General features: G+C 42.3%; 4 protein-coding genes across 4 annotated transcripts; 1 reads left to right on the top strand and 3 right to left on the bottom strand.

Annotated features, from left to right (window-relative positions):
• The first annotated feature begins 6,258 nt into the window (after positions 1-6,258).
• On the top strand, positions 6,259-11,236 carry LOC311494370 (uncharacterized protein). The gene is made up of 3 exons (XM_084553385.1): positions 6,259-6,673; positions 7,011-7,354; positions 8,302-11,236. The coding sequence occupies exons 2-3, from the start codon at positions 7,174-7,176 to the stop codon at positions 8,379-8,381; spliced, it is 261 nt and encodes an 86-aa protein (XP_084409511.1). The 5' UTR covers positions 6,259-6,673; positions 7,011-7,173; the 3' UTR covers positions 8,382-11,236.
• Positions 11,237-11,681: 445 nt separating this feature from the next.
• Positions 11,682-17,685, bottom strand: cldn7a (claudin 7a). The gene is made up of 4 exons (XM_084552391.1): positions 17,313-17,685; positions 15,294-15,458; positions 13,279-13,363; positions 11,682-12,843 (listed from the first exon to the last, which is right to left on the bottom strand). Exons 1-4 carry the CDS (start codon positions 17,533-17,535, stop codon positions 12,675-12,677), a joined length of 642 nt encoding a protein of 213 aa, XP_084408517.1. The 5' UTR covers positions 17,536-17,685; the 3' UTR covers positions 11,682-12,674.
• Positions 17,686-24,436: 6,751 nt separating this feature from the next.
• On the bottom strand, positions 24,437-37,877 carry chrnb1l (cholinergic receptor, nicotinic, beta 1 (muscle) like; the record flags this gene model as incomplete). The annotated part of the gene is made up of 11 exons (XM_084548782.1): positions 37,499-37,877; positions 34,978-35,111; positions 34,659-34,703; positions 34,222-34,331; positions 33,593-33,701; positions 33,328-33,475; positions 32,817-33,002; positions 32,035-32,258; positions 31,752-31,930; positions 24,744-24,882; positions 24,437-24,577 (listed from the first exon to the last, which is right to left on the bottom strand). Exons 1-11 carry the CDS (start codon positions 37,590-37,592, stop codon positions 24,437-24,439), a joined length of 1,509 nt encoding a protein of 502 aa, XP_084404908.1. The 5' UTR covers positions 37,593-37,877.
• A 3,032-nt stretch (positions 37,878-40,909) lies between these two features.
• On the bottom strand, positions 40,910-62,347 carry chrnb1 (cholinergic receptor, nicotinic, beta 1 (muscle); the record flags this gene model as incomplete). Its single annotated transcript, XM_084548800.1, has 11 exons — positions 62,214-62,347; positions 58,545-58,675; positions 55,882-55,926; positions 55,317-55,426; positions 52,023-52,131; positions 51,776-51,920; positions 51,358-51,543; positions 50,377-50,600; positions 45,766-45,941; positions 41,272-41,419; positions 40,910-41,056 (listed from the first exon to the last, which is right to left on the bottom strand). Exons 1-11 carry the CDS (start codon positions 62,272-62,274, stop codon positions 40,910-40,912), a joined length of 1,482 nt encoding a protein of 493 aa, XP_084404926.1. The 5' UTR covers positions 62,275-62,347.
• Positions 62,348-62,844: the final 497 nt, after the last annotated feature.

Here is a 62,844-nt window from a genome sequence, read left to right as displayed (position 1 = left end):
GGTTAGCCGAGCTCTGACGTGTGCATCAGTGTAATCGGTGTACCAGGAAATCGTGCACCAACAAAAGTTCCGCGATGTGTGGAACGCAAACTGCGATGAGAGATAAGAGCCAATTAATAAGGTCACTTGCCATCAAGTGGTCAGGGGTGTGAATTGCAATCTGTCAAAATGACGGATGGCCTTCAAATTTTTCCGTCAATATCCGGTTAATGCGACCCCTGGTTCGTCCTCATCTGAGGAGAATTAAAATGTCCTGTCTTTATCGGTTGCTATCTGGTGTGTTTGTTACATCCCTTATATGCTTAAAAATAAACGTAGCTTATAAGTAAAATAAACAATGCAATGATAAACTGTGGCTGGTGGCATTATTACATCATATTCGTTGAACCGCACTGTCACACAGTGATTGACGTATGTGACGTACCAAACAGCCATGATGGGAATGATTGACAGCTACCCATCATTCCCATTAGCGTGAATATTAAACAAAACAAACATAGCAATGGCATCAAAAAGAAGTTATCTCAGTGGCGCGGAAAAACGGAAGAAAAGAAAACGGAGGAAAAAAAACGGTAAAAAGATAACGATAAGGCATTTGTTGGTGATGTGGGCTGGATAGGTGGAGTTGAAAAACCTTTTTTAGAAGGTTGGTTTATTTGTCCTGCTAGCCAGCTAGCTAACCCTGGATAAATATTAGCTAGCCAGCTAGTTAGCCCTGGATAAATGTTAGCTAGCTGGCTATGATTTGTTTGTCATAAATTCAGCTTTAGTGTTTGCTTTATGGAAGTTGGCTAATATAAAATAAATATGTTGCAGGTGAATGGACAGTCTGTCCTGACATAGGAATGACTGACTGACTCCGGACCCATTTATTATTAGTATTATTATTATTACTACAGGGAGGGAAGGCATGTTGTTGTAGTTTGCTCTGTCAGTGTTCAGTGGAAGTTGTCTCTCAGATATTTGACACTAAACATTATTTTAGCATTACCTAGGATTCATTTACAAAGTTTAGTGTGTGTTTTTATGCCTCTAATTAGAAGTGTGCTACTGTTTTATAATTTAAATCAGTATTTTAAAGGTCTGTTTTTTAAGTGATTTATAAATATAAGGCATTGTGTTTATTATTTTAGACTATTATAACTAGTCCAATGTGTAAATGAACGCAGAATTTTTTTTAAAGTGACAACTTTGTAATTAGGTACAAGCTTTAAAGGGACAGTATACATCACAATGTTTAATATAAAAACAGATTAATTTAAATTAAAATTTTCTGTGTTACTACAACATCACTGCAATTATACAATAGGAATATGCGCTGATGATCTATTTTGCTTGATAAGGAGCTTTGTCTTTGCAGGAGCAATTCTAAAATATTTTGGAGCTCCAGATGTTGAGCCAGAGGGATCTTCTGGACTTCCTGACCAGGAAGCTCCAGGAACATCACATTCCTCATCAACCATGCACGAGATGGGCAAGCATCTGTCATATGAGGATATCATTGTTGTCTTGTTTTCATTCTTGCACTTAAATTAGATGTTGGTTTGTTGTATTTTTTTTATTTAGAGTAAACACTCAAAATCTTTTTTTTTTTTTTATTGACACAAAGAGGATTGTTGTGTTCCTTGTATTATAGTTTTTCATCAGTTTAACTTGCATGAGTGGCTCAACTTAAGACATTTAATTTTAACTGTAGCCTGTTTTACTCATTAAGTGTGATTGTGGCGTCTTAGTGGACCATCTAAGGGTTAGGAATCTCTTAATCGAAGTTTGAAAAAACTAGGGGCCCCCAAACAGCATCTTGCTTAGCGCCCCCACAAAGCTAGAAATGGCCCTGTTTAAAATACACTTTACACATTAATCAAAAACTTGGATGGATGGATATTATTTTAGCAAAGCTTGCTACTCTTCTGTGTTCCCAGTCTTTGGCTAAGCTAAGTTAAGCTAACTGGTCTGGGCTTTTAGAATCCGCTCATTGAATTTTCATCAAGTCAGTGAAGGGTAGAACATGTTTGAAAGTATATATTTATGTTACTCCCCTGTGAATGCTACGAACATCTTCTAAAAAATAAATTGTAAAGGTAAATGGTCCTTTTATGTTTTAAGATAGAACTAACTATACTACGTACTATACCCATATTGTTTTCTTTTAAACAGAATGATTTAGTCGCTCTAAAAATATTTAATTTCTAAGGAAATCTTAAATAACACTGACAAAAACTTTTTTAAATAAAAAATATGACTTTATTTATAATGTCAAACAAAAACAATATTTACAGCATATTACAATAATGTGATAGAACATTTGATTTTATGTGGCATCTCGTTTAAACACTGGTGACCAAGTGATTTGGTGTGCTCTTTGGTGATTTCACATCAGGAACTACTGTACATTCATCACAAAGCCCTTCACTCCTGGCCACTCCGTATTACTTCTTCGTTTTATGTCACATCACTGGGCGTGGCACCCGTCTGCAAAATTTCGCATACTCTACAAAAAAGAATGACAACGTTAAATGTCTGTATGGACTATTAACACAAAACAAGAGCTCACACCAGCGCACAATTTCCTTTCACTTACTGGCTAGTTTTGTGTCGCAGAGGCATTTGATCAGATCCTTTTTGGGCTTGTCATCTGTGGGCATCAGTGGAGAGGGACACTTTTTTTTGCCATTTGCCAAATCTGCAATGAAAACAGAGGTGGTGATTGATATTTTCTCAGTAAAACTCTGGTTAAAAAAAATTAAAAATTATTGCACAGTATGGAAAATCTGTCACTCACGTCTGCATCTGCATTTGATGAGATCCATTTTACTCACGAAAACTTCATCAGAATAAGCTGTACACAATCAAAGAAGACAACAAGCAACAAATCAGTCATGTGAACCAGTAACATTTCCTGTCAAATACAAACAGTGCGCCACAGTGTATATCTTACAAAGTCAGTTATTAACTTGGATATTTGCTAGTGAGTAAGACAGAACAGGATCCATACAAAAAAATAAAGGTTAGAAACGATTTGTCTTTGTTTGTACCTGTGCAGTCGCAGAAGATGTTGAACAGAACGATGAGCAGGAGAGTCGCACCTATGATCCTGGACATGGTTGCAGATTTTTTTTGTCCGTTCAAATGATTCTACTGGAGAAGAGAAACTCTGACATTTATATACCAGCCGCATCCCCGTTGGTCTGCAGGGGCTGATCTTCCAGATCAGTCTCTACATGTCTAAGGGGGGAAGTTTTTTTTTTTTTTTGGGGGGGGGGGGGGGGGTTAATCTCTCTCAGCTGTGCTTGGATTCATCCGGAAAATGTGGAGATAATACTCACTCACACACAAATATGCAAACAAAGGTGAACTTTCACCAAAGTTACAACCAGAATGGCATTTACTGGAAGGAGATGACTAAACAGCCTCATCCGATGGGCTCCAGCGTGTGTCGCTACCAGAGCCGTTTCTTGCTTTTTATTGACGCATAGAGGATTGTTGTTTTCCTTGTATTATAGTTTTTCATCAATTTAACTTGCATGAGTGGCTCAACTTAAGATGTTTAAATTTAACTGTAGCCAGTTTTGCTCATGAAGTGTGATTGTGGCATCGTAGTGGACCATCTAAGGGTTAGGAATCTCTTCATCGAAGTTTGACAAACTAGGGGCCCCCAAACAGCACCACAAAGCTAGAAACAGCCCTGTTTAAAATACACTTTACACATGAATCAAAAACTTGGATGGATGGATATTATTTTTAGCAAAGCTTGCTACTCTTCTGTGTTCCCAGTCTTTGGCTAAGCTAAGCTAAGCTAACTTCTGGTCTGGGCTTTTAGAATCCACTCACTGAATTTTCATCACGTTAGTGAAGAGTAGAACGTGTTTGAAAGTATATATTTATGTTACTACCGTGTGAATGCTATGAACATCTTCTAAAAAATAAATTGTAAAGGTAAATGGTCCCTTTATGTTTTAAGATAGAACTAACTATACTACATACTATACACATATTGTTTTCTTTTAAACAGAATGATTTAGTCGCTCTAAAAAATATTTAATCTCTAAGGAAATCTTAAATAACACTGACAAAAACTTTTTTAAATGAAAAATGTGACTTTATTTATAATGTCAAACAAAAATAATACAGCATACTACAATAATGTGATAGAACATTTGATCTTATGTGGCATCTTGTTTAAACACTGGTGACCAAGTGATTTGGTGTGCTCTTTGGTGATTTGGCATCAGGAACTACTGTACATTCATCACAAAGCCCTTCACTCCTGGCCTCTCCGTATTATTTCACATCAAGGAGAGTGGTGGCGGCAATGGGGGTGGTTGGCTGCACAATTTCCCAAGCTTTTGATACTCTACAAAAAAGAAAGACAATGTTAAACGTCTTTATGGACTATTAACACAAAACAAGAGCTCACACCAGCGCACGATTTCCTTTCACTTACTGCGTTGTTTTCTTTTGCAGAGGCATTTGATCAGATCCTTTCTGAGCTTGTCGTCCGTGGGCATCAGTGGAGAGGGACACTTTTTTTTACCATTTGCCAAACCTGCAATGAAAACAGAGGTGGTGATTTTTCTCAGTAAAACTCTGGTTAAAAAAAAAAAAAAAAATTATTGCACAGTATGGAAAATCTTTCACTCACGTCTGCATCTGCATTTGATGAGATCCATTTTACTCACGAAAACTTCATCAGAATAAGCTGCACACAATCAAAGAAGACAACAAGCAACAAATCAGTCACGTGAACCAGTAACATTTCCTGTCAAATGCAAACGGTGTGCAGTTATTTACTCGGATATTTACTAGTGAGTAAGACAGAATAGGATCCGTACAAAAAAATAAAGGTTAGAAACGATTTGTCTTTGTTTGTACCTGTGCAGTCGCAGAAGATGTTGAACAGAACGATGAGCAGGAGAGTCGCACCTATGATCCTGGACATGGTTGCAGATTTGTTTCGTCCGGTCACTCCAAGGAGTTCAAATGATTCTACCGGAGAAGAGAAACTCTGACATTTATATAGCAGCCGCGTCCCCGTTGGTCTGCAGGGGCTGATCTTCAAGATCCATCTCGACATGTCTAAGTGGGGAAGTTTTTTTTTTTTTTTTTGGGGGGGGGGGGGGGGGGGGGGGGGGGGGGGGGGGGGGACATGGATTCATCCGGAAAATATGGAGATAGCGCTCATTCACACACAAATATGCAAACAAAGATGAACTCCCACCGAAGTTACAACCAGAGTGGCACTTACTGGAAGGAGATGTTGAAACAGCCTCATCCGATGGGCTCCAGCAGTGCGTCACTGCTTCCTGGGACCTCAGATCCAGTCTAATGCCAAGTCGGAACAGAATTTGGTTCTGTATTTCACCCTAGGGCACCAAAACTTGACTTTATGGGTAATAGTTCACTTTAAATCTTCAAATTTAGCATTAAGAAGAGTATTAGACAAACATTCTTCAACTATAGCTTCTCTTGTGCCATCTTTATGGATATACAGTGTTATGTAAGTCATTGTTCAGGTTTTTAAAGTAGCTTCTCTAGTCTGTGTGTATTCATGTGAGTAACTGAAAAAGTCCTTTGGGTTCCTGGTTCCCAGAAAACAACTGTTTTGTTCTTCTTCTTTTTTTTTTTTTTTTTACTTTTATCAACAAATGACTACTGTCATTAAAGAATAACACGTTGCAAACACCTCTTGCTTATTTCAGCATTCAATACAGTGGGTTTGTGGATATAAAATATTAATGAAGTGGTATCAGACATGACTAATCTATAATAGTGATTTCTTTACTGAACTGAAAAGACCATTTCTCCTTGTGTGACTGTAAAACATGTTTCCCCAGACTTTGGCACAGATACTTTAGGGGGGTTTTCTGTTTTGCTGGACATCTGTGACCTTTTAATCACTTACAGATGTGTTAAACAGTTCAAGAATTCCCCACACCTTTGCCTAAAAATAGTCCCGAGTGAACTAATATTATGACGACACTGGTAAATATGTTACAGAGGCCACAAAGGTCTCAAGGGTCAGACTAAAGGGGAAACGAGATCAATGAAGAATCAGTCACACGCTGCGTCTGATTCAGGATCAGAGTCCACTTCATAAGCTGCTGAAACGGATCAAACTGGGAAAGTAATTAGTAACAACTCAGGTTGGACATTAGTTTTGGTAAATGACGTTTCTTGTTCTTTGTCATGTAACTGATTTACTGACTCCGTGGACCTGTCTCCAGTAAAGCGATCCGACTGGAACCGCCTCTGACATAAACCATTACACGTCTTGTTCACTTGGGGGGGGACTTTTGAACGGGGCTTTTCATTGGCTGGCACCGGAGTCACTCTCTCATTACACGAGGTGCGTAATTACGCTCTGCGCCCTCGAAACTTTGGCACACCTCCACTGTATAATCCGAAGTGTCAGCACTGTTGCTTATATCAACCGCACGGTGACGTTCACATGCCGGAATGAGTCAAGACACAATACGAGGAAATCCCCAAGGCCGAGAAAACGACGAGAGGCCCCTTTAAATCGACGCTTCCTCGGTGCCGTGCCAAGAGAGAGAGAGAGAGACAGAGAGACAGAGAGAGAGAGAGGGGGAGAGCTCTGATAAACAACAACACGGTTCTCAGAAGCCGCTTTTACCGGATTCAGCTCTATACTGCGGCCTCGAAGAAGAAGAAGGTGAGGTCATATTTATTATATGTAAGAGTGTTTTTTAAAGGATCGTGGAGGAAGCGATCTGTTAATGTTGTTTTCGAGCCCGGTGGGAAGGCACTTTATTGTAGCGTGTAGAACAAGCGGAAGACACCGTATTGTACCGCCGGGCTATTGTACTGAACAGGAAGACATTCACGGCACCTGTTCTAACACAGTAACACAGCAGAAAACGCGTACGAATACATCGCTTGTTTCAGTGTAAACAGCGGGGAAGTGACGGCGCGCACTTGCCAAAAACCGTTCGCTCGCTCCCTGACGCGTGAGAGCTATTTTTGACAAACGTGTCTACTTTCATTGACAGGCGACGAGGACTTTCCTTCTGTCACTACATACATTTTGTCGCCTTCTCTCCATACATTCATTGTTGAATGCCATTGCGGAAGTGAGAAGCCTCTCGACGCGACCGAAAGCTTGGGTTCTGCGGACACCTAGCGGCCGATCAGGGATACAGCACCTTCCTCGCGATGTACGGAGCTTCAGGGATCCCCGAGCTCATCCCGCCCAGCGGGCCGCCGCGGCAGCCCGGCCCCGCGGGCCAGTTCAACCCGGGACACCCCCAGGTCAACGGCCACGGCGGAGGGCCCAACCCTCAGAGGCTCGGACAGAGGGCTCCCAAGCTGGGCCAGATCGGTCGGTCCAAGAAAGGTGAGTCATGGTGTCTTATCAGTTTGATGGATATGTGCAATCTCCACATGAGAATACAGCCCCAGTATAAAATGATTACATAATTTAACGTACAGTGACAATACAACAAGCAGCAGCTATATGTGTGAGAGGCTCCAGGGTACTGTAGCTGTAGAAACACAAATATAATGCAAAACAGTTCAACAACACCAAAAGTGTCTTAAAAAGAGGAACACAGCCACACGTTCCCCAAACTACGGTGGCCCTGAAGGTCAAAACACATCCACAATTCAGAAAACACAACTACATTTCAGTAAACACAACAACATTTCAGAAAAAACAACTACATTTCAGAAAACACAATACCACTTTCTAGCCCTAAATAACAATTGTGTAGTAGCTACAAATACCACATCCTCTAAATCAGTGTGAACCATTCAGAATAAGTTGTTTGACAATTTTGGAAGTACGCTTGTTTGCTTTTTTCTTAGTTAAATGAGAAAATAAACACAACACGTTTATGTCCTTCCTGCCAGTTAGCTTAGCATAACATCGGCGGCAAGCGGCTCGCTCTCTGTCCAAAAGGCAACAAAATATGCGCAGCAGCACCTCTAAAGCTCACAGGTTAACTGTTAATGTGTCTTTTTATTAACTTAGTTCCAAAAAAACAAGTTTAAAGTGGGACATTTTGGTTTAATGTGTGACTTTTCTTTCGGCCTGGAGCAAATTCCTAGCACACAACGTGCTGTCAAAAGATCTAGAGGTCCTGGTTGTGTCTTTCTTTTATATCTTTGGACAGAGATGGGCTTGTTTTCCAGCCTTTTTTGCTAAATTAAGCTAACTGGAGGCTGGCAGTTGCCAAAAAGTTAAACCATTTAAACTTCATTTTCACCCACGATCTCCTATTTAGTATCACTGCACTCTTGACATAGAAGCACAACTCCTGACCTCTACCCTTTCCTCCTCAGTGGACCTGGAAGACGAAGACTTGGATGACATCATGAACAACAACGGCCAGTGCCCAGTATCGCTGTCGCCCATCTCCTAAACTTCACCAAGAAGTGCCAAACAAAAAAAAAAAATGAAGAAATCCCCCGGGATGCCTACACCCCTTCCCCATCAGTGATCTTGGCCTTGGTCCTGTCAAGTGTCCTACTGAAGCTTCTGATGGCTCATCAAGGCTCAGAAACGGCTCATTTAGCGCCTGCTGACGCCTAAGCCCTGATTGTACATAGTGTTTATTTAACTTACCTTTGGTCAGACTGTGAATGAGTTGTACTGCATCGTTCTCTGCTCTATACCTCGGTATGACGTAGGCTATCAGGACTTGAGAAAGATTTGGAAAAGAGTGTCTATATTTTTCAGAGCTTCTTAACAAGGGCTACATTTTTAAAGTTGCACTGAGCAAATGGCAAGATGGCAAGCAGCCCCCTCCCCTGCCCGTTTACTGGCGAGGGCCACTGATTGTCCGCGGGTTGTTTGTGGGAGGGGACACAAGCCTGTTAATGTTCATCACACGGGTGAAAAGTTAAGCTTTTGTTGTGCAATGACTATCATTCTGTGCTCTTACACTGATCCAAGCCGTGTACTATTATCCAGTGGATGAAAGCTCGCTACGTACACGGACAAAAAAAACAAAAATAACTACTGCTAATTATTTATTGTTTTAAAGAATGAGACACTTTGTCGTGTTGTTACGGCTTCTACATGTTTTTTACTTGTTTTTGAATGGATATTGCTTCAAATTGAGATTTATTATGTTTCCAAATGGTGCACTTTGTGGGGAATGCCTGTTATGTGCAGTGACCTGTTGCAGAATTCTATGCATGAAGTCTGTTCAAGCATCAAAACACGTAACTGGTATCCTGTTATTTAAGGGCTAATGTAGTAGTTGTTCGAACCACAACTCGGTTTTCGCTCTTTTAGATTATGCACAGTCAACGTTTCCCTGATCTCACTGTCGTGCTCGGGCTGCACACTCAGCAGTGATGTTACAAAAGCAACAACAGATTCATGGAGGTGTTTGTTTGTTTTCAGAGACAGGGTTTCCCAGATGGCCACGCGACTGTGAGAAAAAAAATAAAACATAGAATGTGTACAGTTAAAATTATTTTAAATGAATTGCCAAAAATGCTATCGGACTGATACCTAAAACTGATAATAATGAACAAAGTATATTCTTATTTATTTCTGAAGCACTAATCTGCTGGAGGTTGGGTCAGATGAAGGAGGTTTATTTAAAGACCTTTGCAAACTTTATAATTACAGTATGAGATCATGAAAACAAGCAGCCTCTGATTAGTGGTCACTGCTGAAGTGTGGATTTTTACAAAAAAAAAAAACAGATTGCAGTGGATCTCGGGTGGAGACGTTCTTTTCTATAGAAGCTCATGCTGATGTCATGTTACTTTGTTGGCTGTGAAATTGTTCTACTTATTGGAAGCACTTCATTTTCGTCACAGCTAATTCTCTGACTCAGACTTTACCGTTTGAGCTGTGGTTACCTTTTGCATGGAAATGGTCAGTTTTTCAAAATGCATCTGGAGAAATAAAATATGACTCTTTGTGGAATGTCTGTGTTCCGGTTTGTGTATTTTAACGCTCAACATTTCAAGGGTCAGTGTGTAGGATTTTATGGCATCTAGCAGATGGCAACCAACTGAATGATCTACACCCCCTCTAGAGCCAGCGTAGGTTTGTCCATTCTGGGAAACATGGTCCTGCAACATGGCAGACTATGTGAAAAAGGACCAGCTTCTCAACACTTGTGCTGCCAAAATAGCTCTGTCCCACTGAGGCATGGTCTACCCAAGACCTTTGAGGGTGTCCTGTGGTATCAATCAGGGACTAAGACTTTAGCAATGGATCCTTGTTGTCCTCTAAGTTGTCTGGTGGGGCCTTCATGGATTCGTCTTCTTTTTTGAGCACGTCCTCCAGACCTTTGATTGCAATGAGATTTGGGGAATTGTGAGGCCAAGAGAACACCTTGAAATGAAGCTTAGGCAAAAGTTCAATGAGGATGACCTGTTCACCTCAGGTCAACGTGGGCTGTCACTCTTATTTCCTTATCTCTTTCATTTTCCCACGCTTTTTCAAAATAAGTCGGTCCTCAGTTGGCACATCACTACTTCCAACGAGGTATTTGTCCGAATTTTCTCACCCAATCATTCCCTCATCTCTGTGCTTTAAAGTCATTCTTTCACATTGTCCGTTGTGTAACCCTCCTCCTCTCCCATCTCCACCTCTCCATGGTCATTCTAGAAGTCTTCATCAGAGGTTTCCTTCAGCCAACTTCTCCTTCTCCATAAACCCCAGCATCTAGACTCTGAGGGGTTCTTGTGTCCACCGTCAGTTATATAATACCATCACTTTAAGAGTCAAACTGGCAAACAGTGTTGAAGAATGTTTGCATTGTGGCAGGGCGCAGTATCCTGCTGAAAGAGACTCCCATCAGGAAACACTGTTGCCGTGCACGTGTGTGAATGGTCTGCAGCAGTGTTTAGGTTGGTGGTATGTGTCTTGAAGAAGATGTCCTTCATCAGACCAGGACAGTTTTTTTTGCGCCGTGGTCAAGTTCTGATGCTCATGGCAGGGGTTCACATGGGCAGGCTGACCAGTCTGTGGCTGTTCAGTCCCATATGTCCCGTCTGACATCTTTCTATCATAGCCAGCACTAAGGTTTTTAACTATTTGTGCTGTAGTTGCTCTTCGGTGCTCCTCAAGCACACCAACAATCCCTGGGTGCCCATGATCGATTGTCTTTTTTTGGAGTACTTTTAGTAGGCACGAATCATTGCAACAGGGAACACACAAACCATTTTGAAGATGCTCTGACCCAGTTATCAAGCCACAAAACAATGTGGGCAACATCAAAGTTGCTCATTTGTTCTGGTTCCGTTTCATGAACTTCGAGAACTGGCTAACTACTTAAAATATCCCACTACCTGACTTGAGATAATCAAAGTGATTAGTTTCACATGTCACTGCTTTTATTATTGAGGCCTGCTGGCGCATGCAGCAATGGAAAATTATGCTCTATTTCTTTCAATCCTACATAATTTGAACTTTTTCTGTCTACTGCTTTCTATCACACAGTGAAGAGGGTTTGTGGAGACTGCAAACACTGTGCAGTGTCAGATTTCACTTGAAGCAGCAATCTTGCTTTTTTCCTGTTGACCCTTTCGTTGTGTGAACATGTACGCAGAGATACTTATCTTTTAACTCCATGTAAATGAGCACACAAGAACCCTACAACACATGAAACTGCATTTGGGAACACATTATTTCCAACAACGAAGGAAAACTGCATTGTCACCAGCCACAATGACCGTTGCACAGTTAACATTGTTGCAGTATCTTTATTATTTAAGTACTGTTGGACATGTTAAAAATATTCTTTCATACATTTTCCATGACACCATTTATCTGCTAGAAGAGCCAAGTGTAGAAAACTATGACATTTAAAAAAAACAAAAAACAAAACAGGATATACTTTGCAGAGCACAACATATCTCAATAAAAATATGACTATAGTCTTCAAATAGGCTGCGGTGAAATACTAGTCATGAAAATCTACACAGGAGCACATACCTACACAATAAATAGAGGCAGTTTAATGACCTAGTGGCCGATACAGAAGGCAATAAAGGGATAATGGCACCGTGACTACATGATCAAATATTTCATATCTGAGCAGGGTTTGTAACAGACTGGTATGAAAAGCTGCAGGGCCTGTAGTGTAGTGTTGTAGTAAAAGGCCCCTGTGATGCTGTCACCCTACACAGTGAGCCCTGTGTGTGAAGTCACACCCTGCCCATCGCAACGTCTATTTTAGTACCGACAGTTAATATAAAGCACTCTATTGTCACCCCGTGCCTGTGCTCGACGCCCGAGTTGCAGCCTGTGCACCAAACTGGAATTGATTACTTTCAATTACATGGCAAATGCTAATAAATGCTGGTTGTAACGGTGGGGTGCAAGTGTTGGCTGTAATCCACCGTTTAGACTACAATTCAAGAGGTTGCACCCTGAGGACTTGTCTATTAAGTCAGGGGATCCAATTATAATGTATTTGCGAAGACTGCTTGTAAACAACTGTGGAATGTGTGGACGGGGTGAGAGACATCCTTCATGAAACAATTGAGAGTGCTGCATGATAATGAAGGGGTCATCAACGGCCTGCCTGGACAAAAAGTAAAGAAAGATCCGTTTCGGTACTCCTTGCCTCTGTCTAAGATTCACAACTGCTCGTACATCTTCGGTTTTACTCCTCGCTGGTGCTGCAACAGAGGCGGAACTTCTTCCTCAGCCTCTTTTGAAGTCCCAGCTGCGTGAGGCGATCTCAAACGTACTCCTTGGTGCTGCTGGCGGGGCCAGAGCGGGAACTGGCCATGGACGGGTACTTGGATACCTGCTTCTTCCTTGGACAAGAAGCGGCCAGCATGGCTCCACCCAGGACGTCGAGGAGGGAGCCGCCCCACGCGATGAAGATGGCGGCACCAAACTCAAATCTGGAGAGTAAAGACATACAGATTTTTCTAATAAGGTTATCCAGTTTTATTTCAGACACATTTTACAGCTTAAGTTTATAAATCCTCATCAGATCTACACAGCGCCTGATCTATAGAATGGGGGCAGGACCTAAGTAGATCATCGAGCTAATAAATGTTGAACAGTTACTTCTACTAATGGGAGAAGACCAAGAAAAGTGAAGGTGAATTTACTGTGGTTGTCCTGTGAGACGTGGGCGAGAAAATGCATTCTCTCTTGTTGCGGTCGCCAATCAATGCTTTATTTTGTTAACTTTTTATTTTTTTTTATACCGCAGAAGCAGAAAAGAGTGGTTCGCTGAGATGCGTGTACGTTATGTTCGGATCCTGTTCATAAAAAAATCACTTAAAAAGTAAAATAGTCAATATGGAACAAGGTGCTTCTGGATGACTTACTTGGTGTTGACAGGAGTGTAGGGATTGTAGAAAGCCCGGATGACATTGTGAGCAAACCAGGAGCACGCTACGATCGCACACAGCCCTGAAGAGAGAGAAAAGTCAGCAATGACGATCAATCAGTCCATCAGCACATCATCAAAACAACAAGAGAGGGCAGACATGCTTTTATCCTCTCCATAGTCACCAGGCGGCTACCTATTGACTCCAGAACAATTAGCTTTTAGTGCTTCTCCTCTTCAGGGCTTGTCAGACATCTGGCGTTAGAATCAGTGCCAAGAGTGCTGGATTTCTTCTGTCTAATGACCCCTGGAGGGATGGAGCATATGAGTGGGAGGACAGCATTTTGGACTGGGATCAAACTTCTTTGTATCTACTGTATGATGTTCAGAAGATCTAAGGTACAGTGGTTTGATGAAATTACATAACACCAATGGACAGTTTATCAGATCTCCATAGGTCCAATAGTAAGTGTACTGTTTATGTCTGGTGATCACCTGAAATATCTTGTCTATTTTCTTTTTTATGTGAAATGTCTCATTATGGATTGGATGGATCGCCATGGTTTTTTCTAGATGTTTATGGCTCCCAACTGATGTATCTTAATAAACTTTATTGTCACCATCAGGTCCACAATTTTGTTCTGAGTGATTTTTCCAGACATAAACTGTGTGGGCAGTCATTAAATTTGGTACGCCCATTCTCTACTCTAGTGCTTCTTAGCTAATGTTATCATGCTAAAACACAAACCCCTGCTTAGCATTAGCTTAAATTACAGTGTTAATTTTCCAAAATTGTTGCCGAAGTAAATTTAATCTGTGTTTCTGCCGACATTTTTTAGAAGTTTAGGTCCACAATTTTGTTCTGAGTGATTTTTCCAGACATAAACTGTGTGGGCAGTCATTAAATTTGGTACACCCATTCACATTGCCCCAAGACTGAAGTGTAATAATGTTGGTGGTCCCTTTACTTTTCATATGCTAGCATCATCAAAGTAACTTTGGTGTATGGCTAAATACCAGCGATCAGCCTGAATCTGTCTTTTAGTGCTTCTTAGCTACTGTTAGCATGCTAACACATTTAGGTAAAATAGCAAACGGCTGCTTAGCATTAGCTTAAATTACAGTGTTAATTTTCCAGAAGTGTTTTTGAAGTAATTTTTATCTGTATTTCTGATGACATTTTTTAAAAGTTTCATAAATTGTGTTACACCATGAGTTGGAGCTACTTCAGGCATTTTAATGAAGCAAAAACCTATGGTCAGATATAAGGGTATTACATAAGCCTTATGTGGCTCAGTTAATAGTCTGAATTCAAAATAATTTTGGACTGTTTTCAAAGAGCTTTTTTAAAATGATAATTTAATTTGTTCATTTGAAATGAATTGACATTAAATGCATTAATCCATGAATATTTTTACTCAGGTTATAATTTCATGTACTTGAAATAAAGTATTTTAGATCTTATTAAATAGTCTGAAACTTTGTGTTGAATATTTTCAGCACTGTAGCCTGAAAATATTGTCATTGTCGCTGTCACTGTAGCAGCTCTAACATATAAAATTTGGCAAAAGTAACTAAATGTAATGAAAGTACCAAAAAGTAAGGAAAAGAAAGCAAACTAAAACTAGCTAATACCAGCAATCAGTTTGAATCTCTACTCTAGTGCTTCTTAGCTAATGTTAGCATGCTAAAACACAAACCCCTGCTTAGCATTAGCTTAAATTACAGTGTTAATTTTCCAAAATTGTTGCCGAAGTAGTTTTAATCTGTGTTTCTGCCGACATTTTTTAAAAGTTTAATAAATTGTCTTGTACCATGAGTTGGAGCTAGCCCATGGTTCAGGGCTCAGTTAACAGTTTGAATTCAAAATCTTCACAGTTACCATATCTGAACCCAACTCAACACCTTTGAGAAATTTTAGCACTTAAAATACCTCCATTTTTGGAACACACATTTACATCTGACACTTGAAATTGTGTTATCCAGTGCAACAAACCGCTGGGGCATCCTCACCTCCCACCAGCAGGATGATGCCCCCTGTCATGGCGATGCGGGACTTGCGCAGTTTGTCATTCCCCCCGCAGGTGGTACACTTCATTCCCATGCAGGCCACACCCAGACCGGCGATGGACACGATGATGCCAACTATCATCAGGGCGCGAGTGGCCTGGAGCGAACCTGGGGAAGACACATGGGAGGAAAGAAAAGATGATTGAGTAGGTGAGAAGTGTACATTAAGAATGTGTTTCCACGGGAAGCTGTAAATAAATCAGCCTTTTGTGTGGTGGTGGAATGTGGGAGTCCAGCTCGAAGAGGTCGCAAAATACAGCAATTTCTAAAAACCACTAAGAGCAAACGCAGTCAAATAAATCTACCTATAAAGTGCAAATCTGGAGGTTCAAACCAGGAAATGATAAAGAGGGACTAATAAACAGGCTCCAGACTACCAGAGAGGCTTTATGTGAGTGTCCAGAGGTTGTGAGTTACATTCACATTAGTCTGTCAGGACATTTTAATGTGAGCTCTTCCTGGAAGAGAAACCATGGGATACACACAAACAGAAAGAAAAAAACACACACGCACATCTCACACCCTTCCACTTTCACCGAATCCCTGCAGTCTACAGGGAAACGCAACTGTCAGGATCCTCATCTGTCAGCACCCCCCCTCACCCTATAAACCTATCACAGGGTTACCCCTTCTCTTTGTCTCCCCCCTCCTCCCCCTCCTCCTCCTCCTCCTCATTCCCCATGTCCACCTAGAACCAGTCTGTGCCAGTCTAGGCCATCCCTGCCCTGCCCAAACAAACAAAACCCTCCATCAGAGAGGACGGGAGGGACGGGTGGAGGGAGTCGGAGGATGCAGAGGATGTAAAACAGAATATTAAACAGAGATGGGAGATGGGAAACAATAGGGTGGATTATGCAGTAAACGGAGAGCAGGATGCACAGTATCCTGGCTTGAGGTCACAGCACATCACACTGTTCTCATTAATGCTGCTGGTCGCTCCGCAGTTTGACAAAGATGTGGTTCTATCATGGAAATCCAAGAAGATTATAGAAGAGCATACATCACTTTTTACAGTGTTTATTTGTAGGACAGCTTAACTTTTATTGTTCTACAAAAAACAAAAAACAAACAAAAAAAACGAAACAGCTCCATCATTGCATGACAAATGCAAAAGTTTCATATTGGATAGTCACAGTATGGAGAGTTCATTTGGTAAAACATTCATTTATGTTGCATCTACAATGCTATATATATATATATATATATATTTGCACTGGGCATAGGACAAGATGAAGCTGGGGTCCCTTACTAAAATCACATTGTCACAAACCAGTGATCATGGGGCCTCTGGGGTCTTAAACTCACAATAAACCACAAGGTATTAAATGATGAAATGCAAGAATATGGACTCAAGTAAATTAGTCAGAAGAGTTTGAAGTCGTCTAATATTCCTCTTTTGCAAAATATCCTAATAATCAACCTAATCTCTATGGTGGTAGATCTTTAGTAGATGTTCTGAGTATTACAGCTACAACGACCACCTCTGCCTACACGTTAACATATTCTTGCTAGTCCTTCATCGACCATGCATTATATTTAACAGGATGTCTGTGGTGAAACAGGAGAACGGTTTGTCAGTGGGAATGTTTTATTTTGACCGCAGACCAGACAAAAGGTGCGGGTCAACGCCTTGTGTCAAATGAATCACAACTGAACCATCCATCAATGATGGTTGGACAGTGTAGCTCATCTGCTGCATGACACCAGGGTGAGAAGGCTTTCCTGGGACGTGGCAATGTGTGGGAGAAGTTTGGTTTCTTTTCAAAATGCAATGCAAAGTGGTATCAGTGTGCGCCATTGAGAAGCATGGGTGAAGGACCAGGTGTGTGTCCAGGTGGGGTCATGAATATGAAAAGCACAAACCCCATCACTTAAATTAGTGCAAAAGCTGGATTTCGTTTGTAGTGTTGACTGACTTTAAACTTAATCGTTTATTTTATAACCCAATTAGTTAACACTTACTGTCGAGCTGCAGAATGGAGTCGTAGATTTTACACTGGAGCTGTCCGGTACTTTGGAAAGCGCACGACATCCACAGCCCCTGGTACATGGCCACCGCCGTGATGATGTTGTCCCCGATGTACGCAGACATCTTCCACTGCGGCAGGACTGTCCCGATGATCAGCCCCACGATGCCAATTAATGAGAGGAAAAAACCCAGCAGCTGGATCCCGGAGTTGGCCATCCTCGTTCAAAGAAATTAAAAATAAATTAATAATTTGAATCAAACTTTAAAAATGATCCGTCAAGCTGGAGCGCTCCTGAAAAATGTCTGCCTTGATTAAAGTCAATAAATGTCGCAAAAGCTGCAGGTAGTGGCCGCGTCGCTGCAGAGTTGTGTACCGGGGGTCTTCAGTCGGGGATGGGCATCCAAGATGTGGGTGATGGTGTGAAGTGGGTGTGTAGTTGTCATGCCCGCTGATGCGTGGACTCAGAGCTCTGTGCTGGGGAAAGCCCCCTCTGCTTCCAGCAAAGCAACAGGTTGTCGCTCCACTGGACGCTTCAGCTCTCATCACTACAAAGTCACGTTGAACTAAACTGATTCAGATTCTCATCAATCTCTCCCTGATTCCCGGGATTACACCTTAATGACAGTTTAATTTTAAGAAAACTGACCAGTAAACTTTACCTTGATGATTAAGACATTAAAAGCCTTTACCTTCTGACTGAAAGAAGTACTGAATGTAGACAGTGTTTGAATATGAATAGTTTTTATTATCTAAGTAAAAAAAAAGATGTTTATTGAGAAATATTTACATGTGTCCAGTAACCACTGGACACATGTAAATATTTCTCAATAAACATCTTTTTTTTTTTTTTTTACCTGATTACTTCAATTCATTTAAAATTAAATAACATTAAATCCATTAATCCATGAATGTTTTTACTCAAGTTATAATTTCATGTACTTGGAATAAAGTATTTTTGATTTTATTAAATAGTCTGAAACTTTGTGTTGAATATTTTCAGCACTATAGCCTAAAAATATTGGCACTGTCAATGTAGCAACTCACCGTAGCAACATATAAAATGTGGTAAAAGTAACAAAATTTTACGAAAAGCAACGAAAGTAACGAAAAGTAATAAAAGTAACAAAAATAACTAAAAGTAACAAAAAGTAAATAATGAAATAACGAAAAGTAAATAATGAAATAACGAAAAGTAAATAAAAGTAACGAAAAGTAACAAAAAGCAACGAAAGTAACGTAAAGTAACAAAAAGTAACAAAAAGTAACAAAAAGTAAAAAGAAACAAAAGTAACAAAGTAACAAAAAGTAACAAAAAGTAAAGAAAAGAAACAAAAGTAACAAAATAAAGTAACGAAAAGTAACTAAGGTAACGAAAAACAACTAAAAGTAACTAAATTAACAAAAGTAACTAAAAGTAACTAAGAGTAACTGAAGTAACTAGAAGTAACTAAAAGTAACTAAAAGTAACTAAGTAACTAGAAGTAACTAGAAGTAACTAAAAGTAACTAAAAGTAACTAGAAGTCACTAAACGTAACTGAAAGTAACGAAAGTAACGTAAAGTAACGTAAAGTAACAAAAAGTAACAAAAAGTAAAGAAAAGAAAAGTAACAAAATAACGAAAAGTAACTAAGGTAACGAAAAGCAACTAAAAGTAACTAAATGTAACAAAAGTAACTAAAAGTAACTAGAAGTAATTAAGAGTAACTAAAAGTAACTAGAAGTAACTAAAAGTAACTAAGTAACTAGAAGTAACTAAAAGTAACTAAAGTAACTAAAAGTAACTAGAAGTAACTAAAAGTAACCGAAAGTAACGAAAAGTAACGGAAAGTTACAATGCTATCTCTGGGCACGCCGTGCCCCGTCCGTTTGTTGTGACAGTGTTTCGTGGTGTCATTTTAAATGCATAGTAATTTACTGTAGAGGTCCACTATTTGAAAGCTTTCCGCTCTCTCCTGCTCTGTACTTGCTACCCACCCTACCTCCATTCACATCTCCTGTTACATCTGGGACTGAGATCTCCTGTCTGCTCGTCAGAAAGTTGGAGACTGCCTGCTTCAACCCACAAAGTGAAATAAACTATACATGAATTTATTTATTCTACTGTTAATACGGACCCATTGTTTAACAGACAGAATCTTCCAGTTTATGTAAAAATAATGAGTGCAAAAAATTGCAGCTGTTCCTCAGAGTAACAGAATCAGGAGTGCATCAGGGCAAAAAGTACAACAAAAAAAAACCCAAACACATTCAGTTAACTGTTTGTTAAATGCTGGTAAGAAATGAATCATTTCTTTTATTTGGAAATCTGCACCAAGAAAATCCTAAACCAGGGAGGAGCAGCAGTTCTACTCTGAGCTCCTCCCGTATGCCCGAGCTCCTTACCCTATCTCTAAGGCTGAGAAGGAAACTCATTTTGGAATGCTTGTATTTGCGATATCGTTCTTTTGGTCAGACCAAGACGGGGCCCTTGGAGGTCTGATCCTCAGTTACGGAAGCTGGCTCTTGGGAATAGAATCTCTGGGGTCACTGCTAATAATGTTTTACTATATATATATATATATAGATATATATATTGAACATGCCAGTTGTAGCCACGTCCTGTGGTGAATGTCCAAAACCTAAGAAACAATAGCAAGCTTTGTCCGTGTCAGAGGTCAGGCTTGGCTCTACAGCGTGTGTGACTTCACACTGCGGCTAACAATAGTCCTACAGCTAAGGGAGAGGAAGTAATAACCCATAAGCCCGGAGGAAGCGGTCCACGTAGCCTGCTTTAATCCTACCTGCTGCTGCTGGATTACTTATTTAAGAAGTAATGAGGCTTTGCCCGTTTTCACCTCTTCCACCGTCACGTCGTCTCCGCCTCGCTCTGACCTTTCATTTTCTTTTCCCTACGCTTTCATCCACCTCTTCTCTCACCATAACTCTTTCTCCCCCATTACTGTATTCAACCCTAACCCTAACCCAACAAATGCCCCATTGTTGCCGTGGGGAGGGGTGGTGAGCGTGTAGCTCGAGGAATCTGTTTCTCTTTGATATTGCGGTTGATGATGAACGTGTATAAAGAGAGGAGGAGGAGGAGGAGGGTGGTTGGGTGGTAGAAAGTTGAAGGAAACATGAACTAAAGATGATGAAAACAAAAACATCTGAGGGTTAGAAAGGTATCACAAAGTGCCGGTGATAAGTGGAAGAAGAGCAGGAGGAAGATCAGGGGCCTAGCGGTGCTGTTGCTACCGGTAACCTGATTTATATGATGTCCTCTTGGCTGCTTTTCCACCCGGCTCCAGGACTGCGAAGAACACAAAAAGAACATTGCTCTTTCCCCTCTCCGCTCTCTCGCCTCTTTTCCCCTTCTATTTCAAAAGCGTAAACACACATTCGTCTTGCCGGTTTAGCCGTTGCTCAACGCTCAATAGGAGGCGAAAAAGAAAAACAGCTAAATCAGTCCAAAGAAGGCCACTAACAACATTCTCTCAGGGGCCCTCCCTCCCCGTCTCCGAGGCCTCCGCTGGGTCTGAAGTGAGCGAGTGGAGTGCACAGCCAATGATTGAAGTCCTTTAAGTGCCCTTGGAAGTCACTGAGGCATTAGCAATAAAACACCCAGCCGGGCCCACGGCTTTTCCCTGAAAAGCTCCGGGTGCGCAAATGAGGGGGATGGCGCCTGTCTCTCCGCGTCCCCCGCCTCCCTCACCTTCAGCGCTCTTATGCAACGAGGCTTGGCTTTTGTGCAGCAGCGGGACACGACCAGCGGATTGTGCTCTTGGTCTTGTGGACTCATTCTTCTCCCCCAACCCTCCGAGGCGCCGGGTGAGAGGCGCTCTTCACTCTTAAGACCTTGCCAAGTGCTACATGCAGGGCAGAAACATATTTGGACATTTATGGCCACAATGGACACAGTCACAGTTTCTGTGGATGCACGCTGCACACCAGTGAGCATGAAAGAGGCTGCAGTGTAGCTGTGGGCTGTAAGACAACCTCATCAGCAGAAGCAAATTTGTCAAATGACATGTTTACTTTCAAACTTAAAGGGGAACTACTGTTTTTTACAACCTGGACCTTATTTCTGGCATAAAATACAGTTGTTTACTCACCCATATAACTTTTGTGTCATTTGCACTCGTTCAGGAGATAATTAGATTAGTGTATATCCATATAGTGGGAGTGACTGGGGCACCGATACACAGCCTCTAAATAACGCATTATCTGCTGCGAAACTCGTTCATTCGCACCCGCGACGGTCGGCTTGTGTTTTGCAACATGGCTGAATATTTTTCTGAGCTTGTGGACAAACCATAGCAGATAGTTTTGGGGCAGATAATGTGTTATTTAGAGGCTACGTCTCGGTGCCCTAGTCACTCCTGCTATATGGATATACAATGATCTAATTATCTCCTGAACGAGTGCAAATGACACCAAAGTTATATGGGTGAGTAAATGACCGTATTTTATGCTAGAAACTAAAAGTAACAAACAGTAAAGAAAAGAAACAAAAGTAACAAAAATAACTAAAAGTAACGAAAAGTAACTAGAAGGAACTAGAAGTAACTAAAAGTAACATTCAAATCAACTTGATACTACAAGTTAAAACAACTAGCTGGATTATATTATCCACTGAAGAAAGCTAATTTTATCTTCTATTTCTACTCACATTTCCAAGTTAAGATCAGTTTAACTAAATTCATATCAATTGTCATTTTAAGGCGACTAATGGCAAGTTCCAGTTCAGTGGCATGTAAACTTCAGACAGGGTCTACTCACGTCTTGCCAGAAATTTCACATTTATTTTATTCAGGCCGTTTAGAGAAGAGGAATTCATTCCTGGCAGGGAAATGGCCTCCCATCTATTACGCTTATGGTGCCAATATTTTTGCTGATGTTGTAATACCGTGGTTTAATCCTCTTGCGTAGAGCCTTGTTTCAAAGGTATCGTCATTTTATGGTAATAGTTCTGTCTAATTAAAAAAGCCTCTAGATTTCCCAGTATTCGAATCATATCACCCTTCCTCCTTCTGCCCGTCACTTTTTTCAGCTCAAAACTTAAAGACGCGAGTTAAACGAACATTGATCACACAGACAAAACCCACAAGAAGTCGAGACAATGGATTAAAACATATTAAACTGAGTTCAATATCAAAAAACTTGTCATGACGACTTAAAGAGAAGAAATACGTTCATGTAACTTAACGGGGTTGTGATGTTTCACAGTGTGAGTTCTTTGTCGTCTTCTCTTTATGAATGTTGCGTCATCTCACATTTTTTCACGATAGTAACGGACCGACAGCGCTGTTGAAAAAGTGAAAAGTTCACGCATTGAAAAAGTGTTTAAAAAGGCGACTGGACTTGTAGAGTTTTTGAGAAGTCGTTTCACCACTCATCCGAGTAGCTTCTTCATTTCTGGAGAACCTTCAGTTTCTCTGAAACAGAACATTCACAGACAAATTCACACTTCGCAAGAAAAAAAGCTGCATTTCAAAGAGATTTACACAAACAGCTAGTCTTTTGGGTGGTACCTCCTCCTTCTTCACCTCCATCCCCAGCTCCCAGTCACTTTTCACGGCCTTGCTCTTTCTTAATAACTTCTGTTTTTTTTTTTTTTTTTTGTCTTTTTCAGACCCAGCAGCCACAATGTGCATAAAAAAAGGTACATTTTCCAGAATCTGTACGTATTGTTTTGTTCTAAACACCAGCCTCTAGCTGAACGGGCATTTGCATTATCTAGACTATCATTTGCATTAGCCACGTCAGAGTCGCTGAAGGCAAACCAGGTGATGTAACACCGAATACTCGAGAATGAACGTGTTCATGCACAACACTGCAAGCTGACCAGGGGGTGGTCATAAAGATTTCAAGGGCCTAATAGGCTCTGTGCATACACATGTATGCATCTGAAGAAAAAAAAAAACACTTCTTTTTGACACAATTAACTCATGTTCTACCTACGACATATCTATTGTTAATTGTGTTTTGCAAGAGTCTATGCAAAATAATGCCCTGATAACATCAACAGTAATAAAATGTTGGGTAGTAGTTTGGGTAAAAAAAGCCAAATTTAACATTCACAAAAAATCTTTTTTACGTTTAACAGAAACTCATTCTCTCGGCTTTGATCGGGGCAGCACCAACTTGTCTTGTCCCAGTATTTGCAGATATGGTCTCTGTAGTTCATATCACAAAAGGGATGACTTTATTTTCTTATCTCTTTTATTGTGATGTATAAACTTTCTGCAAAGAGACTGAATCTTTTTGGGCATAAAGAAATTAGTAGATATCCAAAGCAAATTTAGATAGTCATGTAATTAAACCGAACACAGAAAAGCCACGTTAAGCAAATTAAAGGAGAACCTGAAAACTGAAATGGTGTCGATGAGTCACTCTGTGCTGATTATGAAACTGTTGAATTTGTCACCTCCACCTCCAGTAAAGAGGGAGGTGACTGTATTCAACACGACCGCGTCTTCCCTCCTGCTTAAAATGCCACCATGAAAAGAGCCCAACGTAGAGCATAGAAAAAATTTATTCAGAAAAAATACTGAGCTACGTTTTACAGCTTATAACACAAGTTAAAGACAGTGTGAAGTCTCTTGTGGACCCGACAATATTATTAGTAGGGTTAAATCTTCTTATATGAACAGGGAGTGGAACATGCGGCATTTAAAAAAAACAAAAAACTTTTACACTCTTTCACTGCCCTCTGCTGCCCACAATGCAACATTACAGCCACTAAGTTGTACAACTGCTCTGTCAGAGTAGTTTTCTGCATGTCATACAAAGGTGGTTAAATAAAAAGAACACTGTCACTTTAAAAAAAAAAAAGCATGTATTTAACACTTTAATCTCAAAGTAAGATCACAATATGTTAGATACATGATACCGACCGAAATAATGCAAAACCATGAAGCTACATACAGAGGTTGTGTCATTATTTCAGCTGTGTGTCAGGCCTGTGGGTGCTTCTACTCTCTACTGAAAGGCGAGCCTTGTATAAATGTCAGAGGCTGACCACAGACGAGTGGAATATTTGCTCATGGAAAGTTAGATCTGGTGATCTCAGAGGAGGAGAAGTGACGACCAAGTGGTGCGTCAAGCTCCAGCTGTGTGCGCGTCCGACGCGCCGTCCACTATGGAAATGGGTTGTCAGGTGTATAATTGAAACTGGCGTCCAAGAACATGGCGAGAGTTCCCAGAGTGGTGATGATGACAAACAGCCACAAGAAGAGACGGTCGACCACAAGGGCTATGAACTGCCAATCTCCTGTCATCTGAAGGGAACACACACACACACAAGCACTTACTGCAAGCCCTGAGTCAGCATTGTACTGTACTGTATGAATGCAATGACACATGAACATCGCCGGGGCATGTGTGGGACACTCTGTGCTCGGGGGACCTGGAGACAGACTGAATAACAAGCTGCCTGAAACTCACTGTGTCGTCAGTGTCCTGCTTCTTCAGCTGCTCGGCCATGTATGTCACAGCGGCGATGGCTGACTTCAGGTTGGGAGGGAGGATCAGACAGTAGCTGTCGGTGTTCGGGAGCCGCTGGAGCTGAACGGTGCTCTCACACCTGAAACACACACACACACAGAGGGAAGCACAAGATCAACAAAGCAGGGTGGAAGTAGGATGTAAAGGAACAGAAGTGGGTCTGGAAACAGTGATATTAGCTGCACTTAGTTGCAGCAAGGCATGTGGACGCCAATAAAAAAATATGAACAAAGTTGTCACAACATTTGTCCTCACTCATCCTATATTTAGGCACTTTTACAGCTTTTACACTGTAAAAAAAAAAAAAAACCTTTCTGAATCCAATTTCACAGACTGGCTTATTTTCCAAATATTTGAATGAATCAGTCTGATTATTTTCAAGTAGCCTTCAAACACGAGACCAGAGTCATGGTCTTGTGTAGTTTACTTTTGTAGTTGTGCAATGTTTTTTTGCTAAATGCTAAATGCTAAGAATGCTCACAGTGACACCCTCCATTTTCACCATCTTAGTTTAGCATGCTAACATTTGCTAATTATAGCAATAAATACAAATACAGCTGAGAGCGATGGCAGTGTACATGTTTTACCATAAAGAAAAATGACCTGAAAATTACATTGTATTTGGATAAAAGACATTATTAAAGGGGAACTACTGTTTTTTACAACCTGGACCTTATTTCTAGCATAACATACGATCGTTTACTCACCCATATAACTTTTGTGTCATTTGCACTCGTTCAGGAGATAATTAGATCGGCGTATATCCATATAGTGGGAGTGACTGGGGCACCGAGATGTAGCCTCTAAATAACGCATTATCTGCAGCGAAACTCGTTAATTTCGCTAGTTTTTGGCAACACGGCTGAATATTTTTCCATATCTGAGGTTGTGGACGAAGCCGACTGTCGAGGGGGGGCGCGGCACTCAGAGATGGTATCATCCAGAGTTTCGCTGCAGATAATGCGTTATTTAAAGGCTGCGTCTCGGTGCCCCAGTCACTCCCACTATATGGATATATGCTGATCTAATTATCTCCTGAATAAGTGCAAATGACACAGAAGTTATATGGGTGAGTAAACGATCGTATTTTATGCTAGAAATAAGGTCCAGGTTGTAAAAAAACAGTAGTTCCCCTTTGAGGTTTCAACATCCAAATTTCATGAAAATTATTATTAGATCAGATTATTAATCTACTACTTATTTATTAGTTTTTCTATGTATGTGGATATCTGGCCACAGTAATTCCTTCTCTGTAATAACCTAATATGCAGTGTTTAATAATTTCAAGCAGTTTATTACGTATATTTTTTATTAAGAATGCATTATAAAAAAAAAATATACATTTAGCTACTATAAAAACTGTATTTTCACACAAAATACAAATACAGTGTAAAACTACACATAATTAAAATTAAAAGTGATTTAGTGCATTTCTACAGTACAAATTATAAATTAGAAGAAGAAAACAAATTTTATAGTCATGAACCATATATGAGAAAATGAAGAGTCCTTTTATTAAGTAACCCAATTTGTACTTTAATTTTTATATATTCCAGTATATATAGTGTATTTGTGCTTTAAAAAATCTGACCCATTACTACACCAAAGAAAACATATTCTAAACTGGGTAATATCTCTAGTCAAAGCTGTCATGACAGACACTCAGACACATGTCCTCTGCAAGAAGTTAAAAAATGCAGCAGCACCCTTCCCACACGCTCCGCCAGCCGAGATTTATGTTGCATATGTCATGAGTCACTAGCGCGGCACTGTTCGCCCCCGCCGAAAACAAGCCATCGATGACATTACTTGTCCGGCGTAGGACATGCTGCAGGTTTGTCAGCGCTGTTTCTCCATAACATACTAGATCAGTCCTTGAGTGCCCTTCAGCGCTGAGTGACAGCAGCACACTCCTGACACAGGGTGACACTGACACAACACTAGGTCAACATTGACGTGATGCAGCGACCTCTGACCCCTTCATTCTTCCTTGCTCACAGCTGTTCCGCAAAGCAAAACATACAGGGAGGCCGCCTATATGCTTTGTGAGAGACTGTAAATTCACTGCTCAACCACAACGCTACGTTTTGAATTGTACCTGAAGGATTTCCATCTACCATATATGTAAACAAAGGGTTAACCGGACAGATGATGATGCGTTTGTGCTCAGTATATTCAATGCATGCAGTATATGCAAAGTCAAGGCTCAAGAGGTATGATATTGCATCTCAAACATTTCAGACCTGGTTGATTTTCTACCACCTGTTACTTCTGTACTTCTGTACCTGTACTTCTATAGCAGGCCAGTTCACAGCTGCTCACGCCACAGATATATAGGTTCAAGCAAACACTCCCAGGGTGTTTACTATTTGCCAGAGATTCCACTTCCCCCTGCTGCCCTTTGGCTTCCAGCAACACTTTCACCCTTCATGTCTTGCAAACCTAAATGTGTTTTGCACATAGATAGATAGATAGACAGATAGATAGATAGATAGATAGATAGAAACTTTTGTGTTACAGCAGCAGAATACAAAAGATATATAAAAATCAAAAAACTTAAACTTAAAAGGAGTTACGTGTTAGCAGTATATATAAAAAAAATGTAAACAAGTGAAAAGTACACTGATGAAAATGAAATTTGCTTATGCTATTTAATGCAGTTTATACTCACAAATTAGTTTTTCTTTCAGTGTTGAATAAATTGTGTGATTCATAATGATCATCTCCAGACTCAATTTTCAATGTACAGTACATGCTGTATCTTCATCTGAGGAATGTTCACTCGATGCATGTTGATATACTGAAATTATGATTTCTCCCAATCAGAAAGTCTTGCTATGGTTTTGGGGCGGCACAGGGGTGCAGTGCTTGCGTAGGGTGTCTCCAGGTGCATTGTTAGGCTCATACATTTGTTCATTTTCTATAACCTTCATTCATTTTTCTGTAACTTTCTGTAACCGATTGTCCTCTGGAGGGTTGCGGGCATGTCTTTTGGACAGTGGGAGGAAGACGGAGCGCCAGGAGAGAACCCACGCAGACATGGGGAGAACATGCAAACTCCACACAGAAAGGCCCCAGTCGGCCGATGGATTTGAACCCAGAACCTTCTTGCTGTGAGGCATCAGTGCTAACCACCACACCATTGTTAGGTCAAATAGGTAAATTCAAAAAATAGCCGTTGGTGTGCAAGTAAGTATAAACGGCTGTGTGGATCTCTGTGATAGAGTGGGGAGCTTTCCCAGTGCAGGAGGCAGGGTGTACCCCAACTTCGATAGGTTCAAGCCCCTGCAACCGTCTCCAAAAAAAAGGCTTTGTAACTTCAGTTACTATGGAGATGACTTTGTGGGTTATTTTAATCATGCAGTCATATAGTACTAAGTTATGTACATACTACAAATTGTACATGTCACAGCACGGCCCAGAGAGTCTGGAGAATGCCACCAAAGAAGAACTTGGGTGTGATGCAGCTCCGTTAAATTAAATTGCACGATTCATGCACTGAAATCTGAAGTCAGTTACTTCGGTTTCTGCTGCTACATAATCTTCAACTGCTCATTCACCATCACAACGTGATTAATCAATCAACATTGCTTCGGAAACAAGTGATGTATATAGCCTCTGGTGGCATGTACTGTATGCATGCCATGAGCACAGCCTTCAGCTAAATGTCACACCGCTGAACGGTATAAAATATGGGTTTGATCACTTCACTACACTGCTTTAATTAATTTATCACTAAAACGCTACGATGCATGCCACCTGTCGTATTCGCTCCTTCTCAAAACTTCCACATAAGTTCGTACATGCTTGCACCACGCAGTTATATAGTGTGTGTGTGAGGTGTGTGTTGTGTTGACGATGTGCAAAAAACAGTCTGGCACCAGAAGGAGTAGGGCGTCAGAGGGGACGAGGACAAGTTGTCTGTGTCACAGAAAGACGCCGTGACAACAGATGGACCGCCGGACAATAAAAATGAACCAGCTCCTCTAGGAAAAGGAGGCCTGTGCGGTCACAGCTCAGTGCAGAGCTATGCGGCGCTCTACGTGCTGCATTCCATCCACATTCCACGGGCTGTATTCATTACCACAGATACATGCAGCCTTTCTCACCGTGACGCACACTCACACGGGCACATGTACCGTAGGAACTACTATTGTAAATATACTTGCATGTTTATTGGTTAGAGGAGATGTCTGCACGCTCAATAAATGTGTTTACTTCATGAAACCAGTTCGCACAAAAAGAGGATGTATACAGCACTTACAGCAGGCAACTTATGCTTGTCTCCAAACATCCGACAAGGGCCCTGTGCTGTGAACTCTTGGACGCAGTTACACAATACAGAGAAGTGGTTTGTGTGTTTCTGTCTGCCTTGATGGCACGGTCATCATCTCCCCCTCATCTGAAACAACAAAAGCCTCCCATCACTCAGCACCAGCTTCCAGTCATCTATTCTTCACCCCCCCCACCTCCTTTCTGTTGGATTACCCCTTAATGCCCAGCCAAAACAGAGGCTTAGGGGCTGGCGACTGTACGCGGGACCGTGGGGCAGAATCTGATGCCTTTGGAACGGCATGAGAGAAGACCAGCACCAGCCTGATCTGCTTCAGGGAACTGGAGAGCTGTTTGTGATGATGGCCCTGGGCTGGGTGGCTAGGCTGAGGTCTACAGATCAGGCCTAACATTATAACCACCTTCTGAATATTGTGTAGGTCTCCCTTGTGCCTCCAGAGTAGATGTGACTCATCGAGAATGGACATGGGCCTTCTGAGGGTGTCCTGTGGTGTCTGGCAACAGAATCAGTTTGGGATCTAGTGAATTTGGAGGCCAGGTCAATACCTTGTGTCGTTCTTTTTATTCCTAAACCGTTTTTGTATGTGTGCCTGTGTCAGGCTGCATCCTGCTCGGGATGGCTGCTGCCATCAAGGAGTGTCATTGCTATGGGGTAGGGGTGTCTGGTCTGGTCTAGGTTGGTGCTACATGTCTAAGTAACATCCACACAAATGCCAGGTCCAAAAGTTTCCCAGCAGAACACTGAATCACCACAAGATGGTCAATGCTATTTACTTCTCCTGCCAGTGGTTTTAATGTTGAGGCTGATCGGTGTATATCTTCTCCTTTTACCTCACATACTGTAGTTTTAGTCACCTAGCTTTAAGTATACCTAAAGTTGGCATGCATGGATATAGTTTCCATTTTCGTGATCATCTGACATTGACTATCTATTTGGCAAGTTGGTACTTAGGTTTTGTGTTAGAGTAAAAAAAGCTCATCAGAGGTCTGATAATGTGATTTTACAACCTCTAAATCTTTTATTGGTGTAGTAAAGAGAAATGTATTTTTTAACTAAAAATCTTTCGATATACAGAGCTGGCTGTTTGGTCGAACTGAGGACATACCAGAACCAATAAATGTATGATTTGTCAGTGACTCATTGACTGATTGTGATTTCTATCAGCCTAATGTCCAACAGTCGGCACCAAAACGTGAACAGACTTGGTTGGAGCGAAGCAGCAGATCATGTGACATGCTGGCATGGTTGAACCATGTCCGGTCACTCTTCCAGATTAAATAAATACAATTAATGATCGCCAAGAGTTTCATGTATTAAAGCAGATTTGGACAAAGGTCTGTTCACACATAAATCAAATGTCAAGCTACAGATTCATCGTTGATATTCTTGTCAGGGAATTTGAATAACCCTAACCCTAACCCTTAACTAGCGCTTTCCACTATTTGTTGTAATTTTATTCACCAATGGTCAAACAAGTAAAAGAAAATAACTGTCTGACATACGGATTATGAAAGAAACGGTTGGTTGTAGCCGTACAGTTCTTCTACAATGAAAAAAAAAAACACTTCTTGCTCTGCAATGTCTATGTGTTAATGAACTGACAGACATAAAAGAAAGAGGGCATGTTGCGGTTGATACTTAATACTTGAAGGGCGCAGATTTCAAGCCATTTGAAATTCATCAAATTCAGAAGTGATACCAGTGGGAAGTATACAAACTCAGGACTCTCGAGTCTCTTGGGAACATTGAGGGCCTTTGTGCATGAAGCATTTGGCTCAAAAGTAGAAATACCAACACACCGTGGTTTTCCTCTGGGGACCATGAATATCTGTACTCTGTACTACGCTCAAATATCTTATGCAGATCGGGGCAACACTAAAGCTTAGATGGTAATAAGAAAGCATAATAATAATCATGAAAAAAAATATTAATCTATCAATCATTTTGTAAGCCTTTATTCAAGGCTGTTATCAGAACATGAACGACTCCATCGGTTGATTCAGCTGAATCAAAATCATTGAACGTTATCGTTTCTCTTCTTTCACGCGGATGCATTGGATGTGGTATAAAATATGGGAGGCCGAAGGAAGTGCACATACTGTTACGGTCCTGACAGATTCTCAGAGCTGCTGTGATGACGGTCGTAATCCTGCCAGCTCCAGCACACAGTGTACTTTACTGTAATAGCTGGTCTGGCATCGGAAGCAACGTTCACACTTTGGCACACCCTACAAGGAAAAGATTCATGCCTGCCCTGGCTTTTATTAACATTAATCGAAATGGCTTTCCTCAGGTACAACGTCAGGATCAGCACATCTCAGCCCACAACGACCGGCGTGGTCATTACTGCGGCTCGACGGTTCTTTACAGTCTTTGACAGATAAGAAGATAGACTCTATAACTTTTTGGCAGTTTGTCGTTTTTAATAACCCAAAGCAAGAACTAGATCTATAAAGTCTGATCCAATGAAATGTGTTGTATCTTTTCTTCAAACCTAAAGCAGCATTTAAGAGATTTATGTAACTGCAGCTGTAGAAAAAGGAGTAACTAAGTAAGTCCCTGGATATTCTTACCATTAGCAATTAGCGTATGAAAGCTACATGTGTTGTGAAAAGCCACAGATTGTGTTTTCTTGTTAGTACAGGTGGCCTCACCTGTCTCTCCACGGTATGACAAGATCGGGGTTAATCTTGCGAAAGAAGTACTCTCCACCAGGCTGCCGTCCATTGTAGCTTCGGATGGGCGTATCATCAGAAGACTCCTCCTTCAAAAGAGGCTCCTCAGGGTTCGGCCTAGCCATGCCAATGTATTTGGGCAGGAAGTGAATAAAAACCTAAAAAATGGGAGAGTAAACATTTGGTGAAATCAGATTCCGAAGAGGGTTTGAACTGACTAAAATGGAAGCTAGGTTATTTTTGATGAAGGACCCAGCCTCACCTTTCGAACCCAGTGTGGCATGATGTGCGTGCTGGGCGTTCGGTGGTGCAGGTTGAGGACGACGACGCTCAGGATGACAGAGAAGGTAACCAGGATCATGGTGAACATGACGTAGTTGACGATCATCGGGATGCCGAGGGACGTCTCCGGGACCCTGTCAGCCAGCAGCAGCATGAAGACAGTGAGAGCGATGAGGACGGAAATGGAAAGAGTCATCTTCTCTCCTGGGAAGAGAAAAGGCAGTTTGGGGGATTAATTGTGACGGTAAGGATGAAAATATTAGAGCTCTGCTCTAGACCTCTGTTCAACGCTGACGTGGGCAGAATTTAAGACGTGATTTTATTTGACTGTTTGTCAAAGAGAAGAAGAAAAATGCTTCGGCTTTTAAAGGGTTTCTCAAAGACATGTGTTTACTAGTCTATTATACTGACTCAGCACAGTCTCACAGATGACCTAAAGTGAGTTTATGCTCCATGTTTATGCCATCAATCCTGTTGCTTTCTGATGATTCTATGTGTTTTTTCTGCAACGTCAGTAAAACGTCATTCTGAAGAGTGGCGGCACACAAGGCCAAAACTTGACAAAGTGGAGTCCTCAGCTTTGGCCTCTTCCCATCTCCCTACACTATATGAATACATTGCTTTAAAGGTTGCACTGACTCATGAAGCAGCCTGAATTAGACACATGCCGCTTGCCATGACGTTAGACAGTGCATCACTTCCTATACCCCCTCTTGGCAGTGATGCGAAGTCGCAATGTCAAAACACATCAGATGTGCTGACCTGCTCCGGGAGGCAGGTAGAAGACGAATATAGCTAGCACGCTGGTGAGGATACAGGGCACAATGATGTTGATAACATAGAAGAGAGGCTTCCTCTCGATGATAAGATAGAAGGTGATGTCCTCGTACAGGTCCTCTTTGACGTTCTTCCTTGACGGTTTGTGACAAATGGCCCATTCTCCGTTCTCTGTGGAGAAGGAGAGGTAGAAGGGAGGAAAAGTGGAAGAGCAAAAGAAGGGGAAGGTTTTATTCCCAGCAATCTGGTAAACCTTCTTCTTCCTCTGATTGTAGAGCTTCTCTGTTATCTGGAGAAAGACACTTCCTAGCTTCTTCTTGATTTGTTGAACTTTGGTTTCATTCATAACTCTTAATACAAAGAGATGTTCCGACATCCAATTAGCTTATTCAGCACTGTGTGAAAGGGCTTGAATGTAACAGGCGATCATTTACATTTAAAAGTCAAACACTATAGTTTAAAACAGAAATACAGCCTCGGGATAAAAAGCACTAACCAGTGAAAGCGTTCTCGTCTATAACAATCTCATGGATCTCTTTGCCCTCATCATCCAGGAAGTACTGCAGGTCGACCTCGGAGGCGTCGTATGTGTACGAGCGGAAAACCATGCTGCAGTTTTGCCAGTCAAACGGGAAGTACGCCACCTACGGGGTTGTTGTTCGGAAGGAGAAACCCAATCGTGCAAAATCTGAATGAGATCAACGGTATATCAACATGTAAGGCATTTAAAAAGGTTAATTGAATGTGAACTGAAAGAGCACCTCTATAGAGCAGGAACTGCGGTAGATGGCTGGTGGGAGCCAGTTGACTGTCCCGTCACTGTAAACTAAGACGTTGACATACAGAGCCACGTCAAACTGACCATCGTTACTGCGGGGAGAAAGAGGCAAATGTGATGCTCACCTGTCAGAGTGGCCAATTTCTTTTTCTATATTCACAAATACAAAAACGTTGCTTGCCGAGTCAGAAACAAATCATTTCAAATCATTTGTCACTCCTGTGCAACATTTGTCGTCTTTAGTTTTTCTACTTTTTTGTCTCCACAAGGCTAGAAATTCTGCAAAGATGTTCTGTTCACATGCTCCTAATAGTGATTAATATTAAGCATGTTCTCCGTTTGACTTTAAAACATCTGCAAGTTATCACTTAACACAGAACAGAACTGAAGCTGAGATATCTGAGTAGAATCCAAAGTATTTAGTCAAACTAAAGTTTTGGCCTGATAAAAAGTCAAAGGATCAGCAAAGTGATTTGGGCTCTGTATTTCATGGCGGCCTGTCTTGTGAGTGGTGGATTGACCTTGCCTTTCGGAGCAGTTAATCACGATGTTCTGTTTTCTGTTTGTCAAGAGGGGCGATTGTGTAAGTGTGAGCGCAGACAGGACACTCACTTGTTTATGAGGTATATGTCAGGACGCCACACCTTGTTGGGAGGAATTCTCAACACATCAATGTTGTCATACTCCTGTGGGTCCCATGACAACCTGTAGTCTGTCCACGCCTGGGAAGGACATAGGGAAAGGGGGGGGGGGGGGGGCAGCAGTGAAGCAGGAGAAAGAAAGAAAGGAAGAAAGAAAGATTTGCCTTTGACAAGTCCTTTACTGACGGGGGCACACACGCACCACTGTCACAAACAGTTCAGCCGTCCTGAATTGTAATTAGCGGGAGACGGGAGACCGAGTGAGTCAGAAGAATAAGAGAGATAAAGCAGGAAATAATTTGTGGTTATAAAAAGTGACAAGTCTATTTAAGGCCAGGGCGACAGAGCAGAGGAGAGAGGAGTCGGAGCGAGGCTCAGTGATGAAGACGAATGCTTTCGAGCTCATACCAAATTCATGAACACGTTGGTTGTCATCTCGCCGTTCTTCTCATTCTGTAGCGAGATAGAGAAACACAGAAAGAGGGAAGGAGGGGGGAGACGTAGATTAGTGATGCCACCAAATCTTGTTGTGTATGACAGCGCCATTACTTTCAAACCTCCTCTATGGAAACTAATAGGGATCAGGATGAATGGGTGACCCTCCAGTGTGTTTGTGTCTTGAGAAACAGCGCGACATTTTCATGCGTGTGGCTTGAAATATAAAAGACTCAGAGTAATTTGCTTGTGTGTGTGTGTGCGAGTGCGTCTTGGATGTTTCATTATTTACCAAGCTGACAAGCTGGGAGAGGGTCATCCCCACCCGCACCATCACCTTGTCCTCCCAGCTTCGAGCCGGTCTCACTTTCATGTTGTAGTCCTTGAATATCTTCCGATGGAGCCGTCGCTCTGTTTCCGAGGCTCCTGGATGAAGAGATGATGAGGTGAAAAATTATGACTAATGAACCAAGACTCATCATCACCAGAGAAAAAATAGAACAGAGAAGGCTGAAAATTGAAGGGCAGAAGAAAAACAAGCAAGGTAAGAAGTCGTACAATGACTGCAAAACGATAAGGTAGAGATCAAAACTTAATTTTACCTTCCACGAATGAAGATGTACCTAAACTTAATGGATCATGTCAGTGGTGACATGCCGGGAAACCAGATGCACCTCAGTGATGGAGATTTTCATCACATGTTACACACACTCAAGGCTTTCACGTGAGAAAATGATGAGGATGCTCAGTACGTGGAAAATCTTTCATCTCTCTTTTATGTCTTTTAGGCTTAATAGCTTTGCAGTCATCTATAAAGCCAAGGTTTGAAGAATGATTTACTTGACTCATTGATGAAAAAGGAACCAAAAAACACAGATAGAGACAGAACAGGAAAAAGTGCCTGAACAAGAGTTGATGCAAAAAAGCAAAGCAACCATCAAGTTTGAGCCACGCGATGCCAGAATAATCTAAAAAATGTGTTTCTGTTTGGGAGAGTTTCAGTGAACGCCCCCGAGGCCGGGACAACGTTGAAAGTCAGCAAAATCTAGTCTTGACAGATCCTGAGATAGAAGATGTGGTCTCCCTTTCTTGCTAATTATCCATTGCTCACAAGCATCAACCACCACAACTTTGAGCAAATACAGACAACCGTATAACTGACATCAGCACATTTGAAATTAATCACATCTCATCGATCTGTCTTGTTTCTAGTGTCCGTGGCGTTCTCGACAATCCAACAAAAAAAGCCCAAACAAATTCAAAAGATCTGGAAAAACAACCTCCCAACTTGGGAACTGAGACCATCCGGGGAGCATGTGAATGCACCATCAGACCATTGGATCAGTGAGTCATCAATCAGCTGTGGTTGAGAGGGGGTTTCAGTTCCCACTAAGATGCTAAAAATATCATCTAATCTATACTCAGGATGGAGTGCGGCTCTGTCGTATGATTCATATTCTAATAGTTCCATGCTAAACACATACAAAGTATTAATATTTGATCTGAAAAGGTTTGTGTAAGAGAAATCATTAGCACGCTCAGCAAATGTGTAGCTCAAGGAAAATTTGTTTCATTTCATCCATCTTGCAGAGTTGTACAGTAGGCACGATGACAAGCTGCTCCAAATATGTGCTTCAGTGCCTACTGACGAGGGGCCGCCTTTCATTTCAAATATGTGACCAAGCAACACGTAGAAAAGACAGATAAGGACAGGGAGGGCAAGCAAAGGATACAGTCAGTAGGGCAGGTGGTGTCTGATGGGTAGCAAAGGTGACTGAGCTAATGTAATTGATATGCAGCAAGGGGAAGGGATCAAAGGGATGTGTGGGATACCAGCTCCATCAGGGACAAAAATAAATTCTGATTAACTAACAATGTTGTGTTAATATGATTCATTACACGTGTGCCAACGGAGGAGAAGCAGGGCAGTCTTGGAATTTTTTTTTCTTTTTTTCTTCTTTTCACGAGGACGACATTAAAATCAACGATAGGACGTGAGGTACGGGCTTTGGTTTCCTTTGGGATTTCCCTCTCGTCACAGGGGAATACAGCTGTAAAGTCACCCTGGCTGCAGGACTCACAAAAGAACAAGAATACGCCACAACCCCTGTGGAGTTCACTAACCAATCCTCGGGTTTTTGTCTTTCCGCTTCCATTGCAAGGTAGGAAGGTCAAAGTCAAAGTCCTTCAGACGAGCCCAGATAAGACCTGATCACTGCAAGTCCTATCAGATTGATTTTCACCCTAACCACCCAAAAAAATAAATAGATAAATTCAGTCAATAGTAATTTAAGTGACGCAGTGAAGCTGAGATGCTTGTCTGTTATCAGATAATACTGTAGCTGTCTGACTTATAGTATGAAAAAGTTCCTACACTTAACAGTGGAGACGCAAAGGTTCTTTCCTGGGAAGCAAACAGGTAGCGGTGGTGTTAGGGCAGATAGAGGAATGGGAAAACCGCAAGCACAGGTCGCCCACAAGCACACAAGTATGGGGTCAAAGGTCAAAGTCAAAGTCAGTCACGTATTTTTGTTGTTCTCTATCCCCTTCTCTTCCTTTCTGTCTTGTTCACATTTAAACGTACAGAAGAAGGACAATATTTAGGATTATAAAACCTTTTTTGCTGGTATAGTGCCGGGAATGTCATCTCGGAATTAAGAAAACAAGTTTAGCTTAATTATGTGAACTATAAAATTAGTTCCTATTGGAATTAACACCAGCTAAAAATATCACTAACCTTAATCCTGAGGTCATTGTCTAATTAAAACCAATGCAACCGAAGTACACGCCGCCATAGCTAGCAGTGTCCTTACCAGTGAAAGCGAGACAAAAGCAGCCGAACGCGATGAGAAACGCGTTCATTCGAATGTTCAGCTTCATCTTCATTTGTCCAATGATGGCAGTCATGGCATCTTTTATAAAACTCCTCCTGTGCCAATTAAAGGCCCCTCTCTTGGCTATAGTCCGCCACTTCCCTGAAACAGCTTTACCTGGAATCCGAATAGATGAGTGTCTAACTGTAAAGCTCAGATGCGCCTCTCTAGCTCAGGCAAACCGGTGCACACCTCCAGTTCGATTACAGCTAGTTGGCTCCCCCAGCACTGCTCAGCTAACGACTCTCTCCCCTGTCCCTTCGTCTCTTTGTGGCCGGGGCTCAATGGGCGAAACCACGGCCTGATTGGGTGCGTGCACTGGGAGTGACGAGAGGGCGGAATGTGTTTGTACTGGGAAGCCTGTGGGGAAGGCACCTGTTGGTGCTCACCAATATGAGGTTAGCGCTGTGGGGAAGGCGGGTGGGAGGTAGAGGAAGTGGAGGGGGCGGGATGGGGTAAAGGATTGGCAACGGGCTATGGCTTATGACAATGGAGATATTTTTGGGGGGAGAGCAAGTGGGCAGGGTGGAGTGTGAAGTTGATTGGGGGCTTGACTTTCTCTGATGGGCTGAAGCCGAAGCGGATTATAGGCGGCATGTCTTGCTCGTTTCACTTTTAATGTCTTCTTCATCCTGTGATTCGTCTCTGCTGGAAGGTTTGAAGGGAGTCATTGGGTTTAATATTGCAAAACTCAATGTAATGCTTAATATTTAAAACTTTCTGTCTCACAGCTCATTATTTTACAGGAATAACTTGTCATTAAAATTCCCATTTTGTGTCCTTTACACAGCGGTAAGAACAGTCACCTTAAAGAGTGTCCTGAGGAAAAAGTGAAAGCCACTATGTCTGGAATTTTAACTTCCAAGCTAGTGCTGCCCACTGCCCAGTGGCAAAAGAGACTCAGTATCACGGCAGCCTTTATATGGACACTACCATTCCACTAATAATCAGAATAAGAAACGCCTCACCACATGCATATCCACCTTGATTGGAAGAGATTGGCCAGATCAGGAGGAATTTTCAACTGGCCTTAGAAGGGTGTTGCATAATAACTAGTTTGATCTAGTCCATTGCTCTCCAGTTGAGTAAATGCATTCTTTCAGCACATGTTGGCCCAATGACAAGTCATAAAGAGCAAAAGAAGGAATTGTTCAAACAAGTGTTAGATAAAGATAAAGCTGGAACCAGCGTGGATAGTGACATTGAAAAACTTAGCCGCTTGCTCATCAGCAAGCTTTCAGCTGGTGAAAAAAATCTTCAGTTATATTTTCACAAAGGTACATTCTGACTGATGTTCTGAGGTTGGATCTGACCTGGGTACACTGAGCTGAAAGCAATCTGAAGGCAGCACATGAGTCAACTTTGTCTGGGATGGTTTCATTTTCTACAAACGGAAAGATCATACAGTCCCAAAAAAGAAATGAATTCAGTTAAATGGTGGATTTAACAAGATTATACTACAATAAGTACTACAAAAGGTTGAATCAGAGCAACAGTCCTGTGATATCAGAGCAGTAATGGCAATTATAACAAGGAGTTGATGACAGTATTTGGAAAGCAGACAACACATAATTCAGGAGGGTAAAGCCAGCATGATGTGACTTTATATGTCACTAAGCCTTAGGCCATCGAGGCGTATCCACAGATCATGTGGAGTCACAGCCTGCAGGATGGAGCCTTAGAACCAGCAAACATCTTGGCAGGAGCAGTGATGTGAAGTCAGTAGTGATGGAGGGGTTTTTTATCAGATAAAGAGCACCCTTGTCTCGCTAATACTGATGTTGAGGTGAGCTTGAGGCAAGGAAAGGTGTCGAACAAAAGCAGAGAAATGGAGATGGATGTCGTTGCCATAGAAATGGTGAGGGAAGCTGTGAGACGTGAAGACGATGCACCCAATGATCGATGAAGAGGAGGCCTTGAAGTGAACGCCAGACTCTGCTGCATCTCGGATCCTCCGCGTTGCTCGTTGTGAGGTCTTTATTTCGAGGGTCATAAAGTTTTCTATTTGTTGCACAAGATAAGGAAAACACTTGCCTTTCCTCCTTCACCCGCATTCTCAAACTTTTTGTTTTTTCTCAACCGCATCTCGGGTAATTCCATCCTCTGGCAAACATTCCAGCGCGAAAAGCACAAACAGGCCATAAATCAGAGCCTCGAGGAGAGGTATAAGTGTCTGTGAGTTGCCCTTCCGCACGCAAGTTCGTTTGAATTAGCGATACGAGCCCCTGTTTGTGTTTTGTGGTTCTCAGCGCTGCAGATTCCTGCAAGGTCAGAGTGTTAGATAATAACCCGAGGAGTAGCGTGTAGCGCGGCGATAATGCTGCAAAGAGGTCTATAACATTGAAGGGCTATCAGCACGGTCGCCAAATGGACTGACGAGAATGACTGCAGACTTTCGGCCTCCGAATGCTTCGGCTAATGGAGCTCACAGTGCGTGTGTGCTTGAGTGTATTTACACAAAGAAATATCAGGGAAGCCCATGCAGCAGTGTCCGGTGACCTGTGCCAGTGCGGGGGTTATTAATAGGAGCCCGGGCGGCAGCATTCTGACAACAGATGGAGCCTTTGATATTCTCCCCCTTCAGATCTTTATTTACAAGATAAAAAACAAGAGCACATGATTAAAGGGACAGGTGTGCGCTTGTGTCATGTGAGAAAATCAAAAAAGGCCCTGTGATGTGAGCGTGTTTACATAATGCGAGAAAGCACAGAGTACAGTGTACGGTGGGAATTCCACAGGCTATTGGTGCAGCTGGTGATTCGGGTCGGCGTGCTGCTCCGCACTCCGGCACTGGAATAGCCTCCATGTAAACGCACACATACGCCGGTGCCTAAAATACAAAGGGGATTACTACGGCTGCAGAAAATATCCCCAAAAGCATGTGCCACACTCCGTACACATTCTCACACGGGGATAGGAAAGGCACAGAGCCTGCTCGTTATAGCATCTGCTTTGTCTTGGTGTTTATGTGCTAACACCGCATACGAATATCCGAAGCTGGATCCACACTTTAGGTGAAGCTAATATGCTAAAAAAACACACCAGTGACTTTATATTGTAAGATTTATACACATGTAAGGTATGCTAACATTTGCTTGGTGGTTATATTTCATGCAATAATCAAATCTATTACACATAGAGGACTTTCTAACTGTTTTAAATCTATTCAAATTCCACATCCTTTTGCAAAAAGTGTAAAATAAATCTGGTTTGTCAGCGCTGGTCTCAAAGGGGACTCACAAAGAGTATCATCCTCCTAAATGGGCAAAAACAGAGATGTAACTGAAATTTAAGTGTATTGGCGGGACCGTGACTCGAGGCGGTTCAAGAAAAGCCAAACGGTCCGATGTTTCAGGGGTATTTGAAGGGGTCAGTGGGCGTGTGGTTGAAACTAGCGTCGGCGAAGATGGCCAGGGTGCCCACGGTGGTGAAGACGACGAAGATCCAGAGGAACATGCGGTCCACCACCATGGCTACGTACTGCCAGTCCTCTTTGAGCTGGAGGATGGAAGGATTGACGAAAGGATGGAGGAGGATAGATGAAAAGAAATTAACGGGACAAAAGGAGAAGATGGGATGAGGGAGTGGTGCAAGGGTGGGAAAAGACAGACAGGAAGAAAAGATCAGAAACCAAAGGATACTAATGAAAGGAATGAAAAAAGCAATAGAAGCAGGAAATAAAAGATGGAGGAGACTCAGAGAGGCAGACTTACAGCTTCGTAATCCTTCTCAGCCTGCAGAGCCTCAGCGATATAAGTGATGGCATCTATGGCTGACTTGAGCTCATCAGGAAGCGAAAGGTAGCTACTGGGACCGTCAATGAACTTCCTCAGGTCCGTGCACATGCCCTCAGGCTGGAACCTGCACGGCAAAACACATACATTAACCTCCCAGAAAGATATCCATAACTATCCATATGACACATAATACTTATAACACATTATTGGTAATGCTCAATCTGCACGAATGCACACAAGCCTGCAGTTGTCAGCCTACGCTAATGAAAGCTGGAGCCAGACCACTCTTAAGTCATTCAGAAGAGAGAAACAAAGAGAAGGTCAGAGGGGCGACCCCTCTTTCGGGTGCCGTCGGAGTCGCCGCTCCGCATCTGCTGACCGTCTCTCCGGCGGTTGAGAAACACGGTGTGTGTGCGTGCGTGTTTCTGTGTTTACTTGCGTCCCTTAGCTACCAGCTGTCAGCTGCTCCAGGGTGCGCGGGGAAAGCTGGGACAAAGTTCCTGTGGGTACCTTCATAACTCCGCTGTCACTCAGATATTTTCACACGACAGTTGTAACAATACAGGTCGCATTGGTTTTCATTCTTAAAGGCGTGACAAAGGAGGAGACACAACGATTTCCACGTTAGCGTTAGCCACATTCAACGTCTGCTCGTTGCAGTGTGAGTAAGGTATTGATAATAAGAATTATACTCATTTCTTCAGATTCCTGCACAGTGTAGTGCACCACGTCCTTCAGCAATGACACAGGGATTACCATGTAGGGAGACTTTCACAGAGCTGTAATACTCCTATAACCTTAAGTGGTGATACAGCATGAGTCTCTCACCAGGACACGCAACTAAGACTGCATTGTGTTTTAATTCAAAAGGAGATTTCTGCTTTATTGCAACTATTTAGTGTTGTTTCATGGGTTATGGTGAGATTATGACCACCTTCCTAATATTGTGTAGGTCTCCCTTGTGCCTCCCAAACAGTTGTGACTCATCAGAGAATGGGTTGTTGTTAGTGGGGGCCTTTGGGTCCTATGGGTTGAGGGGAGGGGCCTCTGTGGATCATCCCACAGATACTTGATCAGTTTAGGATCTAGTGAATCTGGAGGCCAGGTCAACACATTGTGCTGTTCTTCATGTTTTTGTTTTTTTTTGAGTTGCTCCTAAAGTGTTTTTGTGTGTGTTCCTGTGTCAGGCTGCATCCTGCTGGCGATGGCTGCTGAACATCAAGGAGTGTCATTGCTATGTGGTGGGGGTGCCTGGTCTGGTCTAGGTGGGTGCTACATGTCTAAGTAACATCCACATGAATAAATACCAGGTCCAAAAGTTTCCCAGCAGAACACTGAATTATCACAAGATGGTCGATGTTATTTACTTCTCCTGTCAGTGGTTTTAATGCTGTGGCTGATCGGTGGCCAGATTATCTAAACCACCTCCTTATTTGGAGGGTAAACGTAAAATGAGCACATCTCAAATATGCATGTGAACAAGTAAGGTAAGTCAGCGTTGAACCAGATGTTTATAATGGAATACTGGGGAACAATTGTACAGGTGATCTTTGTTGTCTTTAAAAAATTGTCTTATTAGTCGAACTAATTTGAAAAAGTATCATCCATCTTAACAGTTTCTGTTTAGACTTTTTCAGTGTTGCTGCATGCCAAGTTTTGAATATTATCCTCGTGACCTTGTCCAAACAACACAAAATTAAAACTGACATTATAATGAAACACCTCAACATTCAACACCTCCTCCGCTTTGACAAAAACACAACACGAGTTGCAGGTCAGCCGGCTCGCCACCAGAGGACAGTGTGGCTCTGTGTCTCTCACTGGACAACATTCAGACGGAGTGTAACGGCAGACAGCTGCTTGGTATTCTGGGCATGATTTGAGGAGGTTTACAATGCAGCGCTGCCATCGCTGTTAGTGCTGCTGCTGCTGCTCCTGCTCCTGTGGCAGGTGAAGAGGCTGCGACCTGAGAGAGGTGAGGAAGGATAAGAGAGGGAGGGAGAAAGAGAGGGGGAGACATGGTTTGGCCTCTTAACCCTTCCTCCGTTTCCCCCCCCCCCTCCTTTATGGCTCAAAGTCGCACCTCGTCAGTGGGAAGTAAATGACTATTCAGGAGACTAATTCAACTAAAACTCGCTGCGTCCTGGTGCCAAGACATGCACTAAACCCAATTAAGAAGGTGCGTGTGAGTGTATGTGTGGGCTCCAAGGAGATACTGCTGTCTCATCAAATTGCTCTAACACAGCACCCCACCACCCCCCTCCTCCCCTGCCTCCCATCCTCTTCCTCCGTCACCCGCTCTCTCAACCAGACACGCAGAGCCCTGCTCTAATGTGTCAGAGTCGATTTGTGTGGGTCATTATTATTTTAGCAGCGGCTCTCTCCCTCCAGACATATTTTATTTCTCACTGGAGGTTAGAGAGGGAGGAGCGGCTCCACGCTGGGAGGACGAATTTGGGGGAGTATTAGCAGAGCAGCGAGAAGCCAGTTAAGGATGTCACGTACGTGTCGCTGATTGCCGTAGACGTACTCCACGGCAGCTAACCACGTGAGGATACAAAGGATGGAGGCTAGGGTTAGACTGATAGGACAGTTTGTCGCCCATTTACGTGCCAAACGCTGGCTCGCATCCAGCTCCTTTACTCAACAGCTTCAGGGGCAGCACTCTGTGAAAGTTTTGATGGAAATCATCAATCTGGGTTTCGCCGGACGTGTTTAGGTTTTGAGGTCGCCTTTAACGGAGGTTGTTTGACATCTGCTTCCTTTAGTTTTTGCATGATAACATCAGAATCTTAAATACTGGGCAGTGGATAAAGCTAGTCTGATAGTTCAATTCAATTCATTCATGAATATATATAAGAGAAACCCAAAAGTGTAACCTTGAGCAGAATTTGGGAAGTAAAACCCCCTTTTTAGCGAGAAGAAACCTCCATTAGAAGGTTTTGAGCATCGTCTGCCTCAATTGGAGCGAGACGAGTCATTACATGGGCTCAAACATCTCTCACGGACTAAAACCCTTTAGAGCTTTAATTTGGGTAGAAAGCGCAACCTTATGATATGTGACAGTGGATTTTATGAAGATGTTTTTAAATGTTGAACCCTGTTCCTCTCGGTGAGGTTTAAAAGCATGTGGTTTTCATCCAGCCAATCAGAGATGATTTAGGGAACATTCTCAGGTCCAGTCAGGGTCAAATGTGGTCTGCAACGTCCACCTCTGCATGAACCCTGAGCATAACTGCTTTATTTGGTACCACGAAAAAGTGCCCTAATGCTGTCTAGTGTAATAATGTGTATGTTGACAAGTGCCTGAATCAGCACTTCTGTTCTAATGGTCTAAATACATGTTTACATTTGTTTACCACTTAGGGGCAAGGAGCCATATATGGTAACTTAAATTTCACAAAAGTAAAAAGGTCTTCTCATGCTCTACAATTAACACTCTAGGGTTGAAATTTAGAATTGCCAAGTATTTCAATGAGTGGCTTATAAAGGGTTAAGGTCATAGGTCACTGTATACTGCAAGTAAGTTTATTAAGTAGGATGAGAGTTGGATTTCATAGCACAAGTGCAGACTGGGGAAAGCACAAAGTGCATCAAAGATAACCAGCTACACAGACTTTACTCCTTTTAAAGTGTTATGATTTCATCTTATGAAAATACCTTTCTAAAACCTCAGAGATTTTGCCAAATAGTGATCAGCACATTCAACTCCCGCAGACGACAGAAAAGGTAAGAAACGCACTCTTATTACAAAGTATTGCTTTTGCTTCTGTTGCTATTATTGCTGAGGCATTGTCGTCTTATGAGGATTTTCTCTGTGAGGACATATGCTTTCAAACTATGCAGAACTTGACTTTGAGGGGTCAAAGCCAACTCTAAATACAAAAGAAAAGAAAGGGTTTTACTTATTGTGTTCATACCAGTCAGTGTTAACGTACTAAACACAGGAAATTCAGTGTGTTACAGAAAATCTAACCTAAATCTAATCTAAATCTAACTGGGTCCTGTTCACCTTCTGCATGAACCAAGCGTGGACCAGGGTTTGAAAAATGAAACCAACGCTGATGTGCAAAACACTGCAGCTCCTCAGCGGCTCCGAAGGCGAGTCAGTTTCTACGCACCTCTACGTTAAAATGCCCAACTTTACAGCATGAACCAACAAAAAGTAATCTATTTCGGTCCTTGTAACTACTTTCCCTATTCAAGACAAATCTATGGGGAGTGAATTTTTAAGTAACACACTGATTGAATAAAGGCTTATGCATAATTAAAGGCGTGGCCACTTTGAGTGACGGGTGGATGCCTTTTACAAATCCCTCAAGAGCTGTCTGCCCTCATCAACCTGTCTCAGCTTCACTCACCTCATTGCCAATTTGTAGTAGCCAGGAGTCAGGTACTGCCAAGATGGCCAAAACACAAGCAGAAGAACAAATACACAGAGCTGATTGCTACAGCAGGTACTGGCCTCACCTGTTGGGCTTGGGAAATAAGATGGAAGAGTCGGGTTTGCGGATGAAGTACTCATCAGCGACTTTGCTGATGGTTACTATCTTTTTCTCCCGGCGGGGCAAAGTCTCCAGGGACAGGGGGGTCTCCACTTTGGGCCGCAGCATGCCCAGGTAAGGCGGCAGCATGTGGATGAAGATCTAGGTGGAGAGGGAAGGTTAAAAGGAACAAAGTTACCTCGACAATTTACAGCGAAGACAATTCTCTGCTCCAACAGTTCATGCTGTTTTATAGTTTTATGAATGTATCTTTCTCTAATGACCACATTAGGAGCAAACTGTACTTTACACTTTCAGTCAATAGCCTGTTGGCTCACATAGGCCTCACAGATCCATTGTTTTTCCTGGTATTAAAAGTCCATTTGTTTGGATTCTTGTTTGATGATTTATGAGACAGCTAAAATGAACTTGCCCCCGTATTCGCCTATTAAGGCTGAGAAATGAGCCCGAATGTTGAATTTAGCAGTGAGATAACCTTTGAGAACAGTTGCTGCTGAATGATGTGGGTGGAGAAACCAAATGGGTAATGCCTTCCAATTCCTCAAAGTCTACTCTCAAGGTGTCCTTGAGCAAAGCACGTAACCGGGCGCGCCAGTGGAGCACTTTAGCAAAGGACGCTAGTTGGACCGGGCACCTCCCAAGTGTGGGTAATTAAAACAGAAATAAATGTTTGATATAACCTGATGAAAATTAAGTTTTTATATGAGCATCCGACGGGACTTGTTGGGTGTCTGACTCGGCGCTGCATTTCGAGAGAAACCAAAGGACTCACTGATAAAACAGCAAATGGGTCAAATGTTAGTCCTGATCAGTATCATAAACGCTGTAAGTTGCTTCTTTATCTCCTCATTGGAGAGCTTTGATATTATAATACACATAACTGTGAATTTAGATGAAACAGCTTGATTGAAAAATGAAAAAATAATTTAACGGTGATTTTGTGTCGGTGTCCTCATGTGCCTTCCCTGCTACGATTAGCTGTCACATTTGTCGGGCAGCAGACCAGCGAGCGTTGCGTGATCGCGGCGGCAGCCAAACGGGCTTAACTGAACGCTACAGGAGGTGACGGCAGGTCTTTATTTAGACAGCCGCAACGTCACTCTTTCATCTCACTGCTCTCATAGCCTAGCTCCAACAAACAGCCGACAGTCACAGTTGGAGATGGTGGACATGCAGCGATAAACCGATACAGAGACAGATATTTCTCTAGGGAGATGGTGGAGACCAAAGCTGAGCTCAAAGAGGGTGAATTTTAGTGATAATATACTGTATATCATGTTGCTAACAGCACTAATAGGCGGCAAAAACAAGCAACTTGGGTGATGATAGCAACTTTGTGTCTTGTTTTTGCAAGATTGGGGTGAACAAACTTTCTTTCTTTTATCTGCACCTGAATGTGAAAACCTCTAATTAATAAGGTCATAAGTACCACTGACATTGTCTACTGTTGATTGCAATCTGGGGATTTTTGCAAAGAGGCAATTTATTTGACCTGCATCCCCCCAAAATAAGTGCAGGGAACAGCTTTCAAACTAAATGCATCCTGTCAAGCTGCGGGAAAAGGTACACATCATTGCAAGGTTGTGTTTATACACAGTGCAATATATCCCTGTAGGTCTTAAAATACAGGCATTTCCATCCTTGTAAAATATTTTCAGTCTCTTCCTGCTCTTTCTATAAGTGCTACAAGTAGTAAAAATCTTCATAGGCTACCTTTCATGGAAATACAATGTATGCTTCATTACTTTCAAACACACCTTGTTCCTCACTTATGACACTTGTTCAAATATATGAGCGGAGCCACATCCTGAATAATTTCATAAAATTCTTCATAAAAAGCTGAATTCATGGTGATTAAACAGGGCGGTAGACACTGTTGTTCATTTCTTATTCCTCGCAGACCCATAAACTCAATTTCAATTTTAACACTGAACCTTCTTTCTCACTGATCATATATAACATCTGTTAGATTTCCCTCTGCTTGGCACACAATAACCCGGTGATATAAAAGTGGAAACTGCTCCCCGGGGAGCGCTACTTCATCTACAAAGGCATTATTCCTCAACGATGGCGGCTGTAACTCAGCCGGTGCTGCCGTTCAGTCTATGTGGTGCTCCGGCTGAACAGAGCTTCATACATAGCAACTTAAGCACTGCACTCAAGAAAAGCACCGGCGGGTCTCGGCTGAAGCAGCTCGGAGACATTATGATTGAGCAGAAGGAGGAGCTGAGAGCCACCAATACTGCCTCTGACACCCAGAGGACACGAGTAGGAGATATGAGGAAATAGAGAGCTGAGGCCCGAGAGCCTCACGGAGCGCCATGACTAGACAAGTTTGAGGACTGGAGAAAGAAAATTAGGTGCTGAAGGGTGAGGTAGATGGGTGTCTTCTTGTATAAGAACACAACACTGTACCAGATTTTGGAGAATTTAGGTAAGCAGCTGTATCAGAGTGCTTCATTTTTTTCTGCTCAAAATAGCTGGACTAAATGACCTGCCGGAGAACTGTGTCATTAAAGGATTTTAGCTGCAATGAGAGAAACAATAGTCTACAGGCCAGGTCAACACCTTGTGCTGTTCTTCATGTTTTTTGAGTTGGTCCTAAAGCGTTTTTGTGTGTGTGCCTGTGTCAAGCTCCATCCTGCTGGGGATGGATGCTGAACATCCAGAAAAGTCATTGCTATGTGGTGGGGGTGCCTGGTCTGGTCTAGGTGGGTATGTCTAACTAACATCCGAACCAATGCCAGGTCCTCAGCAGAACATTGAATTGTCTCAAGATGGTCAATGGTATTTACTTCTCCTGTCATCGGTCATAATGTTATGCCCGATCAGTGTATATACTACATATTTTCTGACATAGTCTTTAACTTTGTCCCAAGCATGGCCAAAGTTATACAAGCAAGATACAATCACCAAACCTGTTGTTACGTGAGATTTAAAGAAGTGTGAAGCTGCATTCATGGCTTTGTTAAAAAGTTAATTCATTCATTCATTCATCTTCTGTAACCGCTTGTCCTATGAAGGGTCGTGAAGGCTGGAGCCTATCCCAGCTGTCATTGGGCGAGAGGCGGGGTACACCCCGGACAGGTCGCCAGTCTTTTTGTAGGTTTGTTTTGGTTTCTTTGGTGCTGAGTGTAGGCTACACTCACTTTATCAAATCTTATTCGTTGGCAACAGCTGCCGATTGATGCTGATATGGGAAAAAATGCTCAGTGGAAGTTGAAAAAAAGCCGCCAAGTAGCAAGTTGCAAAATGAAAAGCGTTAGCTTTATAAGTAAAAACCACAAGTTTAGCAGGTAATTCTCTTTCATCCCCTTTTACGTGACATGTTGTCATTTCATCTATTGTCAGTGTAAAAATATAGATTGGTGACGCTTTTTAAAAAACAGCACAGTTCATTCATTCATTCATCTTCTGTACCCGCTTATTCCTGTTGAGGGTCGCGGGGGTCTGCTGGAGCCTATCCCAGCTGTCATCGGGCGAGAGGCAGGGTACAGACAACCATTCACACCTACGGCCAATTTAGAATCACCAATTAACCTAATGAGCATGTCTTTGGATGGTGGGAGGAAGCCGGAGTACCTGGAGAGAACACACGCAGACACAGGGAGAACATGCAAACTCCACACAGGTCAACACCTTGGATTCGAACCCGGGACCTTCTTGCTGTGAGGCATCAGTGCTAACCACCTCGCCACTGTGCCGCCCCCACAGCACAGTAATACTGTGAATTTTGAAATCAAGAAAAGATTAACACATGCCTAGACAACCATCAATTTTCCTCCACTAATGCTCCGCTCACAAAATCTCCCTCTCTCCGGCATTTTATGAATGACGCTGATCGCCTTCTGGGTAGGAGTGAAAAGCAGCAGAACCTATAATACCGCCTTCCCCCATCAATCTGGCGCCGAGCAGCTCAGTTCCATTAAACCATGCAAATCACCTGCATTGTGTGCATGAGCCTCTCGGAGGTGAACGTTCCCGGAAACCGTGACAGAACTGGGAACAAAGTACAGGGCTGCTGCTCGCTGCTGTAATTAGCTCCACGTAACGTACAAAGAGGGCAGCAGCCACTGATGGAGGTTAATGGTACAACATGACGTTTAGAGTGTCGAGGACTGTGTCGACTTAATTCAGGAGTCTGGCTCAACCCAAACCGCTACCTCCATTACCAAATGAACACAGAAATTAACATCGCATTAATGAATCAATTCATGGCCACGACGTAGAACACTAATGGAACGAGGCACTACTCATATATCATATACATACTGTAAATTGATAGCCTCATTTGCATTATTCGCATATTTGCCGTGATTTTGCAGTACTTGTACTAATTGTGATTTATTGTGATGTTAGATCAATTAGTTCTTTACCAGGCTTAGCTTTCATGGTGAAATCAGACTTTACAGTTAAAGAGTTAATGCATACGTCTGCCCTCCTTATTTACTTTCAAAATCCTAAAAACCTTCAAATCTCCCCTCAATTTTGGGCATAACATGAATTTGTAACCAGCAGATATTTGTGTAACAATCCATATATATGGTATTTTGTACTTGGGAGGCATGGACTTCACCTTGCGGACCCACATGGGCATCCTGTGGGTGTTGGACGACCGGTGGTGGAGGTTGAGGACGACCACGCCGAGGATGACGGAGAATGTGACCAGGATCATGGTGAACATGATGTAGTTGACGATGATGGGGACGCCCAGCGAGGTCTCTGGGATCTTATCAGCCAGCAGAAGCAGGAACACAGTGAGGGTGAGCAGCACGTTGATCGACAGACCCATCTTCTCACCTGGCGGGGAGAAAGAAAAACACAACTCATTGAGTTTTACCAGGACAAGGTTTGTTCTTCCTTCAACTGACTGAGAGCCACTCTTTTAGCAGCATCTGGTCCAAGTAACACATCAGTAATAACCCTAAATGAAAATTCATGTCTCGTTCTAAGTGAAGTTGATTGACCAGCAAAGCACAACATCCCTGGTGCATTGAGCGGTCAGTTACAAACTAGCTTTACCTCAGTCTTCATGAGAAAGTTAAATAGTTTATTGTATCTTTGGGTTCCTATATGCCTTTTTTTTTAATGTGAGCTCAAATCAGTCATTACACATGTTCAGTTTACAGATCATCAGAAGTAACACCCTGGTGGACACTTGTCTAAGGCCACTAGTTACAATAGCTTGGCTTCTGTATTCACTGCACAAACCAAACATAGAGTGATACACTGTAAAACACACACATCAATGTAAACCAGACCATTTGAGAAACTGTGACAATGTCAAGTCTCTGGCAGCTTCTCTTTTATTTCTACCACTGTCGTTTTTGAGGCTATTGATTTAGCTGTGTCTCCAGGAAGCAAGTATCTAATCTGAAATTGAATCTCCTTGTAATTGGACAAATGTGTGATTGCCCAATTTAAACACACCACGCAAACCCAATTAGGAAACGGCATTAGCAGTTTTAAAGATCGATGGCGCGGCAGTGTAGTTCCGACCAACGCTATATCAAGGCGGTAACCGCGTGGACTGCTGTCCAGGTTGTCATGTGTGTACCTGCATCAGGAGGTAGGTAGAAGTTGAAGATGGCGATGATGGTGATGAGGATGCAGGGGAGGATGATGTTGAGGACGTAGTACAGAGGCTTCCTCTCGATGATCAGGTAAAAGGTCATGTCCTCATAAAGGTCGTCATTCATGTTTTTCCTGCTTGGCTTGTGTCTGATGCGCCACTCGCCACCCTCTAGAGAAACATTCACAGCTTAGGCATTTAAGACATGATTTCAGAGCACGCTTTATATTTTTACCACATAAGCAACAAATCTGCATACCACAAGAGAGCCTGAACTAAAGTGCAAGCACAGTCAAACAAGTAGAAACGCTCCAGTGACCACGCTTCAAAATTAAGCAAAAGCAAATATAACATACCTAATAAAAGAAAATGAAATACAGTATATCATGTCACTAATGCTCACCACTGTAGGACTCATCTAATAGGATCTCCCGGATCTCGTTGCCTTTTGAGTCCAGTGCATACTGCAGCTCGATCTCAGTCGAGTCATATGTGTAGGAGCGGAACTGCATGGTGCAATTTTGCCAGTCAAATGGGAAATACGTTACCTGGACAGAGAAGCAGGTGTGTAAATGGGTGAAAGAGTAGGATCAAGCTTAGAAAAAATTTATTAACGTTAGAATGCAGTTTGTGCATCTATGTGTGTTCACCTTGACTCCACAGGAGCTGCAGTAGAGAGCAGGGGGAGTCCAGGTTACCCTGCCTGTATAGTAAACCTGAACATGGACATGCAGGGCCACATCAAACACCCCATCGTTACTGCAGACAGAGATTTAGATGAAATATCAATTAAAGAAAAGCACTTTTCTCAATCAAACTAAATGTTAATTGTATCACATCGTATCACATCATGTTGTGTAATGTCGTGTCGTGTCGTGTTGTATCGTATTGTATCGTATCGTATCGTATCGAAGTACAACGTAACATATCTCTGATATGTGACTCTCATTTGAGTCACACATTTGAGTCACATATCAAAAGCATCACCAGGGTGTCTTTCTTCCACCTCAAAAGCATCTCCAAACTCCGGCCCTCCCTTAACGCATCTACAGCAGAAACCCTCATACATGCCTTCATCACATCTAGGCTCGACTACTGCAATGCTCTACTGTGCGACATCCCGGCTAAAACCCTAAACAGGCTGCAGTATGTCCAAAACTCCGCTGCAAGGCTACTCACCCGCACCAGGTCCTGGGATCACATTACTCCCATCCTCCAGCACCTGCATTGGCTTCCTGTCCACTACCGCATTCAATACAAAATCCTTCTCTTAGTCTACAAATCCCTACACAATCTGGCCCCATCTTACCTATCAGATCTCCTTACCCCATACTTGCAATCCCGCACCCTCCGCTCTACAGACGCATGTCTTTTAACAGTCCCCACAACGCGTCTTCACTCCATGGGTGACAGGGCCTTCAGTGTGGCAGGTCCTAAACTGTGGAATGACCTGCCGCTCGTGATGCGCCAAAATACATGTATGTCCACTTTTAAAACTCAATTAAAAACACATCTTTTTAGCTTAGCTTACCTGTCAGCCCCCTGATCTCTACTTGCACCGCCTCTTTTATTTTATTTTATTTTCCCTGTTTTATCCGTCCTCGCTTTGTGCTCAGTGTACTGTTGTGTGTGTCTGGGGGTGTTTTGTGTCTGGGGGTGTTTTGTGTTTTGTGTTCCTTGCCTATACCTACTTTGTACAGTGTCCTTGGGTACCTTGCAAGGCGCTTCTCTAAATAAAATGTATTATTATTATTATTATTATATCATATCACAATGTATCATATCACATGTTATTGTATCATATCGTATCGTATCTCAAAGTATCGTTTTGTTTTGCATCGTATCATATCGTATCGTATCACATGTTATTGTATCGTATCATAGCACAACATAACGTATCATGTCGCAACGCATCATATCGTATCGTATCTCAATGCATCGCTTTGTTTTGTATCGTATCGTATCGTATCTCAACTTATCGCTTTGTTTTGTATTGTATCGTATCATGTTGTAGCGCAACGCAACGTATCATGTCGTAGCATATTGTATCGTATCGTATCACATGTTATAGTATTGTATGGTATCGTCACATGTAATTTGTACTGCATCGGTCTCGGTTACTAGAAAAATAATAACAGCATTGCTTATTTCTTCCTTTAGATTTTCCTTGCAAACAAACTGTTGTGCAATATTGCTTTCTCTCAAAAGCAGAGGTGGTGGCAGAATGACATGAATGTTGTAGCAGTCCAAAACCTTTTTCAGGTGTACAATTTGACACCTGACCCAACTGTTGGTTTCTTGTTCCTATAAGCATTCTTTCTTCAACCCCAACCAGGTAGATTTAGCTCCACAAATACAAACTAGAAAAGTCATAAAATGCCCAAATTATACCTTTTGAAGGTATGTCATTCTGCTGAAAGGAGTACCTGACCAGAAAACATTCATATAAGACAATTACAAATGATCTATTTAGTATCTGGAGCTGGATGACTTCTTAATGAGTGTGCTTTTACAAATCAACATTTGACTGCGCTTTCATTTCATCCCACAGACATTAAAACATTTTAATTGGCTCGGATGGAAAGGAGAAACTCAACACATTTCACAGGGCTCTTCAAAGTGCAGCGCTAATACTGGATGGATACAGCTGTTTTGGCAGTTGAGCTCGTAACATAACACACAACAAAGACATCAAGTCAATTAGATGCAGATTTAGCCTTCTGTCAGTGCACACTGTTTGGTTTTTATGGCCCGGGTAATTCACCAGGGAGAAGCTCGCGCCCTTAATGCTGGGCCCTCCTAAAAACCCTGTCCCTGTGAAGGTGCTGCTGCTGTTGCTGCTGCTGCTGCTGCTGAAATGACCCACATTGATCATACAGACACAGAGGAGGTTACACGCCGTGCATTTGTGCAGACGTATATTTGTATGCATGTGCGCGGTTCCAAGAGAACACCTCGCAAGCTGAAGTAGCTGAGCAGTGCCATCAGCTCAGTTATTAGGGAGCCATGCTGCTTAATTGCCTATAAAGTGTTGATGAATGGAGCAGTGGGGATATTTACAGTGGTGTTAATGGGAGTGTGAACATGTGCGGGCGTGTCGGGAAAAAACACCACACTTGCTGTTCCGACTGTAGTATCTAATCTCTTTAATTTAATGCTGAGAACTGTCGTTTTATTCAAGTGCACATAATGTACCTAGTTTTCAACCTGATGTCAAGTAGCACGCTTTCTTCTGTGTAATTGCATCGCAAATAATCTGCTGGCACGGGCCGCCATGTGTACCATTGTATATAGGATGTGTACAGTATGAGCCTGTGAAGTCAGTTATTACGATCAGCCACAACATTAAATCCACTGACAGGTGAAGTTAATAACATTGACCATCTTGTGATAATTCACTGTTTTGCCGGGAAACATTTGGACCTGGCATTCATGTGGATGTTACTTAGAGATGTAGCACCCACCTAGACCAGACACACCCACCACACCGGACTATAGAGGGGCAGTGGAGCTCATTCAACAGACTGATTAAGCTCCGGTCCCACAGTGAACGCTACAGGATGTCGTTCATACCCTACTCAATCCAGCCGTACAACACAACAACTCACCTTTCTATAATAGACACACACACAAAACGGTTTAGGAACAGCTAAAAAAACATGCACAAGGTGTTGACCTGGCCTCCAAATTCACTAGATTCCAAACTCATCAGTGGGATGATCTACGGAGGCCCCTCCCCTCAACCCGTAGGACCCAAATCGAGAGTTCGAGCTGGCTACTCTTATTCTATATTCTACATGCGTTTCTCAAATTAATATGTACAGGGTAAAGCTAAATGCTCCTTAGGGCCTGCTTAGAAAGCAAAGTGACCGAAGGGGATTCTCCTCAACACTCCTCTGCGCTGACTAATTAATGTCAGTGTGAGTTGTAGTTGTCGTGCTTACTTATTGATGAGGACAATGTCAGGAAGCCACACTTTCGCAGAGGGAACACGCAACACCTCAATGCCTTCGTGCTGCTTTGGTTTCCACTTCAGCCGCTGATCGGTCCATTCCTGTTGGAAAAGTTCAAAAAGCAGCTTTGCGTGTAAGGATGTGGGAATAAGAAAAAAGAGACACAGAAAATGCATTTACAGATGTAATCAATTTGTCCTTTCGTTTTTTGTTTTTTTTTCACTTCTCCAGTCCTCTAATCAGATTCCACAGGGATGGTTTCCATGTGCATTTGTCATCGCACAACAAAACACCATTTGCATATTTTTTTTCATTTTGCCTGTTATTATGACGATATGTACAATATTTACTGGCACTTGGCTGTACATAAAGGAGGAGGTCTAAAGGTGATGAACGTATTGCCACTAGAGCAGGTGTCACAGTTTAGCTGACGATAAATGATGTAAAATAGTGAGAAGACATTCGCTTATAGTACACACAAGGTGCAGTCAGATCATTCAGCGTATATGCTTGACCTTTGACCTCCAGACTTTAGCGGTATGAGGAGCTGACTCACCAGATTCATGACGACAATTGTGCTCATTTCTTCATTTTTCATATTCTGAAGGAAGAACATGAACATACGTGTAAATAATGCACTGGGGGTTAAACACACACATTCATAGGCACACAAACAACGTGGTTCAAGAACTGTTGTAGTGAGTTATTTAAGACTATCCAACGTTTTTCTTGATTTTAAAGAGAGTTTGATGTCTCCAGTTACATATGCAGCTGGAATCAAGGAGGGGTTAGTTTAGCCTAGCATCGGAAGTAGCCTAATCAATTCCGCTGATTCCGTAGACATTCACATTCCTGACACTGAGACTTTACTGTAAATCACAGGTGTCAAACATACGGCCCGCGGGCCAAGGGTGGCCCACCAGAGGGTCTAATCTGGCACGCAGCATGAATTTGCAAAGTGCGGAAATTACATAGAAGACAGCAAAGTGCCCAAATTGCACTTATTTTTCTTAAGAAATTTCCCTTTTTTTTAAAAGGATAGTTTATTAAATGTAAACATTATCCTAATTCACTGGAAAGAATCTGGAGTTGTCGTTACTTATAGGTTATTATTCTGTTATCTTACTGATCCGGCTCGCTTGATATCAAATTGGGCTGTATGTGGCCTGAAACTGAATCATCAGACGTGTGGGACTTCTTCAACAAGACCTAATAAAATGCGAAATGTAAAAATGAAGCTGCCCACCACAGCAGCACAACCGCTATGCATGAGCACCACAACAGAAAAGATCAGCTACTATTACTATTACTATATTTATATTTTTTGATTCTTGGAAAGATGCTCTTGTAAGTTGCATTGATTAATCAACTGCTCAAAAAATTACAGGCAGATTGATCGACTAATCAAAACAGATAACTGGTAGGATAAACGACTGAACAAGAGAGCGTAGAAGCAGGAGTCACCATGCAGCCCAGCTCACTAATTAACACACTGTATCTTGTTTCCATTAGCCTGTATCTCATTCACACATCCACTACTCCCAGCCTAACAGACTCCGGTAGTTTATTCTGTCTTGTGCAGCTTCAAATGCTTAAGAATGATTTCGTCGCACAACGGCTACTTTTAAAATGTGACACAGCGATTGTTACCAGCAATCACAAGCCCATGGCAGGAAGTCAGAATGCAGCGCCTGCTATTTAAAGGAAGGAGGAATGTCGGGGAGACAGCTGGGGCCGAAACAGCGGAGGAGGGGCTGCGGGCGGCAGATGTCGACTTAAACCATCTCCCTCACACAAAATACCTATCTTGTTACTGACCTATCGCTCTCTGATACTTCTTGGGACTGTTTCAATTCACCTCAACGTGTCCCTCTAGGCCAGTGTTAGCAACAACTCAACGGTTACCCAGCTGACCAGTTGCAAGCACACGGGTGGGTCAGTTTTCAAGCCCGTCCCACTCCAGAACCTGACGGGTCCCAAGTGACTTCCTCTCCAGAGAGAGTCTGACCTTGAGTGGAGGCGTAAGGAGCGTGCTCGACGTGGATACTGTCTGGCTGGTTTGGATGCCACAGAGAAGTGAGCCAAGGAGAAACTAAAGAAACACTCAAAGTGTCCCGGTGCGTGAGTGCGTACTTAGTTTGCTATGTTTCTTATGCAGACACCCAAGCAGCAGCCCAGTCTGTGCACGCAGCGACCACACTACTTCTCAGCATGGATGAATAAAAACACAGAACTTCGCTTCAGTTGTACTCGTTTAAGCCATCTGGGTGTGATTTCAGGACCAGATGGCTCTGAGATGTATTTACATACTGTATACATATAGTATATTCTTGACATCTACATTTCAGAGGCAAAGTAGCTCGGAGGCAAAAGAACCCTCAGTTTGTTTCTGGCTATGCTCCACGCTGTGACTCCCCTGAGAGTGTTGACAAAAGTTAATGTGTAGCTTCTTGGCGGTGGACGTACTGTATCTACAACAGCACACAGGAAGGAAGCAGTGGAAGAAGAAAGCCGGAAAAGCTGAACGGCAAATTGTGGAAAATTGTCAGCGTCCTTGAGTCTACTTACTCTTACGCTCTCGAGGTCTGCTTCATAAATACATTTGCTTTCTGATTATCAGCGCATTTAGGAAGGGCACCTTCACCCTCTGCATCCCTACAGACGAACGAGCCAATCAATAAGGCGCAATGTGTGGTTGGAACGGCTGCAGATGTTGATGTTTCTAATTTCTAGAGTGGATGGGAGCCAAGCAAACTGTCTAGGAACTGTATGAAAGAAGGAGACCCAGAATAGCTTCAAATCAAACTACTATTTTAAGCTTTCCAAACATAATTGTAGAGACCTTCCCAAGACTATCACATGTCTACCTAGTCTAACTAGTTTCTTTCCAACATAGCTTGTCATTGGTCATTAGTCTACATGGGTCACCTTGACATCTAGACCATAGGATACGTCTTGGTATCAGCATTATATTAATTTGGAGATACTGGATCATTCAGCTTTACCCAGTAACATTGTCCATGTCTTGCAAACAACTTTTTAGCGTGTGTCATTTGTCATCATCTTCATCGTTGTGTGAAAAAGGGATTGTCGGAATCAACAAATACTCCATAAAGACCTTCCACTCCAAGCAACCTTTGACAGTTTTGACATCCTAATTTGCTATTAAGTGTGCGAGAGTCATGTACATAAATATATATGTATTTTTTTTTGTCTCACCAGTCCAACAAAGGAGGAGAGGATCATCCCCACGCGAACCACCACCCTCTCTTCGGGGAGCGCCGGCCGGACCTTAACGTTGTAGCCGATGAACAGACTCTTCGTCAGATTCTGTTCGGAGTCTGCAGCACCTGTACGACACGTGGAGATATTGTTGCATGGACAAGTTGAGTTATTGCCTCAGGATTCAGCAGAAAGCCAGCCTGGAAAGACACCTGTCAGACTGAGCTTTACGTGATGGCGCAGTAGTTGATAGATAGATACAACTGTGAGCTACGTTTATAACGTTGTCCACATCCTTCCTTTATCAGGGCTTGTAAAATTAAGCCAGCACTTGTAGTCTGAGCTTGTTGTTCTGTGTAAATCTACTTGTAGAGGTAACACTGGTTAAGGTAATGGGCCCAATGCGCTGAGATGTGATAACTAATGAAGCCTCTAGGTCAGTGGTTGAGCCAGTAGTGCACAACAAGTGGATGCATGCTGTTCATTCGGAGGAGTAAGAGATTACATTTCTTGAAATTCAAACACTGTGAATTAAAGATGCAGCTCCGAAGGTGACTGATAAGAAAGAGTATCACCTCCTGCAACACCAACCCACCCAGCATCAAAGCCCACAGGGAAAACAACAGGTACACATTCACTTCAAATGAGTGTCGGGCAGGAAGGCGAGTGATGGCTGCTGGAGAGACTTTAGCGACGTGGTAATGGGAAAAAGTTGAGTAAGAGTTTGACTTTTTGCACAGAAACAGTGATGTGGTGCAGTAAAAAATAAGGCCACATATGTTCTTTGGCTGTAAACATATTGTTTGCTTTTAGAAATGTAACATCAGCAGTAGAATGGCTCAATCTGACAATAAAAACAAAGTCCAAATTGAATCGCTTCAATTAGCAGACACTTGCAGGACAGACAGAGTAAATGTTTTGTGTACGTCTCAGTTGTGGCAGATTTTCAAATTTGTGTCGCTGACCAAAGAGTAAGGTATCTCAGTGGGAATGACCTTCGAGGAGAAAGGAAAAAGCTAAATGGAGGAAGTGATCTTGGTTCATTTAAGCTAGTCTCACACTACAAGCATGGCCCGCAAGATTGTCCAAGAGTCACCACTGAAGTGTTGGTTTTTAAAAAATGAACTGGTGAAACAGTCACATAGGATTGGTTGATGATTCACTGCGAGGGCTTAAAAAAGCTTTGATTTGGGGCATGCCATGCTGGTCATGCTGCAACCAGGTTAGCTGCTAGTTTGTAGCGGCCAACCCCTCCCACTTGGGGCATGTGTCATCTTATAGATAAACTGTTGGAGCCACACTAACTGGAATTTAGCAAGCTTGCTAATTTGGAGAGCTGTTTTTCTCCTTTCAGTAACTCTTTATTGAGTGAAATGGTAGCCAACACTGAGAAAAGAACCCAGAGGTGACTTTGTAACCACAATGTACAGATTCATTTTACTGTACTGCTTTCTACTGGGCCTTTAGGATTTTCTAGGCCCAAAGTTTGAAATGAAACATGCAAAATCTTGATGAAAATATTAGAAATTCACCTTTGTAGTCATTAGTACCATACAATCCTACAATATATTGTCCCAGTGACAGCGGTAAATGTCTCACTGCAGTCCTGTAAAGTGGAACATAAGTAAAAAACCCAACCCAAAATCTTTCAATCCATTGCATTTTCCTTCGTAAGTACTGTTTCACTTGCACCCACTTCCTCCTCAGTGTTGGAAGGTTAGAAGCATTTATAATCAGCAGCTCTGGTGACGCAGCATTCATCACGTTTGGCATCGCTGAGGCCCCAGCAGGATCTGACCTGACAGGAATAAATGACGACGATCACCCGGCAAGTCACCTCCATTAGCCAGGCACAGGGAAGCCTGGCTGCCGATGGGCGAGGGATGGGATAGGAGGTAGTCGTTGAAGGCTAGAATTTAGCATTTTCATCTCCCTTCCCAGTCCACATGACTTGGTAAATACCAAGGTTGACTAAGGCATAATGAGATCAGAAGAGGTAAAACTACAATGAAGGCTGCCACCGAGCATTGATCGGTTAGAGTTAGACTGGTTGTTCTGTGCTTTATCTTTACGTTACTCTGGAGAGAGCAATATATGACAGTTCCGACTTATAAAAACCCTTTAGTGGTCTTCACCAAACACAAGAGAATGCCCTTGCTGAGAAGCGATAAACATGATTTAAAACAATTGACATTTGCACCGATAACGTTCAATACAAACAACATCCTTCTCAGAGTGGTTTGTTATTTTCCAGTAACCACAAGTCAGTTATCAAATCAACTCTCTGAATCAAGAAAGCCATTGATTTCTCTGGAGCAATGCCTTGCACTGAGCGGACAATGAATCTTTAGAGCTTTAGTGTCTCTGCTGATATTTTCCTGAGCTACGACTGGTGGAAGTACTAACTGCCTTGTGCTGAAATAAAAGAATCTGCCATTGCATCACTTGTCCTGTTTCCTCTTCTTACCTTGGACTGTTCATCCAACCCCTTCTTTCAATATTAAAATTATTATATGCAAAAGTGATCGCCAACAGAATGACGAAGAAGCCTTAATGCTATTTGACCAAATGCCTGTTCTACATTAGCTGTGTTAGCTGTTATTCGTCCTGTACAATTTACATTACATTTGCATCTGTGGTATATAATCATTTTGTTGTACCTCTAAGTAGTATACCTGCAAAACTGAAGATGTGCTGTCCTTTGCTATACTTGCTATACTTTGTTTAGTGCTAATTGGAAAGTGTTTATAAGCTAACATGCTAAAATAACATGTTAAGCTTGCCACTAAGAACAACCTACTAATATCCACACATTAGCGTTATAGTCAGCAATTTGGAATACTAATGTTAGCACTTAGCTCAAAAACAAATATTAGCATGGCAACATTTAAAACCAAAATGAAACATACATTATGTGCAACCTGCTAATGACAGTATGTTAGCAGTCAGCATGTTCTCAGTAGCTAAAGCAGTATAGCCTCAATTGATGCCTTGCTAACAATCAAAGCTTTTAAATGCCACCAGGTAGTTTCAACCTGTTAGCATATCATACAATGGTGAACATGTTGGAATGCTAATGTTTATCAACAAATGTTAGCATGCTAGTACTCTGAACCAAGATGCTAAACCTGTTAGATATTACATGCTTGTAGCATGTTAGCATGCTATGTCAACATGGTGGTAGCATGCTAATAGCATTTTGCTCAAAGCACTGCAAACACAGCTCCATCGAGCCATGTTACAGATACTGGCTCTTACTTCATAAGATCACTTTTCTGTTTAGTATATTTACCTACCATACTTTACACACATTTTCTAATGCTAACAATTCGGTGTGTTTGTTATGATGCACGTCTAACTGGAATGACTTCAGTTGTTGAGGAAGTAGGGTAAGGTATGAAACATTAAAGGTACACTCATAACACTAAAGTAACACGAGCATAAGAAGGCACAAAGAATACTGTCGGGCCTGTACTGTCAAGTTTAGTTTCTACAACCCTCAGCTAAAATATCATTATTGTAGCTTTAATATTCCCTCAACAAATTTAGAAACACCATACTGTAGGTGGATGGTAGTTACCAGTGTTATTCAGTCCAGATTCTGCGTATACATAATAGCTACTATATCTCTGCTACATGGGTATCTAGTGTCAGATTGTGCCTTACCCCCCAATGTGCTCAGGCTGCATAAGCAACATGCCAGCAGGAGCAGATCCAGGCTCTTCATGGCGACCCTCCAGAACCACACTCTTCTTCTCAGCTCCTCGATCCAGATCCCTGAACTTCTTCTCTTTCTGTTCCCGTTCGGCTCACTGGGAACTCTTCAGCGTTGAGTTTTGGTTTGGACTGTTGTTGTCTGTCAGTCAGGCCATCCCGGCCAACTGCTGAGTTCTCCAATTACCTCCGGGAGGGTGGGGGGAGCTGTGTATATCACCCCCTCGATCAGTGTGAACCAGACGTGACTCTGCCCAATAACTGTTTACAATGGTTCTCAAGCTGAGGCTCTGGTACACGCAGGGGTCATTGAGGGGTCCAAGTCAGGTCCTGGTGTGACACATTTTCTCATTTTAATCTGGTAAATTAAAATGTGTACTAATTTATAGTACAACTGGGACGCACTATAGCAAATTCCATAACCTCTGAATGTGTTTGCTACAAGGAAGTATTCTTTTGGATGAAATTGTAATTAAAGAAACATTTAAATCAAGATCAGTTGGGTCTAGGAAATCGCTGATAGTTTCTCAGGTAACGGTTTTAGCTTATTAAAGTATTCTGGTTGTGATTGGGGTTTTGAACT

The sequence above is a fragment of the Chelon labrosus genome (genome assembly GCF_963514085.1).
Source record: "Chelon labrosus genome assembly, chromosome: 1".
In the NCBI taxonomy this organism is placed as follows: domain Eukaryota; kingdom Metazoa; phylum Chordata; class Actinopteri; order Mugiliformes; family Mugilidae; genus Chelon; species Chelon labrosus.
The sequence above is the reverse complement of the archived record's forward strand: the minus strand, read 5'-3'. Positions and strand labels throughout refer to the sequence as shown.

What these genes read in the sequence shown, in the direction of transcription:
- LOC311494370 (XM_084553385.1), top strand. Translation starts at nt 7,174, where the DNA reads ATGTACGGAGCTTCAGGGATCCCCGAGCTCATCCCGCCCAGCGGGCCG. An exon ending in GATCGGTCGGTCCAAGAAAG is followed by an intron (nt 7,355 to 8,301) that starts GTGAGTCATGGT and finishes TTTCCTCCTCAG; the next exon opens with TGGACCTGGAAGACGAAGAC.
- cldn7a (XM_084552391.1), bottom strand. Translation starts at nt 17,535, where the DNA reads ATGGCCAACTCCGGGATCCAGCTGCTGGGTTTTTTCCTCTCATTAATT. An exon ending in CATCATCCTGCTGGTGGGAG is followed by an intron (nt 13,364 to 15,293) that starts GTGAGGATGCCC and finishes CTCTCTCTTCAG; the next exon opens with GGCTGTGTGCGATCGTAGCG. An exon ending in TACACTCCTGTCAACACCAA is followed by an intron (nt 12,844 to 13,278) that starts GTAAGTCATCCA and finishes TTTACTCTCCAG; the next exon opens with ATTTGAGTTTGGTGCCGCCA.